Below are 72,089 nucleotides of genomic sequence, written 5' to 3' on the forward strand. Positions count from 1 at the left end.
CAAGGGAACACGAAGGACGCCCGCAACCTGGGCTAGTCAGGAAACAGAAGACCCACACGATGGGTGTGCCTACCTGAATATCTATAGGATGCCCAGTCCCAGTGCCCCACGCAGTTGAAAGAGGGTGTGAGACTATAAAACAGGTTGTCGAGAAGCTGCGTGACCTAGCCACAGTGTGCGAGCTCGATCACATACAGACAACGCGCCTACGTACCAAGGGCTCCGCTACCGCGCAGAAAGGATGGAAGGCGACCGTTGCAGGTACTGTTCATGATAAGACGGCACAATTAAGACACGTTGGAGCGAGCGACAAGTAATTAAGGTGTAAGAGTAATCGCCAAAATCGCATTTATGAGCCACGACAAGGGCGAATGACTGATTTTAAATTTGAAATCATATATAACACCTAAGAAAAGGGCCACACAACAATGCCCTGGGTCCAAGACGAGTGCAAGATGAATGACAAGCAACTAGAAGAATGCTCGTGGTTTCAGGCATTGCCAAAGCATTACCAGGAATCAATCCTCAGGTCAATAAACCCTACCATAGATAGTCTGTAGAAAACCATGCCGCAGGTAGCCGAGCTCCCTAAATCACCTTAGACACCACAGACTAAGAAGGACCCCCAGATTCCAGAACCAGTAAGAAGGTCGCTGCGACATCTACACTTTAGCAAGCTCACAATGGAAGATAAGGGTAAAACGGTCACAATTGAAAGCGATGAGGAGGAAGAGGGCTCTCCAACATATGTCGAAGAAATATAACCTGAAGAGGATCCTATCTAGTCAGTACAATGACCCAAGTATGTGCCTCCAAGCAAAGGAAAAGATAAGGTACCTACCAATCTGGATGAAGTTGATAATATAATCATCATCCTGTCTCTTCCAAAAGGGGTTCCAGTTGAAAGCTCGATGGTTGGCTGTATGGCGGCAATAAAATTTGAAGACTGGGATGTGGCAGATACAACAAAATTTCCCCATTTGGTGACGAGCGCCCTGATGGAGCAGAGTGCAAAAGGAACAGTTACAACACTTCAGCCAAAGGAGTGGCTGCGAAAGGTGGAAAAAGTTGGGTTGCTTTGTCTCTTGTCCATTCCCCACTTTCTCCAGCCCCCTATCACAATGTTGGTCATAAGGCAATTGCTCTGTTTTGTCCATGAGGACATATTATGGATCGGCAAACCTGTCCGCATAACAGTTGAACTTGTGCATAGGATCTCACAGCTCCCCTGTAGTGGAAGAGACCCTCGGGAAATTGTTGATAGGAGTGGCGATGTAATGATGATAGAAATCCAGAAAAAGAAGTATAAGCTCGAGAAGGGGCAGCAATGATACGTTATTGATAACATTTCAGATAAAGTAGTCTGTGTTGTTACCTAGTTGTTGGTAGGGAAAGTGCTATGGAAATGTCGTGGCACTGAGGTTCCGACAGTAGTCATTGTGCTCGCTAAAGAATGCACACCTAGCGAACGGCTCAACTGTCTGCAGTTCCTTTGTGAAGAGTTCCTGACCTAACTATCGGGAGGTCCAAGAGGAGGGCATGACCTTCCATTATGTGTGGCTGTTGCTGTCCATTATGCTGGTTACCACTGACTTACCCGATGACATCCAGTTCCCTACCTTGGACAAGGATTGGCCAGAAGCTACCAAATACGCCTCCCTTTAGGTGACAAGGGACGCTGGAAGAATCCAGAGCATCAAGAACTTTTGGATCACTGACTTACTCGATGACAGCCAGTTCCCTACCTTGGACAAGGATTGGCCAGAAGCTACCAAATACGCCTCCCTTTAGGTGACAAGGGACGCTGGAAGAATCCAGAGCATCAAGAACTTTTGGATCACTGACTTACCCGATGACAACCAGTTCCCTACCTTGGACAAGGATTGGCTAGAAGCTACCAAATACGCCTCCCTTTAGGTGACAAGGGATGCTGGAAGAATCCAGAGCATCAAGAACTTTTGGATACTGATGGACGTGAGTGTGTGACAATGGATTAATGGGAGACCCTGCCTGTCCAACGAAATATATTAAAGCATGAAGCATATTGCCAAGTTTAAAGTGGACATGCATATTGTCTACATCCGAACACGCAAGGACACCAACCAGACATGGACCACAATCCCTTTCATTGCCATTGACGACTCTATTGACGTGGTTTTGGATACCTGGCCACCAGCATGGCATGGACCAGAGGCAGTAGGGTGCAATGAGGCCGCTATCCGAAGGCAGAAGGATGAAGCTAAGTGTGCTGCACAACAAAAGTGGAATGAACAACACGCTGCAGGTTCGGGCAGCCCGGGAAGCGGTGCAAACTGCAACAGGAAAGGCACCAGTAGGAGGGGTTGTGTCAACAAGGGACAAAAGTAGTCAGAAGGTACCCACTGAGACGGCCACAGAAGAAACACCATCAGCCACTGTGGGTGTGCCGTTGAAACGACTGGTGCCAACAGAACGAACAAAGCTGTGAAAGAAGGCCAAAGCGTCTAAATCAGACGGCGAACGGACCACCTTAACCGTGGGCGACCTAAATGGCATAGGGGACACAGTTCGTGATGCTACCCAGTATGCCATTGACGGCCATGTCAGAGCATCAGATTGTGTTGGGGGAGCTCCATACATAGCCACGAGAACTTGGGATCCGAGTCATGCCAACAGGCACCATCGCTACTCAAGGGGTTCCCGGTATGATAACTAATGAGCCGTTGCTGAAGGCCGAGATGGCTCATACCATCACGATTCTAGCAGGAGCACTGATCACCGAAAATCTGGAGGACCGAGTTGTGCTAGGATGCCTTATAGGGCTAGGACTAAACTTGGCTTCCCTACTGCGAGAGAGCTTGCTCCAGCTCCACGACAACACCACAATGGAGCTTCGCGCCAGGGAGGGCCACGCCGAATAGGTACTCTGAGAATAGAAAATTAATATAGAATAGCTGAGCCTCCAACGAGATGAAGCAGTCGCGCAGAATCAGCAAGTGGAGCAGCTAGTAGCGAAATCCTGCTCGGGTGCCCCTGAGCTAGAGATTGAGGCTGAGCTGCCTATTGGGACACGAATCCAGAAGTTGGATACTGGGTTCCATAAAGCAAATGAGGAGGTCCTGCAGATCCAGCTAGAGCTCAGTTTAAAGATAGTGGAATTAAAACTGTAGGTGCAGCTTTCGACACCACCAGAGGTCACCAAGCAACGCAAAAATATCATTACCTCTGGGCGCGAGACAAGCACACGTTTGATGAAGGAATGTACCGACTTGTTGACTAAGTCGATTGTTATGCTCACCTCGCTCTAGGAAGATCTAACACTTCAGTGACTGGAAACTGAGGCAAGGGAGCTCGAGCAAGCTTATGATAATATCAGGGGAACCGTGCAGATGGTTGCTATTACACAACGCTTGGCTAAAATAAGGGAGGTCCAGGACAATAAATCCAAGCTGATGCGGCCATATAGATGGAATCCATGATTAAAGCTCATCTCTAGCCATGGCTTGATGAGGCATTCGTGGTTTCAGCCACCATAGAGCGCAAGGTATCACACATGCAGACATAATATGCAACCATGGAGACTGCGAAGACAAAGATTGACGTGTTAGTAACAAAAATGGAACTGATACAGCAGATGACAGAAGAATTTGTTGCAAGTACAAGCGAGGCAGAGAGGCTACTAATTGACCTCTGTGCGAAGATTACCGTACCAGCTGAGTGACTTGGGACGAGTCATGATGATTGTGTTGGGGGACTATTGGGTAGCAGAAGCCTCGCTTAACGGTCGTGGGGCACAAAACCTGAAATTTTGGGTAGAGATAGGGTAAAGACTCTGTGGGATGCATGGAGCGCGAATTGTAATAATTCAAGTCAAAGGGTTGTCCGCCCAAAGATAATGTAAAGAAATATAAGTTGAGTCAGCCCGCCCATGGTTCGTGTACCATGGAAATGTATAAATAGAGCGAGGCTCTATGGTTGGAATAGTTAGTTATTGAGCATGAATGATATGAATGGTAACAAGTTTATGAGTTAAGAAGTTTTAGAGCGTCTATAAGTCTGAGTCGAGGGTATTAGGTAGGGGATAGAGGCTCCGTAGTTGTGTGCGCAAAGGCCTGGTAGAGTTCGTAGCTGTGTGCGTGGACCCTTACAGTTGAGTGCGCAGGGTAGATTTGGATGTATCGGTGATAAAGTGGAAATAAAGATAAGTTGAGTTTGGAACACTATGTTAACCTGAGCTAATGTAGATCTGGTTAATTTATGGTTGATACTTTTATTGAATCTTTATGCCTATGCTTATGTTATAAGTTAATGCAAATCTATATGTGTGTTAAAAGCGCACACTGGTTATGCTAATTAAATGTTTGCTTAAAGACCATCACAAGTAGATCTGATCTATAATAACTCCTTAAGCAATTAGTATCGAGGAATAGCCCTGTCTCAGATCTGCGTGGAAGCAGAGTAGCGCGAGGCTATAGAACGGTGTGTGGAACATCCAAACCACATCTAAAAATCCCAAGGGTGCGAAAACCTGGTTCCAACACCCTCCCTTGCTACCTTGGGTGAGACCTCAGTCCACGCTCTGTGGGCTATTTCCAAAAGGGCCGGTAGCTGCGGGATTTGTTTGGCTAAATAACTCTTCTGAACCTGGGTCAAGCCCCTATAAGCCAAGACAAGTATACAATCCTTGAATGTTGAATGCCATAAGAAGCTAGATAGGTTCAACCTACAAGTTGGCAGACTTAGGGCACACTATTAGAGTCAATTTTGCAGGTGTTAGATAACATTTTCTTAAATTGATATATTTTTATCTTAATTGTTAACTGTTTTGAATGAGTTTTGTCCTGATTGTCATTATCTTAAGTTATTATTGTCTTAACTATAAAGTTTTGTCTTAAAATATTTTTGACTCAAACTATTTGTCTAAAATATAAAATTTTATTTAAAAATATTTGTCATATATATAGTTTTGTCTTAAACTATTTGTCTTAAATATAAAATCTTGTTCCAAACTTTTTTTCTCTTAAATTTTATATTTAAGATAATTAAATTGATATTTAATTTGATATTTAATTTTAATATAAAAAGCGATTTTTAAAACAAAGATTTTTTTTTCCTAAAAATGTCCTAAAAGTGCTCTTCGTGTGGCCCATAGTTGCACTAAAATGGAACAGTAAATCAATAAGATTTAATATGCATTACCATTACCAATTAAGCTTCTTTCAGTTGTTCTCTATAGCATCTCCTTGCAGCTCGGCTTTCCACAGATTAACAAACCCAAACACATTCTCCAAACACAGATCAGGCCCACATTAAAATGTCAGAGCTGCCAAATTAAACCCACCAGCATTAACAACGTCTTACTTTCTCAACTCTGTCGATATCACATCCAAATCCGCTAACAAAATCCATACGAACAACCAACTGGATATCAGACGCAGACTTGTGAGTTAAAATATTCTTTCCCTCTCCTTCCAACACGAAAAGCGAGACACGAAAGAAGAGAAAATCAACAGTGCAATAATCTAAATATTAAACACTTAACTTGAAAAAAACAACAATTTCATTCATCCTCTTGAGATATATCATAGGAGGGAGTTAGTATTCAAACCTGCTCTCATACCAACAATGTTAAATATTTTGGTTCACCTTTTGATATGTTCAACCAGATATTCTTCTATTCCTCGTTTAATTCGCCTATGTTTAAATTGTAATTAATTACTTTATTAATTATATATAAATGAATGACTGACGAAAATAAATTCCAAATTTAAAATTTAATCCATCCTTCAGCTTTTGATATAAATATGATGAATGGAAAATTTATTTACTTACCCACATTTGGTATAAATAACGACACCAGTAGGTGTCATGGGGGCCAGTTCGCATCAATGCATTCACAAGAATTCGACTTCGGTAAAAAACTTACTCGCCGCTAAATGCCTATGTTTCATTTGCACAATTCAAGTTTAAGATAAAACCACTTTAAAATGCAGTTCCAATGAAAAACGTGATTGCATGGCAATTGTTTTGCATTATCTTCTCCAATGGATAGCGTGTCCTGGCAAATGGCACACAACAGGCTGTCGCCTTCACCATCATCTGCGCCGAGGAGTTCATCTGTAGCCATAACTGTCCGGGAAGAGCCAATAGCTGCCACAGCAGCAGCTAAGGGATGACTGCGATGGCGAGCAAGGTATTGCTCTCGCAAATGAGGATGAAGATCAAAACGTTCACCTCTCAATTGAATAGAATTAGAGGCATTACTATTATCTTTCAAGAGTTGCAGTATCCGATGACAATCTGCGAAATTGCCACTCCATACAATTTGGTGGCTCGACACATTTCAGTCTACGCGACTCCAATCAAAGATAGTTCGTAGCAAAACAATATTGGCGTTCTCAGCCATTGCAGCTTGGATATTTCTTTTGCCACCATAGTTCACAGTATGCCATTCACGGTTGGGTTTCTGTCCAATGTCATCTAATTGACGTACACAGACATTGTCCCAAATGTTCTCCAATTCCCACTCATCTCCGTTGTCTCGTTCAATCCATCTAAACACTACGCTAGAGATCAAGTGCTGCTGAACAGCACACTGATTTTCACACTCTTCCTGTGAAAAACCATCCGTTCTACTTGTTGCTGTGGAAGCTGCAGATCTTTTCCATAATATGACATTATTTGTCTCCTTCTCTACATGAGAAATAAGCCGCTGAAACATTTCTCTCGCAGCCGGCTGAAACGTTTCTCTTGTACAATTGATATTATCATTTTCGTTTCCATTTCTTGATTTCTCCATCTCGTCTCTTTCTAAGATATATGTTGGAGGCTTTTGCTTATTTACTGCGGAGAAACTGTCAAGAAAATAGCTTTTTCAAGCGGATTTGATCCTATGACCTACGATATTGATCCGTAATAGTTATATATATACTTACCATGTCATTTGAAGCTTAAAATATTTAACGGTAAGTTAAATTTGGCAGGCCGACCAGAAAGAATGACGTGAGTTTTTACCATTACTTTGCCCCCTTTTAACTTTGGAGTTCGAAAATAATTTTTTTCATTTCTGCTTCCGCATCGACCCCCCACAAGATTCAACCACTTAAGTGGTTTATTATGTTACTTCTATTTGAGCGGTGATATTTAGTGACAGTGTTGCAGCAATATTTTAGACCGTGCAAAAAAAATTAGAGAAATATTTTATGTCTTCCGAAGTTAATTATAAGTTTAATGATATTTTCACAAAAGAAATTGGCTTACGTCCCTAGGGCTACAAAGCACGAGGGTCAACCAAGGGGTCTCTAGTCTTGTTTCGATCATGGGACTAATTTATAGATGCCCACCTGGCAAGATCCAACGACTTTGTCTTCTCATGATTCAAAGCCAAAGCCAAAGCTGACCCATTTAGCAACCATCACGACTCCACTATTATCAATGGTCTAGCCGTACTGGAATGCTCGAGAGCCTACTATGAACTAGCGAGCGACTCTCTTTGCTTCTCCCGTGGTTATTGTTATCCATGACCCTCTCTAGTTTATTGAGGCACAAGAAAAACAATTAGAGTGTTTTTAAGTGAGTGATTCTATGGACTAAAACACTTTATGGTTCCATTCGTTTTGAAGATATTTTGGAAAATAGAGAAAACCATAGGTATGCTTCACTTGCTAGTAAACCAAAATAGAAAGCATTAAGTTTCAAAATATCAAGAAGGAAGCATATGATCACTGTTCAGTTTTATTACGCCGATAGGCATTTTATTACGAGGTTCTTCCTCATAACACTTTCGCAAATTCGTCGGCCTAAAAAAGAATATGCTCTACCATTGTTGCAACACCACGGTTGAAGGTTGCACTACCATGGTTAAAAGAGAGGACACAGGGTAGGTTATCGCACACCACGGTTGAAGGTTGCACTACCATGGTTAAAAGAGAGGACACAAGTTAGGTTATCGCACACCGCATTCACTAGGTAAGATATAGAGACTTGTCGCTAGCTCTCTTTCACTGTGTGCCCCATAGAATTGTGACTCAACTCTTTCATTATGGTTTCAGCTATATTTCACTACGTGCGACAAAGAACTGTAACTCAACGCTTTCACTATGGTTTCAATGCATGCCAACACAAAAAAATCCGACATAAAAACTAGTTAGAGATGTCAAAGATTTAGTTAAATATGTTAAGGGAGAAAACAATGGTGTGATTGAGCAGAGATGGACAATTGTCTTAGTGTGTCCAAGGTGAGATGAAACAGATCCAAGTTGTCAAGGATACAAATTTGTAGGTTTTGTCCAAGTGTAACGTGAGACCCTTTATGTGACCATCAAAGAAGTAGTACATTGTGATAAGATATAAATGCACTTTTCATAAAGTAACTTTGCCATTGTAAAAGAATTTTGAATGTTTGTTGCACTTGAATGGAAATGTTGTTGTAAGGGATCCATGATTGGTTAGCCCTGACACCTTAATATTTTGGTCCAAGTTGATTTCCCAAAGTGCTTTCTAAGCCCACCTAAATAAAACCTACATAGATTATATCGATAACATATGTAATCATGTATAATGCATCCTTCTTGTGTATATGGTGTTCATTTCGATAACATATGTAATCATGTATAATGCATCCTTCTTGTGTATATGGTGTTCATTTCTATAGCATTGGGAGGTATTCTCCCACGCTAAGGATCCTTCAAAATCAACAAAATAAATTATAAATATTAAAAGGGAAATTCAATTTTTATATTTATTTATGTAGGCTCAACGGAGCCTACCGGGTCCGCCATTAGAGGTTACCCTATCACAATGGCACTCATTTGACCACTATATATAAGACAATTTGACCTCCTGACTTGGCATGAATTCGAATATCACAAGACAAGAATTCGAATATCACAAGACAAGATATTTTTTGTTCATTTAAGTGAAGGACACAAGATGCAAAAATATGAGTTTTTGGGAAGACCTTAATGGGAAGGCCAAATTTCTTGGTAGGTAGCTTGACTAGGTTTGACCTGTATTTGTAATTGAAAAATTGGCACATATTTCTAGACAAATTATTTTGTAAAATTTGTTGAATATTGTATTTTTCTTTGTAGAAAAGTTGGTTTATTTTTTCCAAAAGTTAGGTATTTCCAATGTAATGGTGTGTCTTTAATTATCTTTGGTTGTCTCTTTTTGGTCCTATGGTTATTACGTTATAGTTGAGATATTTCTATGTACAATTACTTAATGATATAAACTACATAAAACAAATTAAGAATAAAAATTAGTGGAAGTAATTATCAAATTAGAAAATTCAGTTTCTACTATAAGAAAAAATCAACATATTATCGGAACCTACGTAATGGAGTGGAGTAGCCACAAGAAGCATAGCATGAATAATTTTAAATTAGTCCTAGAGAAAGAGGGGTATCAAGCATTTGATTCCTCGCAGTTTGAATAATGTCTCCAAACCTCATAATTGAAGAGACATTGGAAGGTGCAATCAACTATCTTGGAAAACTCAAGAAACTCAAGTCTTTTTCATCTTGGAGAAAAATGACTTTCTAGGTCAGGTGGAAAAATATATGCGAGAACCAAAGGGATTTGAGTAGAAAGAAAAGTTCAAAAAGAGTGAGTTAAAAGAAAAGAAGATTATTGTATACTCTATAAAATACTGTGTAATTCCTCATGTTAAAGTAATAAAGAGTTACAATTAAATGTACAATTCCCTAACAAAGTTATATGCGAGAAATAATAATGGTAAGAAATAAACCTTGAAGCATTGTCTTTGCAATATTAAAATGACTAAAACATATTTTATCACATCTTATCTTATTTAAATAACTCAAATCAAAGATGAAATTAGTTACGGTTTCTCTATGCGGCTTTCCTTTGCCATGGAAACAATTCATTCAAGGTGTTTATTCACGTGGCAAACTACAATCATTTGATGATCTATGGGATTATTGTATTCAAGAATAAATTGGGTTTCGAGATAAAAATGAACCTCAAAACAAAGCGACTCAAGCCCTTGCTGCTCACAGAAAGAAAGGGAGGAAAGGGAGGAACCATAGAAAATTTAATAAGAGGAACTTTGGAAAATTTGACCATGGGAACATTGTAAAATTTGATGAAAGAATTCCAAATAGATCAAATCAAAAGAAGAAATACATATCAAAATTCAAATTCTTCATCTTTCATAATCTTGATCAATATGCATCACGATGCCCTCAAAGAAAGACGAATGATAAGGCTCAAGATTTTACTTCCAACTTTAATAAAGAAAAATAATGATGTGAAGCCACCTCCAACGTCAAATAAATTCTTCATTTGAAAAATTTGATTATTGATCAATAAGTATTTATGTTATTCCCTTCCTTACTTCTTAGCTATTTATTATTTGATTAATTGAATCCTTTGTACTTTCTTCTTATCATTGATATAATAAAAGGAAAAAATTGAAGGATTGTTGTACTCCCACGTAGTGTGGTAGGAAGAAGGAATTCTGTACAAAGGAAAACTAAAATTATCTATAAATCCTTAGGATTCTAGATGATCAAAAGGAACTAATTTCTAAAGGAAACAAATAACCTATTGAAAACATTTAGAAAGTAAATGCTAGAATTAGTTTTGGAATATTAGATAAGAATCATAGAAGAATTTGAAGAATATATACAAGGAGGTAGATCAAGGAAAAAAGTTCATACAAATCTCAAAAGATAAGTAATCTATATCCTAAGTTCATACAAATCTCAAAAGATAAGTAATCTATATCCTTCCATGCTGATTATTATTCTTTTTCCTTACATTTTTTTTTATCATTTTACTGAAATAATAATCGTTTCTTTTATGATATCTTGAACTTCCCGGGGTCGTAACTTTGGCACCAGATCTTCATTTGACGCGTACAATAGCTTGTTAGAAAGATCTATCTGAGCATTATAGCTTTGGGAAGAGAAACATTGGTTCATCGACCCACATTGCTCCCAGATTTCCCAAAACACGTCATTTAGGGCCTCAAAATGGCTTTGGAAGTTCAGGACCCGAAAAATTGCTAAAAATAGTAAATTGTGCTACAATTACGGAAATTGAAAAACTGAACGACATAGTTGTGGGGGTCCAATTGGGATAGGTGGGTGGCCACCAACATTCACCTGGATCATTCCTCCCCCCTTAGGAAACAATGGTCCCCACTTCGTTGAGTTCCTCCATCTGCTGAAGTTGGTCCCTAATGAGTTATTTCTCGAATCTCTGATGTGTCCAGTAATGGTGGGAAGCATGGTCGACAATGGTCCACAATGAACACTCGGTGAAAGTGAAGGAATGGAGGAATGTTGTGCTCCAAAGCATTATTTCCCACAGCCTTGGTAATGATGTAAGGACCATTTCGGCGTGGTCGGAGCTTCTGACGGGTTCTTGTAAGGTGTTCTTTATGTAGATGCAACCAGACTTTGTTGCCCACCTGAAGCTTGTGTGGTACCCCTGTGGGTGAGGAGAAGTTGTTCTTGTGTTCTCTCACGACTGTATCCCTCTGTTGTTACTGCTGCGTGGAGGAACCCTTCATGGAGGTCATGGATGTGGTGATGATATTCCCCTTACTTTGGGAGCGAACTAGACAAAAAATGAATTTCCTAGTCTGAGAGATGAGCTTGCTTCCTTTCTTAGTATTGATCAAAGAGGTGGTGGTAGGTGGGGCTACCTCCTGTATCCTGTATAATGAATTACCCAAAATGATAATAACTTCTCAAGGCCTTGACTCATACACAGCATGTCGCCTCCATAAGTATGGTTGGCCTAATAGTACATCACAAACATCAAGAGGTGAAACATCACACAATACCTCATATGTAAAGGGCTTGATGCTGTAGGGAAGGCGACACTGCTGGCGGACTCAGAGATCTTGTCCTTGGTGAAGCCACCCAATATTGTATGACCACTGGTGTGGTGTAGTCGGTAGGCCCAACCGCTTCATGACCTCTGTTGAAATGAGGTTCTTTTGGCTCCCATTGTCAACAATTAATTACAGCGGCGAACCATTCCCCCACATCTGTGAGTGGAAAAGACGCCCCCCCTCCTCTGGATCTTCAGGCTCATTCTTTTGGACCTTGGTGGTGGCAACAGTGGTGCTAGGCTCTGTGTCAATGATTTTTTTCCCTTTGCCATTCCCCTTATCAGGTTCTGACTCAGGGTTGGAACATGCATTTGATTCTAAAGCCTTCAACTTAGCCACCAACAACTGTTTGGTCTGACACTCACTTGTGTTGTGAGTGGGGCTCTTATGGAACTCACACCACTTTATTGTGTCCTTCTTCGACCTCGTGGTGTTGTTATTTTCTTGTGGCTTTGACAGGTTGTATGGGGTTACCCTGCCTTGGCTTTGTCCTTGGTTCTGTGATTTGGGAAGCATTTCCCTTGCTTTGGATTCGAAGATCCAAAGTCTCGCTTCTTCTGTTTAAACTTCTGCTCGATTTTGATAGCGTATCGGTATGTCATGCAGAGAGAGGAGATGTTCAGGAACTGCATCTCTTCTTGGATGTATCTATGTAGGCAGACACAGTATTTGAGTACCAAATGTAGCTCAGAATCCTTGATACCCAACTGTGTGTGAAGGGTATTAAAAGTGTTTGTGAACTTCGGCATATCTTGGTCCCTTCCCTTCCACAGTGTGGTCCACATTATGTATTTGTCCTCATAGCTTTTGACAGGGTAGTACTGCTCCTTCATGGCATCCTGGAATGAATTCCAAGTGGGTGCAACTGAAAATAGTGATCTCGTACTTTCATCCTTCTGCTTGCAGTAGGTTTCCCACCAGTCCTTGACGTGGGGGGCTGCTTTGAGAAGAGCGAAAATAATCTTTTCCCGACTCGAAAATTCATGAATAGAAAAATACCCTTCTAGCAGATTTAACCATTTATCTACGTCATCTACGTCTATCCAAACCTTGAATATGGGTATCTCAAAATTAACTTGTACCTTAAACGGTGTGGTGTTTCCAGAGTAGCTGTTGGAAGCCGGTGCATTGCCTTAGGGTAGCCATTGAAGGATCTGCGCAAAGTTGTCCATCATCGAGTTTCTTTGTCGCTCGAGGGCCTCTTCGAGCAATATTTTGATAGGATCTCCTGCCCCCTCGTCTTTCTTTTCATCCCCCATGGGAGGCCGTAGAGATTTGCGAGGCTGGTCTTGCAAAGGTTTGACCAGTTCAATCCCTAACTCCTTATATCCGACCTCATTTGGGACATGCAAAGAAAAACAGAGAAAAAGCAGACCACTCTGATACCACTGATCCAGATTTAAATAGGAACGCAAAAAATTACAGAGATAACCATAAACAGAGAGATGCAACAAAAATTTCATTAATTTAAAATACTGAAATATGCTTACAAACAGAAATGGAACTAAACCATCTAGGGCGATGGTAGCTTATCTCTGAGAAGAGATGTGGCAGCTACATGCCTCTGAACTGTGTTATAATAAGGCTTGAAGGCCTATTTATTGTTGAGAAATAATGGAAAATCGTTAACATCCCAAAACCTAACCCTAGAAGATGAAACGCCAAATTGTGGGCCCCGTTTTGGGTAAGTTGGTACATCAACTTCCCGGGGTCGTAACTTTTGCACCCGATCTTTGTTTGACACATACAATACCCTGCTAGAAAGAACTATCCGAGCACTACAACTTTGGGAAGAGCAACATCGGTCCATGGAACCATGTTGCTCCCATATTTCCCAAAAAATGTTGTTTAGGGCCTCAAAACGACTCCAGAAGTTCAGGACCCGAAAAACTACTAAAAATAGTAAATTGTGCTATAATTACGGAAACTGAAAAACTGAAAGAGACAGTTGTGGGGGTCCAAGTGGGATAGGTGGGTGGCCACCAACATCCACTTGGATCATATACGATTTTGAATAATAAAATATGTATACATTCACTTTTAAAGCCAAAAGTAAATGTTCCGTGGAAACTAATATTGGATATATCTTCTCGATAGAATCCAAAAGGACTTGGATAGCAAAAGAACTTCACTATGTCAACTAAGGGAGATAGATGAAACTCACCTCTAAATAACATAGGGTCTTTGGTTGGTCACAAAGGACTCTACATAGAAAGGTGAATATTCCAAAGGAAAATTCTCTTAAGAAGTAAAAAAATATTTAATGCCTAGTCTAACGTCATGACCAAAAGAGTTTTATATATTTTTCGGAAGAGTCATAAAGGATCATGGTCCACCCAAGATATATAAATACATGCATGATTATGGCAAGCTCATTAAAATTTTCTTATTAAGGAGAATTCCTTGTTAAATAAAAATTTGTTGCAAGAGAATGCCTCGCTAAGAGGGAGTTCCAACTTTTGTACCATCGAGAGGTAATCTAACATAACGTAACACACTTTTACATAGTTTCTAATTTTCGCGTATGTGCATGTGAAAAAATGGACTAGGGAACTACACAGGAAGACCAAAATAGGATTTTGAGGCTTGAGATCCAGGAGTTTCATTCTCTTTGGGATAACTTGGGTTCTAGCTTTATAGGGGGATGCTTTGGAACACATTTATGTATAGCGAAAGATCCAAACTGATGGTCATTTCCCTAATGCGATAAAATGATGTGTAACAAATTTCCCCCTAAAGTGTAAAGTCATAAAAAATGTTTGATGACTAAAGTGCTTTATCATGGTAAGGTTTGAGTTAGAGAGTATAGTCAGAGACCTTAAACAATCAATCAAATGTTACAATGCAATATAAAATCATCGCTGAGGTAGGCATTCCCATACTTAGAGTATAAATGTCTTAGAGAACCAGTATGGAAATAAATCTAAAGATCCATGTCAATAAATGACATAATATGGACATAACCATCAATGGATCTATGTTTAAAATCATGAATATTTAATAACTGCATGAAACTTGTATGGATGAAACTATATCCAAGGTATTGATCTCCATATATCGATATGTAGTATGAATCTAACCATTCGAGTTAATGTATCGTAGTCGAACATGGTAGAAACCACTTGATTACCGGTCAATTATGTTAATCGTTAACAAGCACGAGAGAAACCACCAATAATAACAATGGTTCTCAAGGTACTTCCAATCCAATCTATGAAGTGTGAATAGAGTTTCCAATGTCAGACACTCATAGAATCATTCAATTGAAGGTAAATGATGAGAACCTATCATCGAAGGCAAGAAATGTGCCATTAGGGCATGCACGCTCCAAGCTACTGAAGGTTTCTAGATCAACTTCCTAGATAATAAGTTTAAGTCGATAGGAAGCGACCCATCGTAGAAGTTCCTACAACATGAAACTCATGTCAAGTTTTGAAGAACAATATTTTGGAGTAGTTGAGGATTGACTCAGGGATGATCGATGTGATTGAAGACTTATGAATGGCAAAGTAATTTTACTGAGGTTGGAAGTCTCTTGAACATATCGGCAACACGACATACTATCCTACAACATTTGACTCAAAAAGGATACCCAAACCAGCTGGAGACTTTCAATGAGGTATGGTGAACTGAAAGGCAAATGGATTTCCCAATCTGGACACAAAAGTGACAGAGTGTCATGTTCTAGAGTGACATACTGCCTTTTGCAATACAAAAAAAAGGTTCTTTCCAAATTTATCCCCACTATTACTGGAAAGTACCTCTCTATTTTTGGAAAGTTTGAGGAGGATAACATATTCTTGTCCTCTAAGCACATCCTTCACATGATTCCTTCGAAGTATTTTTAATGAACCCTAGAAGGAGTGTTTTTTCTCATCATGATTGATGAGTCCTACACTGTTTACATTTTACGAGTCCAATGAAGGGTTAACTCGATGTTGCTTTCACGTCTAAAGAGTTTGAAAAGACACGAAAAAAAACCTCATTCAGTTTTTTAGACGTAAAGTTTTAACGAGCCTGGAGAAAGTAACGGTTGGTGTTTTCCATTTTTACAGAGTCAGTTGAAAAACATAAATAAACTCTGAAATGTCCTTTTTCGTACATTTAGTCCCTCAATCCCATAAAAAGGGTTAAATAATGCAGGAGATAACTCTATTGAACATGATTATTCAAATTATACCTTTTTCATAAATTTTGTAGTTAAGTCTATAAAAGGGGTAAACTTATATTGAATAGATTATTGTTCATCCAATTGTATGAGTTCGAATAGTCAAGTACTTGACGATATTTTCATGTTTAGGGAGTCTTGAAAGGGCATAAAAAAAACTCCTTGTGTTGCTTTTTAGTAAATTTTTAACCAGTTCAAAAAAGTGATAAAAATATACTCAATGCCAAAAGGATTCATTTTCGTAAATAACTTATGATTTTCACACTTAAAATAAAAAATAATCATCACCACTGAAAAATATAGTAAAAATAAATCAATTTTGGATTTCAAGGGCTAATAGGAAAATAATAATATTTTAATGGGCTTAAAAACTTATAAAATCCAAAAACATAACAAAAAAATTACCATTTGTGTTTTTTACCATTTCAGAGTGATAGAGTGCAGTTTCACCAAGAACTTAAGAGGCAGATTCTAGGAAAACTGTTGGACCAAATCACAAGCCGTCTTCTCCAAGTAAACTATCTCTCTGATATCTTCGTTTTCATTATTTTGATTTCACAATATACCGTGTATTTTGGCTTCTGGGGGGGTTTATCAAATGAAAAATTACCCTCCGTGTGCGCAATTCACCTTCATCAGGCCTACACACACCATCTAAGTTTTTAACATAGAAAAATGGGATCTGTGCAATTTCTGGCACTAGAACTGTGAAAATCTGCACTGGTTTCCATAAGCGGTTGCACAGAGAACCATGGGATTTGAAAAATTAAATAGAAACACCTAATTTTTCAGAAAAAGACAAATTACGACAACTTCTTATAATGATCCTCCATGTTCATTTCTAGGGTTTTGAGCTATAAAAATTGAGTAGAGAGAGCGTCAACATGAAGAACAGGATATAGCCTGTATAAATTTTTCACAATTCTAGGTATGAAGGCCTAGGTAGACTTATTGGAGTGGATGTTGAGAAAGTGGAATGTAGAGGAAGAACACTTCGTGATTGGACACCATAGACTCACTATCAATGCCGATGACATTTATTTCTTTTCTAGGCTTCCATGTCATGGAGTGGACATTTATCTGTATCGACATAGATGAGGTGGTGTAGCAACTGCCACCTATCTAGTGCACCATTTCTTTAAGGAATTTTCTCTCAAAGACATGAGAATTGATATCAAAACCATTGAAAAGTGTCCTTTGAGAGCTATTGACTTTACAGTTACAAAACTATGTGGAATTGTAGCTCTTCACATGCTTACCAAGGCTCATATGAAGATCTCCATAGAGTCCTTGCAACCTACAATTTTCAATTGGTGCGAAGGGGCAGTTTCCAACATAAAGGGAAACTAACTAGAGTGAAAAGTGACAAACTCAAAGATTTTTGGTATGCTTCATTTGTCATATCGTTTTCTCTAGAGAGGATCTCGCTTCTCACACTAAAGATAGCCATAGATGGAGGAGGATGATGAGATCCTCATATGCTGAAGTGGCTCACATTGGTGGCACGACATAGAGGTGGCGAAGGACAAACAATTTGATATACTCATGATCTATTTGGATGCTTGGAACATAAAATCGTCATGATTAAAGACTTTCCATATAAAGGAATGGATTACAGAGGTGATCCTTATATGAAACTACTATTTGGGATGTAGTGGGGTGATGCAGGTAAAAAACAACTTCACACTTTGGTTGTTTTGAATTTTTGAATTTTTTATTTATTTTTTGGCATCCAAAACTAATTGTCTGAAATGATCATGCAGATGTCAGCCCAGTGAGACCAGAAGGACTATGTATATTTGAAAGGCGCAAGTAGCATCGAGTATCTCACATAATATAGAACCCCACCGCAAAAGAGGAATTGACTGAGCTGGAGCACAACCTAGAGAGGTTGACCTTAGACATCCCAGATGTTTGGATTGATGACCTACCTCTTTTCTACCAAAGGCACGTGGTGGGGGTTCCTGGACTGATTAGTTGGTTGCTATGAGGAGTAGCTCACGCTATTGTTTGTTACCATGATCACCATGCGTATCTACTAGTATTAGGGCTATATTTTGTTTTTTGATGATGTACTAACATGTTCGGATAATAAAGGCCATGGGGCCTCATGTATTTGGATGAGATTTTTGTAAAAAGCACACTTTTTATGGACATTTGACTAATGAAAACTACTACTTCTATTTTAGTTTATCTTGTACAATATATGGATGAATATTTCTTTTCATTTCTAACAGATGTTTTAGAAATTCCAATTTAACAAATAATTAGCCAATGCATTAGTTAATTTGTTTAAGCATCTCGGCATGTGTTGATATTCGATGTAATAGAAATCTCTCTCCAAGAGTTGAACATGCAAAAACTTTCTTAACATTGAAGCACTTCTTATTGAATACGAAGGAGTGATTTGGTCTCGTCATGATCCTTTAACGAACCCTAAGAAGGAGTGGTTTGGTCACGTCATGATCCTTTGACAAACCTTAGGAAGGAGTGGTTTGGTCTCATTATGATTGACGAGTCCTGCACTGTTTAAGATTTACGAGACTAGTGAAGGGGTGACTCAATGTCATTTTCATGTTTAAAGATTTTGAAAAGACATCAAAAAAGCTTCATTCATATTTTTAGACGTAAAGTTTCAACAAGCCTAGAGAAATTAAAGCTCGTTTCTTTCCATTTTTAGAGAGTCAGGAGAAAAACATAAGTAAACTATGAAATGTCCGTTTTCGTACATTTAGTCCCTCAAGCCCATAAAAAGGGTAAAATAATGGAGGAGAGAACTCTATTGAACATGATTATTCAACATATACATTTTTCATAAATTGTCTTGTTTAGTCTATAAAAGGGGTAAACTTATATTGAATAGACGACTGCTCATCTACTTGTACGAGTTCGAAGAGTTAAGTACTTGACTATATTTTCATGTTTAGGATGTCTGAAAAGGGCGTCAAAAGAACTCCTTGTTTTTCGTTTTTGTAAGTTTTTAACAAGTTCAAAAAAGTGATAAAAATATAATCAATGCCAAAATGATTCATTTTTGTAAATAACCTATGATTTGCACACTTAAAATAAAAAATAATCATCACCGCTAAAAAATATACTAAAAAGAATTAAATTTTGGATTTTAGAGGCTAATAGGAAAACATTAATATTTTAAGGGGCCTAAAAACTTATAAAATCCAAAAAGGTAAAAAAAAATTACCATTTGTGTGTTTTACCATTTGAGAGGGATAGAGTGCAATTTCACCAAGAACTTTAGAGGCAGATTCTAGGCAAATTGTTGGACCAAATCATGAGCCATCTTCTCCAGGTAAACCATCTCTCTGATATCTTCATTTTCATTGTTTTTATTTCAAAATTTACCTTGTATGTTGGTTTTTTGGGGGGGTTTATCAAATGAAAAATCTCCCTCGATGTACGCAATTCACCTTCATCAGGCCTGCGCATACCGTCTAAGTTTTTAACATAGAAAAATGGGATGTGCATAGTTCCTCGCACTAGAACTGTGAAAATTCAATTGATTACATAAGCGGCCACGTAGAGAACTGTGGGAATTGAAACATTAATTAGAAATGTCCAATCTTTTCAGAGAAACATTACCCCAAATTCTTATGATGATCGTCCATGTTTATTTCCAAGGTTTTGAGCTACAAAAATGGAATGGAGAGAGCGTCAACATGAAGAATGGGATATAGCTGCTTTGAGCCATCAAGAGACAATACATGCATTGAGAAACTGTGGCCTATATAATTTTCCACAATTCCAGGTATGAACACCCAGCTAGACCTATTCGAGTGGATGGTGAGAAAGTGGAATGTATAGGAAGAACACTTCATGATTGGAGACCATAGACTAACTATCAATGCCAATGTGATTTATTTCTTTTTAGGGCTTCGACATCGTGGAGTGGACATTTATCTGTATGGACATAGGTGTAACAACTTCCACATATCTAGTGCACCATTTCTTTGAAGGAGTTTCTCTCAAAGACGTGATAATTGATATCAAAACCATTGGCATGATTACTTTGAGGGCTATATATTTCACTCTTGCACAACTAGGTGGAATTGTATTTATTCACTTGCTTACCAAGGATCATATGAATATCTCCATAGAGTCCTTGCAACCTACAATATTCAACTGGTGCAAAGGGGTAGTTGTGAACTTGAAAGGGCAACTAACTAGAGTGAAAAGCGACAAACTCAAGAATTTTTTGAATGGTTCCTTTGTCATCTTGTTTTCTCTAGCGAGAATCCCACTTATCGCTCCATAAGTAGCCATAGATGGAGAAGGACCATGAGATCCTCAGATGCTGAAGTGGGTCACATTGATAGAACAACACAGAGGCAGAAAAGGCCCAACAATTCGATATAATCCTAATTTTTTTGGATGCTTGGAACGTCAAATCATTGTGATTGAAGGCTTTCCATATGAAGGAATGGATTACAGAGGTGATCCAGATATGAAACTACTATTTCGGATGTAGTGGGGTGACCTAGGTAAAAAAAACTTCACACTTTGGTTGTTTTTTAATTTTTTGTTTATTTTTTGGCATCTAAAAATAATTGTCTGAAATCATCATGCAGATGTCAACCTGGTGAGACCAGCAGGACTATGCAGATTTGAAAAGCATAGTGAGCATCCAATATCTCCCACAATACACGCAACTGAGGCATTGACTGAGATGGAGGACAACCTAGAGAGGTTGACCTTAGACATCGCAAATGTTGGGATTGATGACCTGACTCTCTGCTATCATAGGCATAGGGTGGGGGTTCCTTGACCAATTAGTCGCTTTCTACGAGGAGTAGCTCGCGCTATTGTTTGTTACCATGATCATCATGTCTAACTACTAGTCTTAGGGCTATATTTTGTTTCTTAATGATGTACCGACATGTTCAGATAATAAAGGCCACTTGGCCTCATGTCTTTGGATGACATTTTTGGAAAAACCACACATTTTATAGACATTTCACTAATGAAAGCTACTACTTCTATTTACTTTTATCTTGTACAATATATGGATGAATATTTCTTTTGATTTCTTACAGATGTTTTACAAATTCCAATTTAAGAAGTAATTAACCAATGCATAAGTTAATTTGTTTAAACATCTTAGAATGTGTTTATATTCTATGTAATAAAACTCTCTCTCCAAGAGCCAAACCCACAAAAACCTTCTTAACATTGAAGCACTTCTTATTAAATAGGCACCGTTGAAATGTAATACTATGAGTTGAGAATCTAACCAAATGATCAATCGATGAATGCAAAATGAAAAGGAATCATATATTATTTCAATCACTACACTATACTTTGTGATGTTATTTGTTGTTCGAACAAGCATATCCATTGAATATAATCTAACTCATCTTTGGGTGAATAAATGGTCCGAGCTGCGGAAGACAAATTCCAAGGACTATGACTAGCTCCATCAGTAAAAGCCAATGTAGGTTTGAGGGATCGTCGACATATGCTAATCAAGTGTACCACAAGATAAGTAAGAGAAGTAGCTTAAGATCATAAAAGGCTGCTGAAAAATGCCACATATAAGATATGATATAACAATACGAAAATTCTCCACTGAGTGATTAAAGCATAATATTTTTCAAGTATAGACCATTTCTGGGCTTTCCTAAAGAAATGTTGTCATATTCAACTAGCGCATAGGCCCCATTTTCCAATACATGTTTTACAATATAAGGGCCATGCCACGTGGGATGAAATTGACCATCACCTAATTTATTGTGTTGTTGATCATAGACCAAGTCTAGACCCCCATTTGAATATGAAAGAGGTTTTAAATATTGACCATACTATGCCTTAACTTGTCTCTTTTGAGTCTTCCTAGCTAATGCAAACTCACAACGAGTCTCATCTAGCTGTTGTAAGTACATAAAACATTCCTCTTCTGCATAAGTGGTTGGTAATAATTCAATTGTCAGTTTCAAAGGCGATATTTCACATTCAATTGGTAAAGCTACTTCCATACCCTAAACAAACTCGAAGGATGTAAAACTAGTCCTAGTTTTTGTTGAGGTACGATATGCCCACAAGGTTGAGAAAAGCATTAGATACCAATTTTGTTTATGAACTCCGAAAATTTGTTTAATCATGGTGGTCAAGATCTTGTTAACAACTTCTACTTGCCCATTTTCTTGTGGGTATCATGTAGCAGAACTATCATGATGCAAGCCTAGCTGCGCAGTAACTGAGTCATCATAAATTTTCAAAAATGGCTACCATGGTCGATGAAGATGGCTTATGGAACCCGGAGCCTAGCAATAACATGATTGAATATAAAAATGGCTAGTGTTTTTCCATCATGCTTATAAGTAGGCATCTCCTCGGACCATTTCGTAAAATAATCTACCGCTAGGATAATGTACCCATGCCCCACAGTCGAGTAAGGGTTACATCTAAGGAAATCGATGCCCCGTTTAGCAAAAGGACCAATAGCAATGATAACATTAAGAGGAGATGAATGTGCACACATTTTGTGATCATAGATTTGGAAATTATGGAAATTCTGGACCGCAATTATACAATCTTTGAACATCAAATGCCATAAACAACTAGCATGTAGGATATATTGAGCAGTGGAAAACCCCAACATATAACCACCACAAGCTCCAGAATGGAATTCATTCAATGCATTTTCGACTTCCTTGTGAGTCCAACATTGTTTGAAGATGGAATCAACACCACGACGATAAAGTGTATCCCCAAAAATATTGTATTGTTGGGATTGTACTGAAAATGACGAGGATCGATTCGACTCAATTCTGGCTGAAAATTCTGGGTTTGAAGATAGATGATGATATCTCTATACGAGGGGTATAAAGTACTGATAATAAAGAGGGATTATTTTGGGAAAAAATCCTTTTCCACGGTTAATGTCTTACTATAGGCAAAGTCACATAATAATTCAAAAAATACTAATGATTTCTTAGATTTAGATTTTATGAATTCCAAATCAAATTCTTTCCAGATAACTATCCATTTAGAATAATTCCCCCCTAGCAACTGTCTCATAAGAATGTAAGCCATGGGGTTCCCATCGGAAATCAATATCGTTTTGCACAATATGATGTAGTGATGAAATCATTGGACAACTTGATGACTCCCAAGGAAAATTTCTCCACATGTGCGTGTTTGACTTCGGTTTTTGTAAGATTTCAGCTCAAGTAATATTTCACTTGCTCATCATTCAATTCATCTTCTTGAACTAAAACCATACCAATGGTGACATCAAATGCAACTAAATACAAAAATTAGTCTCATTGATAATCAGGAGGATGCAACAATGGTGTATGGGTCAATGCGTGTTTAAGTGCATCAAATGCTTCTTGAGAAACTTCATCCGATATATATGAGATGCCCCTTTTTAATATTTCAGTAAAATCTTTTGTTAGCCCAGTGTAGTTTTGAATGAATCGATGTAGAATATTTCCTTTCCCTTGCAAACAGGAAAATTCATAATAGCTTCTACCTTAATTAGATCGACATGAATTCCTTCCTTTGAAATAGAAAATACCAGTAATCGACAAGATTGCACACAAAAAAGACATTTGTGAGGGTTCAATCGTATATTGTAGTGTAGGAACCTGATAAATATAGCTCTCAAATGTGTTGGATGATCCTCCCATTTCAGGGAATGAGTATGTAAGTGATCAAAAAAAGGTTGTACAATATGCATGATATCATGAAATACATAATCCATAGCTCATTGGAAGGTTCCACTAGCATTCTCCAACCCGAATGGGAATTTTCGATAAGAAAACGTTATACAACCAACACACAAAATAGAATAAAAAATAGATGAACGCCTTCAAAATCAACATCTTCAAGGGGGCAACCTCCTTTACATTACACAAATGAACAATTCTTGGATGATTCAAATGACTAAACCTCCTTTCTATGAGTCTAAGGGGTTACAATATAGTGAAAGTCGACATAATAGTAATAACATAAAGGCACAACAATAACAATAGTGGGTTTCTATGGGGCACACTAATAACAATATGGGGACAATAGGGGCACAATAATAACAATAATGACTACAATGACAATAGTAATGGGGGAATCACTAGTATTATAGGCACCTAACATGCCCCTCTCCTTCAGAAAAGTGTTGTACTCAACACTTGAGTACTTATCGATGCTTCTCTATAAAATTCTCATGCTCCCATGTGGAATCTTCAGCGAGTAAGTTCTTCCACTTGATGAGATACTTCGAAATTGATCGATTTCGTAGCTATTGAGTTTTTGTTTCTGTGACTACTTCAGGTTCCATTATGATTTTTCCTTCCTCGTCAAGTTCTGCAAATATTGTTTGAACTGGGAGCTTATCACCTAACCTTCTTTAAACATGAAACATGGAAAATTGGGTGCACTCAGGAAGCTGCAAGAAGCTCCAATTTCTATGCCATAGTACCAATATTTTGCAACACCTTGTACAAACCATAATAATTTTGTGATAGTTTATTATCCTTCTTAGCTTTCTTGAGGGACATTTGTTTATACGGTTGTAGCCATAGGAATACCTAATCACCTACATCAAAACTTCTTTTGATGTGATGTTTATCTTCCTGTTGTTTCATTCTAGTCTATGCCAATGTGAGGTTATCCTTTAAGAGTTAGATAACTTGTTGTTGATGCTCGATGTGATCTTCCACTACTTGAACCTTATAATTTTCTCTTAAATATGATGTGATGGATAGTGGATGATATCCATAAAGTGCCATAAAGGGGGTAATTTTTGTTGCAGTATGGAAGGAATTGTTATACCACCATTCAGCTAGAGGCAACCATTTGAACCATTGTGTCTATTTATCAGAGACAAAGCAACGAAGATATCCTTCCAAACATTTTTTTGCTATCTCAGTTTTCCCATCAGATTGAGGATGATAAGATGAGATATCACCTAACTGAGTACCGAGACAAGAAAATAATTTTGACCAAAAATTTCCAGTGAAAATGGGATCTCTGTCGCTTACAATAATCTTTGGGTTTCCATGTATATTTTGAATTGTTTCCATAAATGCAGTAGAAACTATACTGGCTTAAAATGGATGCAATAATGCACAAAAGTGTGCATAAATGGTAAGTTTGTCAACTACCACCGTGATGACACTCTTTCCTTCATACTTGGATAAACCTGTGATAAAATCCATTGAAATCTCGTCCCAACATTGGATTGGAATGGATAAATGTTGTAATAGACCTAGGGTCTTAATTGTTTTCAACTTTATTTTGTTGGCAAACCAAACATTCCGACACAAAATTTTGAATATCCAATTTAAGGCCATCCCAAAAAAGATCCTTCTTAACCCTATCGTAAGTTTTTAAAAATCCGAAGTGCCCTCCTAAGGGAGAAGTGTGCAATTCCATAAGAATCTTTTGTGTGAGTTGGGAATTCTTACGTAGGTATAAGTGATATTTGTGCCATAACGAATCATTTCTCTAGCTAAATGTCTCAGATGTACTGGGATAATGTTGTAACGTTTTAATGAGTACCCACACTTCTTCGTCATTCTTTCATTCATCCCTTGCTTTGTTTATCCAATATGGTTGTATAATATAAAAGGCCTAAAGCAATGCTTCTACATCCTCATCCTTTCTTGAGAGTGCATCTGCCACAACATTTTGCTTCCCTTTTTTGTAGATTATTTCAAAGTCATAACCCAACATCTTTGTGACCCATTTTTTCTTCTCTTCAGAGGATAATCTTTGTTCTAAAAAGTATTTAAGACTATCATGATCTCTTTTTACCTTGAAGTGTCTTCCATTAGGTAGGGTCACCGTTTCTTAAGTGCATGTATTGCCAACATTTCCGTTTGATAAATAGCTTTGTGTAAGTAATTTCCTTTGATTGGATGACTTTTTAAAGCAATGGGTCTTTCTTCTTGCATTAAAACATCACCAATTCCATTTCTTGGAGCATCACATTCCACAAAAAAGATTTTTGTGAAGTCTGATGTAACTAAGACCGTTTCTTGGCACATTGCCTCTTTAAGATGTTCAAAGGTGTTTGTTGCTTCTAGAATCCATGAAAATGCATCTTCTTCAATAATGTTTTTATAGGTGCTTCTATTCTCCCATAATGCTTAACAAACTTGCGATAATACCCTGTCAACCTGAGAAATCCTCGCAGATGCTTTATGGATGTGGGGATTTTCCATTCCTTAATGGCTTAAATTTTGCTAGGGTCTACCTTAACATCTTCATGAGATACAATATCACCCAGATATTGCACCTGTTGTACTCCAAAGAAATATTTCTAGCTTTTTTCATATAATTGTTTCTCCTCCAATAGTTGAGCACCCTGTCAACATGTTGAACATGATCCTTCCAAGAATTTTTGTAGATTAGCATATCATCAAAAAATACTAACACAATTTTTCTAAGGAAGGATTTGAAAATGGAATTCATCAAAACTTGAAATGTAGAAGGTGCATTGGTAAGGCCAAAATGCATGACAAAAAATTCATAATGACCCTCATGAGTTCTAAATGGTATTTTCAGAATGTCTCCACTCTTCATTCTGATTTGATGGTATCATGAATGAAGTTCCAACTTGGTGAAGTAAATTGAACCATGCAATTCATCCAATAATTCATCAATGACAAGAATGTGAAATTTATCTTTAATAGTGAGCTTTTTGAGCTCGCTATAATCCGGAAAAAAGTGCCATGATCCATCCTTCTTGTGCACCAATACTACTGGAGGAGAGAAAGAACTTTGACTAGGTAGAATTATACCAGCCTCTAGCATTTTTGCAACCATACGTTCAATTTCACTCTTTTGGGCATAGGGATATCTGTAGGGCCAAATGTTTAGAGGAACACTTCTTGGAATCAAATTAATAACATAATCATGATCATGAATAGGTGGGAAGCCTTTGCGAGTCTCAAATACCTTCGAATGATTGTCCAAGACTTTTTGGAGATCTTGGGAAATAAATGATGTCGATGTGGGAACCTCTAGAGAACATAATTCTGCAATTACGCCTCATTGTTCTTTCTTTAGAAGCTTTTTCATTCCGTTAGAGTTGATTATCTTTCCCGGTTTGCCTGCGATACCCCTTAATTCAACTTCCTTTCCTTTCGTACAAAATTTCATGAAGGGTTCTTGAAAATTAAAAGCTATTGTACCCAAGGATTGTAGCCATTCGCCTCCTAGTACAACATCAGCACCACCCATTGGAATGGAAAGCATTGGGCTATTCAATCCATATTCTCCCATGGATAGCTTGATATTATGGCACTTTCTAGATAAATTTATGGTTCCTCCACTTGCAACCATCACTTGACACTCTGGTGCTGGATATAGGAAGAAATTCAATTCCTTGGCTATATTACAATGAATAAAATTATGGGTACTGCCCAAATCAATCAACATTATTACCTTTCTCTTCTTTATATGTCCTTATATCTTGACAGTTTTAGGAGTGGTAATTCTAGCCAACGCATTGCAAGATATGGTCACATTCATTTCTTCTTTCTCTAAGGTTTGTTCACGGTGTATATCCTCTTCTTTTGACATTTCTTGTTACTTTTCTTCCTCCTCTTAAAAATCTATGTAAAATAATTTCTTCTCAGCACACTTATGACCTTTAGTGTATTTTCTATCGCAACTGTAACAAATCCCTTTTGCTCTTTCTTATTCCAATTGTTGTGGTGTCAACCTTATAGGTTGTGGAAGGCTAGGGGAAACAACACTTCCATCTTTATAGTTGTGAGTGGTAGGCTTCTGTTTGCCATAATTTTTCTTTTCATTTTTCTTGCCAACCTGAATGCCTTCTCTAATGAATTAGGTTCCAGAAGGCAAACCTCATGTTGCATGTTATCCTTTAAATTCCCTATGAACACATCAATCCTATGCTCCTCTAGAATATATTTTACCCTTATATTCAATTTTTGGAAGTCCTCAATGTGTTCCATCATTGAACCCTTTTGTTTTAGATTTATCAGTTGGCTAAAAAAGTTGTTTCTTTTTGTATCCTCAGAATGTGCTATCATTTCTTCTGTAAAAATTGCCCAAGTGACAAATTGTTTACGAGAGGAAAGTCATCAACACCATACAAACTGATTTGGTTCCAAATATAAAGTTTCAATGCGTACCTTTTGTGTGTTTTTCACATTATCGAGATCAAAAAATTGCTCCATCTATAGTATCGATGTTACGAGATCCTTGCCATCAAACATCCTCTTATTAATCTTGGGGAGATGGTGGGTCTCAATCCAACATTAGAGTCTATGAAATCATGATTAACATTTATTCTGTTCTCATCATGAGTTTCCTTTACTACCATTTCTCTTTTCGTAAACATTTATTGTAGCAACTTTGTCAAATCTGTCTTCAAATCGTCCATTTTGCCTTCCATCTTAGCTTCCACGTCATTCATCTTAGCTTCCAAACCATGCATCTTTGCTTCCAAGTCATTCATATTAGCTTCCATGCCTTTCTTTAAACCATCCATTTTATCTTCCATGTATTTTTTTAAACCATCCATCTTAGCTTTTGTTACTTTTTGTGAGAGTGAATTTTGTTGCACTTGGTCACGTAATTTTGATATATCATGTTGCATTTCTTCCTCTTCTTCATGAGTCATGCTAGATATTTCAGGTTGCGTACTAGGCGTTTCCATTTTCTTTCTTCGGGGCATCGATTAATGCTAATAATGCTTCACTATGCCCTTTGAATTCCTTCAAACTAATTTGTCAAACCAATCTAGTGAAAAATTAAAAAACAAGACTACACACCTTTTTTTAGTTTGTAAGAGCTAAATATTTAATCAGTTGTATGTCTGTAATTGTAGATCTCCAAGATTTGAAATTGCATATTGTGGTAGCCCTCCGAGTCCTCTTTCTAACCCCATAGGTTTGATCAATATTTCATTCTCCAAGGAGGAGTTATGCCAAATCTCGCACGGTGAATTGATTATAGACTGGTTCAATAGATAGAACTTGTACGACATGCCACATGTCATTGTTTTGACCTTAGTACCTGAAATGGATATACATAAAACTACAAGTCGTCCTCTTTCTGAAGCATCTTATGAAATTTTGATATGATTCTCAGAACACATGTTATGATGATTTTACCTAGGTCACCTCTTTGAGATATAATTCGGGATCCTTCAAAAACCCTAACGTCCTTGGATCATATCTCCGCACATATAGCGAGCAAATATCTGCATTTCAGACTCGAGGTTCAGAGTGATTTCTTCTCAAATAGCTTTTGCTTTTAGATTCTGAAACTTCGCAGAAAAAAAGTTATAGCAAACATGCCACGATGACCTGTTTGGAGCAGCAAAACACTAGAATCTAAAGCTCTAATACCAAATGTTATGCAACCAACTCACAAAATAGAAGAAAAGATAGATGAACGCCTTCAAAATCAACCTCTTCGTGGGGGAAACCTCCTTTACATTACACAAATGAACAATTTTTGGATGATTCAAATGACTAAACCTCTTTTCTATATATAGGAGTCTAAGGGGTCACAATATAATCAAAGCTGACATAACAGTAATAACATAAGGGCACAACAATAACAATAGTGGGTTTCTATGGGGCACACTAATAACCATATGTGGAAAATAAGGGCACAATAATAACAATAAGGGCTTCAATGAAAATAGTAATGAGGGAATCACTAGTATTATAGGGACCTAATAGAGAAGATCTCCCATGGAAAAATGAGCATACTTTTATTTTGATTCGTTGGGAGTATGTTGATTTGGTTGTAGCCATAAAATTCATCCATGAATGAAAGGATTTCGTTGTCAGCACAATCATTAATTATTTGATCGATATAGGGTGTAGGATAGTTGTCTTTGGGACAAGCCTTCTTAATATCCCTATAATCTATGCACACTCTGATGGTTATCTTATTTTTGTTAATAGGTACAATATTGGAAACCCAATCAGTCAAGAGAACCCAGTAGATAAAACCTGCTTTAAGCAATTTCCCAACCTTAGCTTTAATAGGAGTAGCCTATCATGGATGCACTAGATGTAATCATTGTTTGATAGTTTTTGCATTTAGGTAAGTCTTAACATCGTGCACAACAATAATATGGTCGATTCCTAGCATTTCCTCACAGGACCAGGAAAAAGTGTCACGAAATTCTTGAAATAGGGCTTTGTATGTTTGGATTTCTTCAAGGGAGCATGAAGCACCTATGTGAATTTTCTCTATAATTCTTGCTTTGACTGATATATCAATGGAAATTTTTATATATATGTTTCCCACATTCGTTTCATATTCATGTTGAAGAACTGACATGGGCCATTCCAGATTATCTACGATATGAGTAAAAAATATAGTTGAAAAGTTACTCATGATTTTATCAATGTTAGGGAGAAAATATTAACGATGATGATAATCATCCCCTGGAATTTCATCCAAAGTCATGACGTCCATAATACTCTCATTAGCTAGAAATATATGGTCAAAAGGATTAGGAAGTGAAATTGTTTCCAACAAAGGTAATCGGGAATAATAATTATTGATCACATTCACTCGATCAATTTCAGAATATGGTGGATCGGAAAATGATTGAACTGCCTGGTAAGCTAATTCGAGCAGCCTCAAAGGTATCTCATTTCCATACGAGGTTAATTCAGATTCTACAGGCACTATTCAGAGATCAATATATTCCATAGTGCTTGATGTGATCATGTTAACCTAGGAAAAATTAAAAGGAATGTTCAGTGGAAAGAGTGAAAAATTTCAAATCACTGATGAATCCTTAAGCAAACCAACACCAATATCCTCATAAAGGGTAATCATTTTTCTGACCAAAGGTACGCTACCAGTGGAGTTATGGTCGAAAGCATAGTAAGACAACTAGTCTACTTTTACTATTCTTCCTTGATTGGGAAAATGTATCATGCGAAAAAGTGATGAGACCATTGCAATCATACCATAATTTCAGATTTGACCAAGAAATATGTTTTAATCGAGTTGGGCATCAACAACCTCAACTTCGATCATGACCGTCTTACCTTCTAACTCTATGGATAGATCATTTAGGATTACATAAGGATGAAGATGTCTTCGACCTAAGGCTTTCAGAGTGGTAGGTGAATGATTGATAAATGGAGAACCTAAAGCTTTCGAACACGAAATAGACATGATACACGTAGAAGCTCTTTCGTCAATAACTCTTTGAAGCATTGGTTTGATTTTGACAAAAACGCGAATTTGGAATGTCAGTTGATGTAAGAGTCTAGATATATGACTTTCAAGACCAAAGATAATAAGATTTGAATCATAAGGATAAATTTCTCTAATATTTGACAATAATAACTTTCTTTGTGTTGGACATGTTTGTAGCACTTTAAGAGATGACATTGTTGAGGGATACATAGTTGGGTCTTCTACAATTTTATAGTTTTGAGCAGCTCTAACATGTGGGTTGAAAGATGATTTTCGAAGAACATCTTTGGGAGGCGGTTAAATCATTATGTCAGGATTAGGTTTCTCAATATATAATGGTTCATAAGGAGGAGGAGGAATTGAACTAGAAGGTTGACAAGATGGACTATACTTGCTCCCATTGACAACAAGACCCTTAGATCCGTAATATTTTTATGTTGTTGCTACCATAACTTGTTGCGAAGACATCATCATAATATCATCCGATGTGGAAGAAGAAGATGGGTTATGTGAAACCATTTTTCTTTCTTGAGAAGGATAGGGATCCTTTAAAAGAAATGGACCTGGGAAACCTTTTATGAATTTAGTTACTTCTGCGCGATGTGAGGATTCCTTCATATAATGATCTTCATTACATATAAGGCAAGGATAGTGAGGTTTCCTTTCTCATCAGTAGGATCATTTTTAGTGGGTTTTTCTTTCTGAGAAACATTTTTTTTTGTTTTACCTTTCCCCTTCTTTTTACACCTGGATGGTTTATTTTTGTCAGTAGATGATTATAAGACATAAATTTTGGAAATAGTTTCCGGAGAAAGGCTTTTGGCAAGCGAATATTGTATAAGCAAAGTCTGAGTGATTTTAGAATTTTTCTTTTTACACTTTCACTTTTGGTTGACAAAACCTATTACATCATCAAAAACGTTAGATTCTGTAGGAGTTGAATCTGTTTGATCATTTAAAATTGTTGGGCGACATAGATTCAAGATTTTCTATTACAAGGTGCCATATTGGATATTGACTAAGTATAAATACTGGGCACCAGCAGTTACATGCTATTCTATGACAACACCTCCCTTAGAGACATCGTTGGTAATATCAGGAAGAAATGATATTGTAAACCATACAGCTAACATTTAATCAGGAATAAAAACTTTGACTAATAAAAAAAATGTCTCCATTCATGTATATGATCGAAAATGTAAGTGGATTTTGATTCTTTTAGAGAAGTCAACAATTCAGTACTAGTTTCATATATAATCAATAGCTGGAAGTGTGTCAAAAACAATGTTTCTAGAGAGTTGATATTATGGAAGGAAGTGCAAGGCAACTCAATGTACCACTTGGTTGTCGAACCGGTTAAATTTTGTTGGGAAAGGCGATGTATGATAGAATCATCAATTAGTGAGTTTGATGCACACCAAATATGGTATGTCGTCGTGTGATTTGATGGGTCCTCTCCTAATTTTCATTCAAACTTTTTTATATCAATCAATAACTTGGTAGGAATCACTAACCAAAAATGATAATAATAAATAGGATAATTTGTTAGCCGACATAAATATGGTAGATGTAGGGTTCCGATGAATGGTAACTACCGATTGGGGCCTTGTTGTAGATTTTTATAACCTTGACCATTAACTACAACCCTTTGAGGAGTCTACCTAGGATATCTTGTAAGAGCCTGTGCAGTTGGAATCTGCATTCCTCCAGAAGAACCCAGGTGACTCATACCACATTGTAGTTAAAAAGGAACTTGATAAGTATGAACAGGGTATGCTTGACTCTGGAAAGGTTCACTTTGACCAATTTGAACTAAATAATATTTCCCCTATACAGGTTGAGCTTGTAATGGTTGACCTTGAAAAAATTTACTTTTTACAGGTCAACTTTAGATAAATTTACCTTGAAAAGGTTGTCTGTCGATTGCTTGGCCTTGGAAATATGGAATTTGAATAACTTGACCTTGAAAATGTGGGCTTTGAAAAGCTTGGCCTTGAAATTTTTTTTTCATTTTTCCCATACCAGGTTTGCCGATAGGAATCTATGTTGTAGACTTGATGGTAGGACCAGTTTGATAAGTAGAAGCCTGAGGGATGGCTTGTGTAGTTTGTGGAATAGGTATTTTAGGTGTAACTTGAACAATTGTTTGTGGTACTCCCGACATAGGTTTCTGAGGTGAATGCATAACTGGTTGTTGAACAGGTGTCTGAATAGGGGTTTGAGGTCTGCTCTGAACAAGTTGTTGAATTTGTAGCTAAACATGTTGTTGAGTTGGTCATTGAAAAAATGTTTGCAGAATTCCTTGGACAAGTTGTTGGATAGTTGTTTGCATAATTCCCTTGGAAGGGTACTAGATATGTACAACAATACTTGGAATAGGTATTTCAGGAAAAAATTGTCCAGTAGGTTGAACAAGGTTGAAAAATTCGCACCTATGGAGCAACTAAAACAAGTTGTTGAGGAAAAGCATGGTTCAAAATAGTATTCATCCTAAGGTAAGGGGTACTAATCAAAGCTTTAGACACAATACGTTGACCTGGGCCGAGTTGGGGTATCTGACCATAAGTTTTAGTAAAAGGTTTTCCTCGAACCGTAGGATACGATCTCACAATTGGTTGTCCTCCAGGTGGAGGATGAGGTGGTTTCCCCCTAGGCTGGTAATAAACACTAGCTGGGGTTACTTGAGGATGACCTAAGCTGCTAGATACCATGAGAACATATTTTTTTTGACAACAAAGGTGCTTTAGGCATGGATGTCATGCTCTGAACATTAGATGTAGATAAAATGGATATCCAAGGAGAAGTTTGAGGAGAAGGAGTATCTCTTGAAAATGTGCCAATAAGTGACTGGTATCCAGGAGGAACTAAAGGACCGCAATACAATAGTGACTCTAGAGAGATGGTAAACATAGATGAATTAGTAAGTTGTCTCCAATGCCGAATTTGTGGCATGGTTCGTCTTGGAAAATATAAAGGAATTCGATGAGGTGGGAAACTGGGACCTAAAAAGTTCAAAAGGGTAGAATACCAAGGATTTATCAGAAAGGATCAAATTAGGAACTCTTGGAAAACCTCTTGGATCAAAAGGTTCACTAGTGGTAACTAGAGTATGTAGTGACTCTTCCTCCTCGTTCGTAGTAATACCATTAATGCTAATTAAATTAGGAGGTAATTTAGTCGTTATTATAAGCTTCCTTCGAGGTGAAGGTAGAGTATGAGTAGGAGCTATAATAGCCAAAGGTGATTTAGGTTGATAAATATCAAATTCTGGTTCCTCTACTTTCGGTTTGGTTAGTTTTGTGTCTAAAATGTCACCAGTGTTAAAATCATTTTGAAAAAATCAACTTCTAAGCCAGAATGAACTAAGCTGGATTCTACTTTTTGCATTGGATTCACTTTAGCTTCTACTGTCTCATATTCTAAAACTATAGCTATTTCAACCTTCCTTGCCTATATCCCAACCTTCAAATTGATATTCTACTCTAAATATTCAAAATAATTAGGACTTGATTGAAGAAAAGCATCTTTACAATTTCTTATTAGAAAGAATATGACGCTAGTTATATCAAATGACATACAAATATTGTAGCTATTGTTGTGGGGAAAAATGCCTATGCAGGATGATCCTATCCACCTAAGGTGTGACAGTGCCTTAGCAACAAACAGAGACAACTATTCTGGTTTCTTCCTTTATGAAATGTGAAAGAAGAGAGATCAATAGACTTACTGGTGTCTTCCGTTTGTCCCTCGATCCGGTCTCTCTTCTCTTTGGGAGTTCACAACTACTTGCCTTCTTGCTTATCCAGCTTCAACTTCCTCCAAGATCACAAGAGAACAGCTACTTGCGACAAGAGAAGAACACTACACAAAGACAGATATTCACATTCATAACTAGTTTAGGATTAGAAATAAACCAAATACACTAATGCATTCATACATCAAAAATACATTAGCATATAGGAGAAACCAAGATAGCTTTATTGATGAATCACAAGGTTCAGGAAGAGAAACAACCCAGAGGGCTCCAATCCAGCATCTCCTTCCCAGCAAATGGAATTCCTATCTTCACCCCCTTCAAAGCATTAAGCACCCAATGATTCCAATCTCAAACCAACAGCAATTCTTTGCAATAACAAAATTCCAGCCTCCACATCTCATGGAGGAGAGATCCATATATAGATGTTTGGAGAGAGGATGAGTCAGCTTGAGATCTGACTAGTGTCCTCTCCCTCTGTCAGTTCTTGAGTCCACTTGGAGGTTCTTGCTTCCACTTGGAGATTTGGAACCTCTTACTCATCACCAGTCGAATTCCCTGAGGCAAGTGTCATTTTGGAAGCTTCCTGGGTTTTGACACCTTGAGAAATGAGCCTGCCACTTGTCCACTCTCGTTCAACACAGGTAGCCAGTGTTCCAGTTGACATTTAACGTAGGTAGCCAGTGTTGGCTTTGACATTCAGCGCAAACAGCTAGTGTAGCCACTGAAATGATCCTAAATTGACTTGTTTTTGAGCAGTTTCTGGTGGAGAACTTCTGTGAATTGCTGTGGTTTGTTAGCCTTGTTCCTCTAGGGGTAGGAACAACATGTTTAGGGACTTTGGATCCCTTAGATTATGGGCATTTCATGCTCAATGCTGTAAGGCACAAAAATGTCTATAACAGTTGCCCCCTAAAGTATGAGGTTGTTTATCGGGTGAAATGCTTTATCATGGGGATCCGAAGTTCATCCAATGCTGAGAGGAGACCTGTAATAAGATACAATACAATACATTATTTTCATACTGCTTTCATGATCAAGCTGAGGCAGGCATTCCCATGCTCAGCTTTATAAATTCATTTTTCTGTACATAGAACAGACAATCGTCTGATGGTAGACTGATAATTTTGATGAAATTATCATCCTTTGAGTAGGATGATTATCTGCTGCAATGATGTACATGTCAATGTCTTTATCTTTCCTGAATATATATCGCAGCCCAGATGGATGAAACTAGATCTGGGGTCTTCAAACTCGTTCGATCTTCACTCTAAGTACAAGTCGATCCATGTGAGAAATGTTCTGAAGTCGAACATGGAAAGACATCGCTTGATTACCGGTCAATGATGAAAACCGTTAACAAGCGCGAGAGGAATCACCGATAATGATAATGACCCTCAAGGTACTGTAGTACAATTCATGTGGTGTGAATAAAGGACTTGGCGTCGAACACCACGCAAAATCTTTCGGTCGAAGGTCATTGATGTATACCTGTCGCTGGAAGTGAGAAACTTGTCGTTGTGGCATGCAAGCTTCAAAGTACTGAAGGGGTTGTTCCTAGATCAACTTCTTGGATAATGAGCTGATGTCGACAAGAAGCGATCCATCAAAGGAGGGCCTTAATGAATCCCACATCAGTGACACGGAACGGAGCTAATGATTTTAATGGAGGTGAAAACGATCTGTGACATATGATTCAGGGTGGTGGTCATGAAAGGATGAAGGATAATGTATGGTAGTGGATGGGACACGGTTGACTTTTCTGAACGACTTCTCTTGAACATATGGCGACACTGATACGATGGATCGGTAGCATTACCCCAAATATGGATGGTATGGCGAGACCATGGATGTTACCGGTGAATGAAACAAGCCAACCCGATTGTGGTACGGAGGAAAAGTGTCATGTTCAAGAGCGACTTGCTACCATCAAAGTTTTCTTTAGTTTCTCCCAATTTTTCCCTAGTCATTGCTGACCAGTACCTCTTTATTTTTGTCAAGCTTGAGGAGGATAACATATGCTTGTTCTATATCCTGCCCTTCGGGCAAGCCCATCGCTATGTTTTAACGAGCCTAGCGATAGTGAAACTCGTTCTCGTCTAAAGACAAGTTTGTCGCTATTTAATGGTTTTAACGAGTCTAACAATAAAGATAACTCGGTCCTTTTCATTTTTAGAGAGTCTGAAAAGGTACATAAAGTTAACTCCAAAATTCCTTTTTCGTCATATAATCCCTTAGGTCCGAAAAAGTATAAAACAATACAGAAGGGATGAGTTTTCGATAGTTTTAACGAGCTGAACAAAACAAGCGCTCGATCTTTTTGTGCAATAATCCCTCAGGTCCAAAAAGATTAAAATCTAGAGGAGGGATAGCTCTTCCGGTTGCTTTAACGAGCTGGAAGGCCAAAACTCGGCAATCTTTTCATATTTTACGAGTCAGATGAAAAGAGCTTAAAGAAGACTCGTCTTTTGAGGAACAAGTGATAAACAGGGTTAGCAGCTGATTCCAGGTACAGGTTGGAATTTTCCAATCACGGCAGTGTCACAAGGATGGCTAGGTGAAATCACTCTTCGCAGCTGTTCCTCAAAATGGGTAAACAATCATATGGAGGTGAACGATCGGCCAAATGAAAAGTGGAGGTGATGGTGCAAACACGACCAAGGCTTTAATGGCTGATGATATTACATTCACAGTGGTTATTTACCGGGATAGTCCATTTTTTAACGAGCTTAAATGCGGGTGGAAACATTTGCTCGGTCTTATGTTTATTTTTTAACGAGCATGAACTATGTGCTAAAACTTCTCGGATCTTGCGTTTATTTTTTAACGAGCATGAACTGTGTGCTAAAACTGCTCGATTACCCAGTCATATGATAAGAGTGTCTCATTGAGATTCTATTTTTTATGGAGCTTCCTCTCACAAAGCTTTGCCCCGCATCCTTTCGTTATGCAAGTTCGGAAACGACTAATCCTACGAGTTTAAAGGGTTAGAGGTCCTAAAAATTTTAAAAATAAATAGCCGCCCCTTGCTAGCACTCCAAAAGGTTTGCATGCCCCCAGGTATAAAACAGAGTTTCAAGGTTACCTCTACTTCACTTCTGCCAAAACATTTGTTTTAACGAGAGAGGCTTACCTCTTTCAGGTTACCCAAAGATTGTCTCGTTAATCTTTCAAACAAAACACTTCCTCAGCAATGTCTACCGAAATAGACAAAGGTGAGCGACGTAGCCCGCCAACTCACATAACTTTGACAAAAGAATCTTATTCTAGAATAACCCTCTTCCTAGACGGACGGGGTACAGACTAGTCATATTCTCCCGCGGAAACCTACTCTATACCCAAAGTTTCCCTGCCAAAGCAGACCAGGACGCATGCCCCCTGGGTTCCAGTCATATCCTCCTAGATTACTCGCGCTCATCAGGAGGACGGACCGTGGGTTGAGACACTTCTTGCGTGAAGAGACCATTTAGGGATGGTATATGACTATTTGCAATGTGTGATCCGGGAAATGAAAGTTGGTCCACGAGCTTGACCACTCTTCCTTCATGCGGAAAACACATTACTCTAAAGAGTGAGGAGACGATGGCTCCCATGCAATATATATAGTCTCGTCCAAGGAGTAGGTTATAATCCAAGAGTCCTTGAATGACCATCACGTTCATTTGAATGGTCTTCCCTTTCAATGTTATGGGCACATTGGGGAGGATCCCTAAAGGTCGACTGGTTCCTTTATCAAAACCTGATAGATTTCTCATTTCAGGTAAAAGCGCTGGCGAACCAAGCGCTTTCCAAGCAATAGAGGAAAGGATACTCACAGATGCCCCTTCATCAATGATAGTGCCAGCCATCACCATTCTGTATATTTGAACGATAATTCTGAATGGTATGTTTGCTGGCAACTGGGGTCTGCCTAGTTGGTTCCAGTCAAAGGACACAACCAGGTTGCTTGGTGGTGGGACCGAATAAACGGTCGGATATCGCTCTGACGAACTTACTTCCTATGATAAAGGAATGGGGGCATTGCCCCCTTGTTCATCAGAGTCAGTGTTGATGAAGAGAATTTGGACGGTGTCGTCTTTATTCTCCTCTGTGATGGTATCATTCGAAGATAGAGCCTCTGAAGGCAAAACCGGGTCAACTGCCGTCTCAACCTTTTGACTTTCGTCAGGCATGGATCCAGACGGTTCATCTTCAATGATAGGTGCTTCGGCTGACCACCTGGGTGGGTCAGCCGGGTTCTCAACTAGTGAAGGACTTGGCAGGAGTTTTTGATATCCAGGAGGAAGTTTCACTGGTAAAACCGGGCGATCTTCCAAAACTCTTTTAGCCTCGTCTAAGAAGGGACAACGGTGGATGGCATGGTCGCCTTCACACAGTTTACAGGGAAATCTAGCTTTCCCTCTCTGTCCTGGGACTTCACTTTCACTAGTTGACGGTGAGTAGTCAACATGGCTATCAGAGGTTGATGCTACCGAATTGTGCAAACGGGGAGACTAGTCCCTTAGTATCCGAGGGATGCAAGGAAAATCTCTGTGGAAGTGGTCTCCCTTACATATGACACATGGCGATTTAGGCCTTGTCAATGCTGTGTGTGAATTTTTGTCAGACGACACTTGTTTGCCCCCAGTCGCCTTTGGCTCCTTCTTCTTCTTCTCTTTCTTCTTCTTTTCCTTCTTTTCTTTAGGAACTTGGTTTTTTGTTTTACCAGTTCCTTCAAGCGAAGAGGAAGGAGGAGAGGAAGAGTTAGATGAAGTAGAAGGCTGGTTGGAAACTCTGGTCTGGTCTAACTGTTGACTCGACTGTTCAGGAATGGTGGTGTTCTGAACGACATTGGTTGAAAAGAGCCAGACTGGCAGGCCAATTGTCAGTCCTGGAAGCGACAATGTGGCCATGTGGGGCGCACCAACATCTCCCGAAGAGGAGAAGGGACTAGGATTTCCACCAAGGGGAATTCCTTGGTTGGTGTGCTCCATTTTTTTCAACCTAAAGATCAACGCAGGAATAAAGGGTGATTGTTCCGTTTAAAATAAATTTTAACGACGCTTTAGACACAACTTGCTTTTTCAGTTTTAAAGAGTCGAGAAAAAGCTAAAGATGACTCTAGTCTCCTTCGATGTTTTAACGAGCCCGAAGTGACAAATGCTCGGATGGACTTTTTCCGTTATAGAGTCTGAAAAAGGCCAAAAGGAACTGCTCTGGAGTTCTAGGCAGAGGGTGTGCCAAACTTTTCACAAAACAGCAGAATACTTTTTAGGGTACGGGCGGTCGATCTTCCTGAATGTTGTGTTCAGTGCATTGCGATCAGTAGGGCGGCCAACATGGCTTCCTAAGGATAAAGGTTTTATGCCTATAGGGGTCTCCCAATATATACGCGACGGTACATGGGATTACAATCCGTACTGGCGCTATCGTCCCTCAGGAGGAATCACCCACCATCCACGAGATCGACAGTCACCAGGCTTAACGACGCCGGAACACGTCTCTAGCCTAGACCTCTATGTTGTGCGTTATGTTGCAAAGCGTTGTTAAGTTCATTCAATTTATTTTAGGTTGATATTTTTAAAGTTTGCCTTTCAAGGTTCACCACGAGATGTATGATACAAATTCCTAAATGCAGTCTAAATATGATAAGCAAGCTTTATATCTTTTCAACTTTGAAAATCCTAGCTACTAAGGGAAAAGAAAGACACCATCTTTTCTCAAAGAGCAATCAGCACACTCTAATGCACTTTTCCTAAATCCAACATGCAAACTATCAAATGCAAATGCACAATGCAGGTGTTTGTTTTCCGCTTTCTTAGTATTGATGCCTACAAAGAAAGCTTTTTGTACAACTTTGAATTTGCTTTTAAATGATCAATACAAACAAGTTTACTTTTTCGAAATCAGAGAGGGTAGAAGAGATTACAACACTTAACGATTTTCGAAATGAAGACTTGTTTTGACACTTAAAAGAGACAAACTCAAACCAATAAGCAAAAGTAAATATATAATCAATCTGCAAACAGCCAATGAACTCTCTTCTAAGATCACAATCAACAGATCTGAATCAAGGGCTACAGGATGACTATTTCACTCATGCAAAGGAAAACTGTAAATGATGCCACAAACACTTAAAAAAACTCACAGTCTTTTTGTACAAAAGGAGGCGGAATCTAAGAAGAGAAAAGGAGTTATCAGATTGGTACCTATGCTGGTTACAGGCTGCAAAAATCAAAGATCAAAACAAGGCAAAACAGAGCAGAGAACCCCAGCTGCACAAGGGCAAACTGGTTCAGCGCAACCTCAACACAAGGGTTTTGAAATTCAGCACAGGTAGCCTTCACGGGAACTGCGTTGAAATGCAGAATCCCTTCACTGGGTCTGCGCTGAAGGAGAAACTCTCGTTTCCCTCAGGTTCTGGGTCACAGATTGCTATTTAATCAACTGTTTCAGGCCAAATAAAAGCAACAAGCAAGGTATAATCAAAGGGATGATTTGAGGGGCTACTAAGATCTATCACAAAGGATCATCAAATCATTTGTGAGTCCATTGTTCAGATCATAGACAAGTCCAGTGATTGGATCAAAGCAACAACTATCTACTTTGCATCCCGGAAAGATGCAGTTCGATTGTTGCTGTCAAGTCTATGAAACAAACAATGATAGAAACACAAATAAAATGACTAAACAGATTTCCCCAGCGTTGTCGCCAATTTGTTGTGGGGAAAAATGCCTATGCAGGACGATCCTATCCACCTAAGGTGTGACAGTGCCTTAGCAACAAACAGAGATAGCTATTCTGGTTTCTTCCCTTATGAAATGTGAAAGAAGAGAGATCAATAGACTTACCGGTGTCTTTTGTTTGTCCCTCGATCCGGTCTCTCTTCTCTTTGGGAGTTCACAGCTACTTGCCTTCTTGCTTATCCAGCTTCAACTTCCTACAAGATCACAAGAGAACAACTACTTGCAACAAGAGAACAGCTACTTGCGACAAGAGAACAGCTACTTGTGACAAGAGAAGAACAATACACAAAGATAGATATTCACATTCATAACTAGTTTAGGATTAGAAATAAACCAAATACACTAATGCATTCATACATCAAAAATACATCAGCATATAGGAGAAACCAAGATAGCTTTATTGATGAATAACAAGGTTCAGGAAGAGATACAACCCAGAGGGCTCCAATCCAGCATCTCCTTCCCAGCAAATGGAATTCCTATCTTCACCCCCTTCAAAGCATTAAGCACCCAATGATTCCAATCTCAAACCAACAACAATTCTTTGCAATAACAAAATTCCAGCCTCCAGATCTCATGGAGGAGAGATCCATATATAGATGTTTGGAGAGAGGATGAGTCAGCTTGAGATCTGACTAGTGTCCTCTCCCTCTGTCAGTTCTTGAGTCCACTTGGAGGTTCTTGCTTCCACTTGGAGATTTGGAACCTCTTACTCATCACTAGTCGAATTCCCTGAGGCAAGTGTCATTTTGGAAGCTTCCTGGGTTTTGACACCTTGAGAAATGAGCCTGCCACTTGTCCACTCTCGTTCAGCATAGGTAGCCAGTGTTCCAGTTGAAATTCAACGCAGGTAGACAGTGTTGGCTTTGACATTCAGCGCAAACAGCTAGTGTAGCCACTGAAATGATCCTGAATTGACTTGTTTTTGAGCAGTTTCTGGTGGAGAACTTCTGTGAATTGCTGTGGTTTGTTAGCCTTGTTCCTCTAGGGGTAGGAACAACATGTTTAGGGACTTTGGATCCCTTAGATTATGGACATTTCATGCTCAATGCTGTAAGGCACAAAAATGTCTATAACAGCTATAGATATGGAAATGATCATTGTGGTAAGCCCAAAAAACTAATAAATGTTATGCTCATAAGTACTCAAATTATTTAGAAAAAACGTACAAATTTTATGAGAGAACATAAATAATTTTAAAAATAAAAGAACCTAAATAGGTTATCAATGTTTGGAAAATATTAGTACATTGCTCAAATATCTATACATCTAAACTTATGTTAATCAACCACTTCCAATGCAAACAGGCTACTACATAAGATTCATATAAAAAGTTTCACCCTAATTGTACAGAGGATTGATATTACATCTACATGAAGAAAAGAGGTCAATAATATAGTTGTTGTGGATGGAGAGACAATAGGAGCATTTCAAATAGGATCTAGAGTGAATGTAAAACGAGCGAAGGTAGTGTATTCAAATTACGAGATAGCACATTATAAGCTATGAGTTATAATTAAAGTACCAATAGAATCACATTAAATTTCAAGCTTTCATAGAGATGCAAGATAGGATATGTAGTCCTTAGTTATGGGTCCATACCTATATGGACTGTTAGAGTTGTTCACACATAGAAGGTAAATGAATATATTCCGAAATTCAAGCTCACGTTTGCACATTTCTATATTTATGCTAGTGGGATTAATATCTTCAAAAATATCCAATAGAGCATGATCTTGGGCTTAAGTGATCTAAAAATGGGGCTCTTAGGCTTCTTGTCTAGCTTAAAAGAACCTCCCCCACTTCCAAAGCTTGAATATTCCCAAGTCTTTAATGATTAACCAATGTGGAATTAGGAAATGCTTGATAATATAGTGTATATTGATAATTGTTTTAAAATGATTATATATTTTAGAGTCTGTTGTTTGTGTTGATATGTGAATGTGCTTAAAATGATATATAAATGCATATAACAGTGAATAATGCAGCAGTAAAAACAAACACATAAGACAACAAATTAATTAGGAGTTCACCCACAACTCTTGGGCTATGTCTCTGTGAGCTCTAGTCAACTCAACTAGGCTCTCTGGGATTATGGTGTAAGTCTTTTACAAGTCTTTGACTGAAATCCTATTGTTCTACACAAAAACAGGGGGTTCAGACACCATTTAATCCCCTGGTTCTTGAAGCTTTGGCTCTTGGATCTAAGCTCTGGCTCTTTGGCTCTTAGTTCTGGCTCTTGGCTCTCACTTTGGCTCTTTGCCTCTGGTTCAGTCTCTTGGCTCTGGCTCTGGATCTTGGCTCTGGCTCTGGCTCTCTGGCTCTCCGCTCTGGCTTCTTTCTACCTTCTGCAACCTTCAACTCTTTAGCTTTTCACTTGAACTTCAACGGACCCCAAAGGCTCCCTCAGCTGCTCTTTTTTCTTCTGCGTTGCCTCTTTGGCTTCTACACCGCATCTTTGGCTTCTGCACTGCCTCTTTGGCTTCTGCTTCATAGAAAAACCCCAACAACAACCTTCAACAGCAACAACAACAACATCTCGACCACTGTCAACAATTCAGCCGCCAACAATGTTTGACATTCATGGCTTAAAATCCAAGTCAGCGTTTTCTATTGGTTTCAGATTATCGTTTCTCGGTCTCCACAACATCTGTCTGCTTTGAATCCCACTTCTAGACGTTTTACAATAATTACTTAATGTCAAAAGGGGAGGTGGCCACCCATTCTGTAACATAAGAGTGTCTCGGGCTTCTGCAACTCCTGAAACAATTGCGCTCTATTAAACACAGTGAAATGTATTTTAACAGAGAAAATCCGCCAAAACTCAATGTATCGGACTTCAAACTTTCATAACTGCATCTTATTCTCCCATCGGGTCTACCTATTGGTCGATTTTGCTTATCACAATGGCTCTGTCCCTCTGTATTTCGTTAAATAACAAAATATGTGTAAATAAATTGAAAAATGACATATGGCGGATCTCAAATCTTATGAGATAGTGCCTATTTTTCCATCAGGTCCAGTTGATCGCATATTGCATGTCGTTGAGGCCTGGTGTTCCCCTTTGTATTTTTGCGATCCGATCACTGATTGTCGATAACATATTAGCGCTATCAGCCCATCGCTTATCGCATGTCACAGGGGTCTGGGTGCTCCGCTCCTCTGATCCGATCTCTGATCTCCACTTGATCGGCCCATCACACACTGGCAAGTCACCTGGTCATGGGTCTTGGTCATTTTCCTTTGGATTTAAGCGATGGAATATTTTGGCGATCGCATGCTGCAATTCCTTAAGACCCGAGGTCCCTCCTCTATATAGCCATCCACCGATGTGATATCAATGCTTCATTGTTGTGGTTCGCTCCCGTCCATAGATCTTTTAGATCCAACGACCCTTGAGCGTTAATGCCTCATTTCCTCTTAGACCAATCAGAGTGGGCCACATGGCCCAATTCTGTCCTACCATGTGTCAGCTGTGGATTGGCCCATGAGCCTATACTAAAAATCAAAATTTTTAATATAGTTCAAAATTTAATGAAATTTCCTCCTTTTCTAAGGACATTGGGAAATTTTCATTTTACAATAACTCCTTCATCCAGAGTCCATTTTCACCCATTCAAGTTTCATTCGATTCAGAATGAGAAGATCTCTACAATGATACCATTTTTGAGAGTACCATGTGACTTTCATTTTCCTCTGATTTACAAAGGATTTGTCCCATTTGGCACTTTTTACCTATTATGTGAAGTCTTTTAGACTTAGAGGTTTATCCAGGATCCATTTATGGATCACGCCTTCCCACTAAAAGAACTTTTTATCTCCAAAAGACTGATATACTGATACAAACAGTAAATGAGAATGACTCACCCTCTTCTATTAGCCTCCCTACACTTGCCTTTGCATAGTGCCTCTGAACCAAAGTTTCTGACCACTTCCCTTCTCTGGATGGGCTAGTCTTCTTGAGAAGAATTGTCTTCCTCCTTGCCTTCCTACACAACTTCTGTTGAACTGGTCATAGAAGGTAGTTTGAAATTTTTTTCCTTGATCATTGATCCAAGGTGGCTCAAACAAATGTGAAGTACATCTGCTTCACACAAACTTTCATTTGTACCTATTTGACAAGCTGCCAACAAAAACTATTAAGAAAAACAGGTATACAGACAACAACTAGATGGCCTAAACTCCTGCTTCAACAAAAGAAATAGATTTTCACATCTTGTGAACACCTCCATGTCTTACATCTACATACAAATAATGGACTAGACAACAAGCCCACAAAACATGTCTTTAAACAAATGACCCTTCAAGTCAAGCATGTAGAAAAAAACCATTAGGACTCTTTTTCAAAAGATGAAACACTTCATCATTATCTCCATTTGGAGACCAAGTTAACTTCTTTCAATTCAACATGGAATCACATGCATGTCAATGAAATCAACCCTACAAGTTACTTACACATACATGTTCAAAAACAAGGAAATCATCATCCCTGTGCTCATGCATGCATTTCATCCTTCAACTTTCACTTAAGCACACTGTAATTTCGAAGTTGTAATGAAATATAATGTAGATGCCTTAATAGACATGCAATCTTAATTGGATAAGGACTCCAATTTTTCCTTACCAATCCCTTTCAAAGGTACTACCCTTGCTTGCACATTAGCATCAACATGTGCATCATTTTGAGACACATCATTCATGGAATCTTCACTTCCATTTCAGCCATCTTCTCTTTCCACTTTCTTCAGCTTTAGTGGAATCATTGTTGGATTCAGTGTCCAACACTTTGCAGCAAGATGTCCTTGCTTATGGAAGTAAGTACAGTGCATATGCATCCTCTTGATAGCATGATTTGCCTTGTCCAATGGACCTTTGGTTGCTTGCTTCTTTTCCTTCAAAAGTTTCCTGTATGTGGTCACTCTCTTCCAACATATAGAAACATCATGGTTATCGAAACCACAAAAGGAACATGCAACTCTTTCCCGATACTTATGTGGAAATTTATCATGCTTTGCAAAATCAAAAGGAATATAATTAGAACCAGATTTATACCTACCTCTTTCACCTTTATTGCCTTCATGAGGATGTGAAGCAAATGAAGAAGTGGCTCCCTTTGGAACACCATCAAACTATTCAAGGTTGTTAGAGTCTCCCCAAATCTCTGGTTCAAGTGTGTTCTCCTAAACACCTGCATCCTGCAATTGATGTCTCAAGCTATTTTATTCCTCTTGGATACAGCCTTCACACTTCTGAGGTAGAGGACATGAAATGAAACTCCTTCTTGGGACTATTTCAATGGCTTTCATGGCAGCTTTAGAATTCTCTCCATAAGACTATCCACAACCAAGAACCAAATATTTAGGCCTTTCCTCAACCATTATTGGTTCAACAATACCTTGTGCATGCTTTCCCAAGCCCTTTCCTTCATAGCCCATCTTGGACATTAGCTTGGAACCTGTGCCTTTAATATGTTTTTCAAAAGAACCAATACAAGCATTCTTAGAAGAATTTGAAGACAAACTAGAATGGATTACCTCTTCTTCAAACTGGTACTTGACTAAGGCTTCTTGGGCAACAAAGAGTTGTGTCTCTAACACATGCATACCTTTCAAGGTCATATTTGCAATATGAAGTTGCCTCTCCATTTCCTACAATTTGTCAGCAAGCAACTGCTTCTCTTCCTTCATGGAATTCAATTTCTTTCTAAGCATGTTGCTCTTCCTTCCATCCTCATACATTTCTCTCACCATATCCATCATGGTGGAAAATTCTTGCTTCATGTCTTCATCAGGGAACCTTGTGAAGAACGCAAAATTTGAGGACCCACTTGTAGAAGTTGTCATTATGCCAATGAACAAAAAAAAACTTCAACAAGATAAATAAAGAACTTATTTAAGCAACCTCTTGCAACAAACCTCTTGTGCTTTGGATTGCCTTGGGGTCCTTGGGATAGAAGAATTCCTTGAGCCCTTCTTCCTATTTGTCCTTCCTGGACTGAGCTATCAACAACTTTCTCTTTACCTCTACAAACTCAGAAAATAGTCAGTCTGCAAAACAAGCATACAATCAACCTCTTGCTATTCAAACACTTTTCAAACAAGAATTCTGATATAACCTTATTTTAAGGTGGGGTTAATCAAACCTAGCTCTGATACCACCTGATCTGAGAAAGGGGATCTTAGGCTTCTTGTCTAGCTTACAATAACCTCTCCCACTTCCAAAACTTGAATATTCCCAAGTCTTTAATGATTAACCAATGCGGAATTAAGAAATGCTTGATAATATAGTGTATGCTGATAATTGTTTTAAACTGATTATATATTTTAGAGTCTATTGTTTGTGTTGATATGTGAATGTGCTTAAACTGATATATAAATGCATATAACAGTGAGTAATGCAGCAGTAAAAGCAAACACACGAGACAAAAAATTAATTAGGAGTTCACCGACAAGTCTTGGGCTATGTATCTGTGAGCCCTAGTCAACTCAACTAGGCTCTCTAGTCAACTAAACTTGGCTCTGACTCTGGCTCTTGGCTTTGGCTTTGGCTCTCTGGCTCTCTGCTCTGGCTTCTTTCTACCTTTTGCAACCTTCAACTCTCTGGCTTTTGCTTATTGCAATGGCTCTGTCCCTTTATATTTCGTTAAATAACGAAATATGCGTAAATACATTGAAAAATGGCATTTGGCGGATCTCAAATCTTATGAGATAGGACCTATTTTTCCATCGGGTCCAGTTGATCACATATCGCATGTCACTAAGGCTTGGTGTTCCCCTTTGTATTGTTTCGATCCAATCGCCAATTACTGATCGCATATCAGCACTATTGTTGCATCGCTTATCGCATATCACAGGGGTCTGGGTGCTCCGCTCCTCCGATCTCCACTTGATCGGCCCATCGCACATCGACAAGTCACCTAGTCACAGGTCTTGGTCCTTTTCCTTTGGATTTAAGAGATGCGATATTTCGGTGATCACATGCTGCGATGCCTTAAGACTTGAGGTCCCTCCTTTATATAGCCATCTACCGATGTGATATCAATGCTTCATTGTTGTGGTTTGCTCCCGTCCATTGATCTTTTAGATCCAATGACCCTTGAGTGTTAATGTCCCATTTCCTCTTCGACCAATCAGAGTGGGTCGCTTGGCCCAATTCCAGCCTGCCATGTGTCATCTGTGGATTGGCCCATGAGCTTATACTAAAAATCAAAATTTTTAATATAGTTCAAACTTTAATGAAATTGCCTCCTTTTCTAAGGACATTGGGAAATTTTCATTTTACAATAACACCTTCATCCAGAGTATGTTTTTTCCCATTCAAGTTGCATTGGATTCAGAATGAGAGGATCTCTGCAATGAGACTATTTCTGAGAGCAGCCTGTGACATTCATTTTCCTCTGATTTACAAAGGATTTGTGCCATTTGGCACCTTTTACCTCTTATGTGAAGTCTTTTAGACTTAGAGGTTTATCCAGGATCCATTTTTCGATCATTAAGTATTTGACACATGGAATATTGATATAATATGGACTCATCTATAGAACCACCACATGTTTACATGGAGTATCCATTACCATAGAAATGCATAACCCTAAACCAACCCTTATCATCCATAATTGTATTTCCGATTGAGTGTTGTGATGTATTTGAAACTACGAAATGCCCGACACTCATGTCTTTGGTTATATTTGGATGATACTATATATTGGATATCTATTGATCTTATAAGTGTCTCTAGTTCCTAGCATATCAATGTCACCATATGAGAGAATTACAAGAACCTCAACAAATCTTCTCAGTTGTTGTTGTATGGTACTCAAATTCAATGTCCTAGTTTTGGTATCTCAATCCTCTTTATTGGCCCTCCAATTTTCTAGCAAAGTTCCACATTATAACCATTTTTGTTTTATCTTATTCCTTGAGCCAAAATTACATTTTTTAAATATATGTTGTTGTTCTATTAACAAAGAATTATAAAACAATTTTGTCAGTTTTGAAGTATATTTTATGTATGTTTACACACTAGAAATAAAAGGCTTCAGTAAAGTTTTTACACAAGGATGAAACAAATTTGTAATTATGAAAAATAAATTGTTATATAAAAAAATACAAAAAAATTAATGAAATGGTAACAAAATAAGATATTTCCTTTTTTTAATAGAAATATTAAATCTTACATGAAATATCAAAAGCATGAATTTTCTCGTTCAGTTTATTGAAACTCTATAATTTAAACTAAGGAAGAATGAATGGAGCAATAGGGTTTCAAAACTTATGATAATTAACTATATAATGATTAATTTCAGGAATACTGAATTGAACAATAGGGGTTCCTTGTTACAGTGGGGTTCTCGAGCATCTATATTCTCTTTATCTACTTCACACGTAGAGGATTCAACTTATCACTCTATAATATTTTCTATTTCTTCCTCATGCATATGCATGTCTGCATGATGGGTTTCACTTTTATAGTCTTTATGACCATCATCCCCATTTGAGTGGGATTCTCCAAACTATGTTTTCATCCTAGAGTCTCGCTCATTTACTCTGACAATTTTAGTTGAATTTTTATTAATTCTTCAATAAACTATAACATAATTTTTTGTTTTATGTCACTTTCCTTTATACAACATTCTACTTACAGGGTCTCCCATGCTTCCTTGGAAGATGTAGATTTTTATACCTTGCATAAGGAATTCTCATCCAATGTATGTTCTATAAGATCCAATACTAAGGAATCATGTACTTCATCATATGGGTTATAGGATGATACTCAATCAACTCTTGACATCGAAGAAAGTTTTTAATTTCGACAGTTCCCAAAAATTAAAATTTTTACCAGTAAATTTTGGAAGCGTTACTAGATCTATGTTGATCCATTCATCCTCAAAATGTTCTCCTTCATAGGCTTGTATTTTATATGCCTCGAATGTGGCGAGAACCTCTATGAGCTCTTCAAAATACTTTGGCTCTTCCTTCCGATTTCTTTTGTCATTTTTCCTCAGTCTTTGTTTGTGACCCATGACTGTCATCTTTCTTTTGTCTTTTGTCTTCTTTCCCTATTGTGTCATCCTTATAGAAATGACCATCACATACATTTGATTATCTTTAACATCAAACATTTTACACTTCACTTTAACAATATCTCCCAACAACTACTAGAAACTTTGCCGAGCTTTTCTATGCAAACTATTATGGAGGCTCATGGCTACATCTTACGGTGGGAACTTCTTCTTTTGTCAATGGCAGTGGAAATTTCCTCTTGATAGAGTGGTGGATTTATAGGCTACTCACGTTAATCATTTAGTAGTTGAGTTTACAAACTATTAACAAGCTCTACTTTCTACTTATGACCAATGGATGCAAACTTCGATTTGTGGACTACTTACAATAGCTAGGTCTCTTAGTGCAAGTAGCTCGTGACATTATTAACTAATTTAGTTCTTGGAAACATTACTAAACCTTACTCTAATGCCACTTGTTATTTAGAGGGAGAGAAAAATATGAATTTTTTTTCTCTCATATACATCCACCAAGTTTCTTCTATTCTCTCTTATTACTTCGCATTACAATGACCCAACCATGAGTATATAATAACTAAAATTTCTAAATGTGGAATCTTGTAAACTCTGACTTTATTTTCCACATGCGAACTATGATTTGACGCTCTAACATTTCGTCCAACTTTAGTTTAAGATAAATCAACATTTCTCTTTTCCTTAACTTAGCTTTTCTTGACAGGGCATTACCTTTTTAGCTCTGGCTCACTTGACATCTAGTATTAGACTTATCTTTCTTTCCTTCACTTAACTTAAATCTTCATATGTTACATGCATACAGGAGTACTCCTAATTTCTATCAAGTGAAACAATTTTGATCTATGACAAAGTTGCAGTTGATGGCAGTAAATCAAATAGGAAATCTGGGGACAATGTGCTCTTATAATTTTGTAATTGTTACAGGAGACTAAAGTTCACTTGGTTGTAACACATTTGAATATTTGACAACTGTTAAAGGCTAGATGTTGTTGATTCTATAAGATTACTTTCATGCATATCATTTTCTTATTGGTTGTGTTAAGGGGTAGTTATATGGAATTATTATCTACATACTTCAATAAGTGTTAAAATTATGAATTTTAATAATAGTAAAATATAAAAAGTGAGGTGTAGTATGGAATCACATAGTTTCAAATTGATAAAATTGATGAGATGAAATGATTCATGATGTACCACAAACCTATAGTGATGGGCCATCTGGGTTCACTAATTTATCCTCTGATGTGGGTGACTCTAGGGGCATGAAAATGACTTTTTAAGTGAAAATTTGGTATTAACTAGGATGTGTTAGGTCCCTATTACAAGTGGAATTACTCAAAAATACCTATGTTAACCCATGCAAAAAAATAAAAAACATTATTAGTTGAAAATCTAGAAATTTGAGAACTACTGAGCTAGTAAATCTAAGAAATGCCTAACCAAATTAAGTGTAAATGCAATTGGGTAGTTTTTGTTATTAACTAGAATATTTTTTTGATCTAGTGCAAGTGGAATCAATTTGATTGAATATCGTTACAATGCTCTAAAAAATACCGGAGATTTACTGTTCTTTGCTAAAAAGGAGGTCGAACAATCTAAGTTTGGGAATAAGAAGACTAATCCAAGCAACTCAATGATTATTATGAACTTCCAAAGATTTTCCAAGGATGAAATAATGCTTGTGATATTGAAAAATAACTTACGTCAACTATTGAACTCAATCCTACAACAAGAAATCATTAATGCTAAATGCAGAAATAGAAAGAAATAAAAACTAGAGATGCATGTGAATAAGAATTAAAAAGAAAGAAATAATATGATACAAAAGGGCTCTGAGGTGCCTGGGATGGCCAAGCCCAAGGAAACTCAAAGACCTATGGAGGAGAAAAATATTTAGAAGCTGAGCATCACACCAATCTTCATTATTTTCATCAATAGAATTACATCCCTGCAAGAAAATACAATAGAGCTGCAAAAATACAGGCTCTCTTCACAATAACACTAATGAAAATCTCTCCCTTAGAGACAAATTCGACTTGGTACTTATACAAAGTGATTAGGAATCATTCCCCATGAATGGAGGAAGATTTCCCACCAAAATCCCTTGATTAGTGGATCTAGTCCCCAATACTACGAATTTGCATTAAATGGTAGGGAACACATTCCTAGATTTTCTCAATCATTCCCTAGAGGAAAATTCAACTTGGTACTTATAAAAAATGATTAAGAATCATTCCCCTTGGATGGAGGGAGATTTCCCCACCGAAATCCCTTCATTAGTGGATTTTCTCCCTTGATTGGTGGATCTTCTCCCTTGATTAGTGGAACACATTGCTAGATTTTATCAATCATTGGAGTTCCACAATTTGTGCCATAATTCCATAATACCTTGTTGACTTATTATTTATTATTGATCCTCTAGTAGTAGGGAAAAAGTCCCTAAATTTTCTCCTCCTCCAACTCTTCATAATCTGCCCATTATTCTCATAATATTCCACAAAAAATAAATAAAATTAGGCACAAATATTCAATTATTCATAAACCTTCCTAATGAATATATTAAAGTTAAAAATAAAATATCTAATGCAAAAGGAGAGGTTTAATGTGGTTAAAGATGGTCATAGGCATTCATTTATGTTTTAAATTAGAGGCATGGGCCATAATTTATGTATATTTAGAGGGCCATCATACCCCCCTGCTGAAAGTGTTGCTCATCCTCTGAGTAACTTAGTGACCTCATTGTGCCTCATCCATGGACTTGATGGCCTCTCCCTTGTGCATTAAGAATATTGGTTGCACGTTTTGCAAGGACAAGCTGAAAAGCATATTTGTGCAAAGAAAAATCATTGTTTCTTGATACCATTAGCTTTCCTTCTTCCCCTTATTCAAGATAGGTTCTTGAATATTTTTCAATTTGGCAAGGTCTTCCACACCCTTATCAACCTTTTGCTACCTTTTCCACCATTTGAACACCTCTAACACCTTCAAAATGCATTTAGATTAGAACTAGGACATCCTGTAGGAATTCCTGTTAAAACTATAGGAAACCTACAGGAAACCCTGTTAAAACTACAAGAAACTAGTTTTGAGCATAAATGATAAACTAGGGTTAGGGCAGGCCCTCAACTTGACTCCCATGCATTTCTCCCATTTTTAGGCCTTGGAAAAAAGCTAGAAAGATATTGGAGACCTCTTGGAACACCTCTTTTCATCACTATAGTTTGATTTATATTTTGATGGTGAATGCCTAATTTCTTTTTGTTGTTTTCTTCTTCTCCGTTTTGGCCTAGATGATTTCCTAATGGCCTTGGAGTTCTCTATTTTGATTAGGTCTCTCTTAAGCACTGTCATTTTGGGTTTTAGCACAATTTTTTCATTTCTTTCTTCTTGTAGTAACATTTTTCCTTCCTTTAGTAGTCATTACTTCTTCCTTTAGAGTCTTCTAACTGTATGGGAGTGATGATAAATGATGAAGAGGGATTGGATGATGATGCTAGGGCTCAAAGGGAGTAGTCTAGGTTTGTGAAAATGGAGAGGATGCTCTGTTTGTTTTTTTTTCAAGAATGAAATGGGATGGATGAATGGTGAATAGATAGTGAATATGAGGTGGAGTGTTGTGGTGACCTGGCCTTTGCAAAAATTTATTTTTTTAACTGTTGTCCTCATTCCTTTAAATCATCACCCTTCATAATTTGGCTTTCCAACATTGCATGAGTGAAGGAGTGAGTTGCAATTAAATAGCTGAAGGCGGCTGAGATTGCTAACCAATCATTAGCTTATAAAACCTCATCTCTCATGCATTGACAACAAATTTCTAACTATAATATGCTCAAGAGAAAAGGTCAAGAATATTGCACACCTGTACCTACCCAATGGTTGTTGGAGAGACATGCATGCTGCTACTGAGTTGATGTTGATGTGCAGGTGTTGGATGGTGATGTTGATAATCCTTATGTTGCTGCTAAGCTCTGTAGGAGCTTGTTTGACCTCTGGATCTCCTTTAAAATTGATCACTTCCAATCATGTAGGTTTACAGGACATCGATTTGTTTTGTCCATATCTCTCAAATGATAGACTGGATTGAGATAAAACTTTTTGAGCATCTTGCCATCATCATTATGCACCTTCCCATAGAAAAATTTTGGTCAATGGATGCATGGATCACGAGAAAAACTAAAAATGGCTGAAGGTGATGGAGGTTGATTTCTTGCAAACCATGCACTGGAATTTTCTAAAATTCCTTGCGAATGTTGCCATAATACATATGCATCTCCCCATGAAACAAATTTTTAGATGGGTAGACGAATATTGAGAAAATGAAAAAATGGTTGAAGGTGATGGAGGCCAATTTCTTGGAAACCGTGCACTAGAATTTGTTGAAACTGCTTCAGCATGTTACCATAATCCATATGCGTCTCCCCTTGAAACATCTTGGTAAATGGATGCATGGTTTTCAAGTTATGGCAAAAACAAATTTCTTCTCTATGTATTTTTGTATCTTGTAGTAAAACAAAGCATCCTGTAGTTTTTTAGGACAACAAGCAAACTGAATGGTAGAAGATTGAGAATGATGGGTGGATGGTGAAAATAGATGAGGGTGATGGATTGGCATGGCTTTGGCCTTGTTGGAGCATTTGAGCAAAGGAGGAGAAAGTCAAAATTTGACTTCTTTTAACTAGGCTTGACCAATTTTCTTTCTGGTACCAACTTGATCTTGTTGCTTGTAGATGTTGGAGAGTACATGCATTTATCAAAGAGATGCATGGAGCAAGGATTTATTTTATTTCTCTTCTCTTTTTTCTTCTAGGCCTACTAGCCGCCTTAATGAGGTTTTCAACTAGTAGGTCTGCCTAGATGCCTCAAAGGAGTTTTTCACCTAAGATCTTTTCTTTTTTCTCTTTTTTTCTTTTTTCCCAACCCATTGACCACCTCATGGGGGTTTGCAATCAATGAGCCAATCTGAGGCACCTCAAACGAGGTTTTCACCCGAGATTTGTATTTTTTTCTCTAACTTTTTTTTTTCTACCCTACCTTACTTGAAAAACAAAATCACGTTCAAGTATAAGAATACTTCCAATGGAGCCACGTGCACATCAATATGATAGACAAAATGATGTGGAGGCTTGAAATGTAGGCTTTGACATGTACCTGGATTTCAGAGACCAAATGATTTGACTTTGAAAGGATCAAGCATAGTTGAGGAAGAGAGTGATGCTGCAACTTACTCACTGTATGGAACCATATTTCAATATAGTTGTGATGCCCCTGGTCCACTTGCTGATTTGGATCATTCTTCATGTCTTATTCTAGCATGACCTTCAAATCTTCCTCTTTTTACTGATTGTTCTCTTGAATACATGGAGGATTTGATGGTATCCATGAGGGAGTTCTCTTGATCTTTGATCTTGATTTCTTGTTTTCATCAATCGCAGCACATGGTTCTCTGGTCTTCTTATTTGAATCTTATTCTTTTGGATGTGGTCCTTCAATGATATTAAGATGATATTTTTTTTCAATACTCTTCCTAAGCTATGGCGAATACCTCAAGAGGATATGTTTGGAAGTGTTGTACCTCAGCATTGTATGGGGCTAAGCTACTTCAATGTGTGGGTTTGGGAATGGTGGTACAGGTAGTTGAGTGGGAGTGTATATTTGAGATGGATGTGGATGTGGTTGTGGTGGAGGTGAATAGTAAGGATAACATGGAGTGTGGTATGGAGGATATTGAGGATATTGTGGATGGATCCCATAAGTTCCTTGCCAACCTTATTGCCAAGATTGGTTCTGGGGTTGAGATGGGCAATGTTTCCAAGGAAAAGGTGTGTTCCAATTACTTTGAGGTGGATGTGCAGAAGATTGAAATTGTGAATTAGGCTCTTGCATCATATCAGGCTGAATATGTTTCCATGGTCCTCTTTTAGCTACATAACATTGATGCATTGGCAATTGACTTGCTCCATTGTCCTCCTGGTGAACTTCCTTCAACCTTGGTAATGAGGAGCAACATTTAACTTCATGTGATTCTGCATGGACAACACAAATATCTTCTTTTTTCTCATTTTGTATTCTTAACATTTCTAATTGTTTGGTTAGATTGCTAAGAATTTCTGTTTTAAATTCATCAAGAAAATTTCCAAGTTTAGCTTGACTTACCAATCTTGATGCTGATTTACCTACTCTTGCTTTTCCTCTTGATATGTGTTTGCATGTTTCACAAATTTCCTCAAATGATAATTGATATACATCACCTCTACTCATGAAATTAAGGAGATAAATCCACTCATCCCTAATTGTTCTAAGTAAGAGGGTTTTTAGTGTGTTGGATCATAAATGATGTAGTTTTTCCCTCTTAACATTATACATGAACCTCTCTATTATATCCTCTAGACTGTCATCTTCTCTTTGATTCATTCTAAAGATTTCTTATTTAAGATCATGATCTTTATATTTTTCTATAAATATCTTTTGCATAGCATTCCATGATCTTATTGAATTAGTCCCTAAACTCATGAACCATCTAAGAGATCTATCCTTCAATGTTGCCGGAAACATTCTTAGTTTTTGAGTTTTTAACAAGTAACCATAAGATCTACAAACAATTTCAAATTCAAAGAGAAAGGTTTCTGGATCCTCTGACCTTAGACCATGAAATTTTGGAAGAAAATATGGAGGGATGTTGTTCATGTGCACACTACCATTAGTATCTTGAATGGGAAATCCAAGAGGATCTTCCTCATTTTCATCATCTCCATCCATTTATTCTACATTCTTTGCCATCTTCTTCTTCTACCTGCAAAAGTGAATGGTGATATGGTTCTTACTGCACCATGTGATCAAATGAGGGGGGTGGGTTGGTGTTGGAGAAATTTTGTTTTTTTTTTATGATTAAATGAAAACTCTAATGCAATGCACTTTCTTTTTTTGAAATGAAATATGCCTAATGAAATTATGTCTTGTTTTTGAAAAGGTAAAAAGAAATGAATCAACTAGAGAAGAAAACGATGCATACTTTGACACCTCCCTTACAATGGTGCCAAAAAGTGATGAGCCTCGGTATTGCAACAAGAATGCTGCAACTCCCAAGGCTACCATCTTTAATTATCAACCTGGGGTTCGTACAAAATTAAAAGGTATCGGCACTATACGTTTAACATAAAATGTGTCCTTCCTTTGCTGTCATAATGTAATGGAGTGTATGTACTAAATTCAAATCCTGAACTAATTGAAGAAAATGAAATGTTCGAAATGGAATCTTAACCTATTGCAAGAAAGAAAGTACAAGGAAAGAGAATGAAATCAAATGCTAACACACACCATTTTCTAACTAGCTCCTTAGAGGCTTTGATTCAAAAGAATGCTAAGTTAACATGTATGCAATCCTACTATCCTAAGCATGCAAATTCAAACCATCAAAACTTCTACTGTTGTGCATGTAAATGAAGAAAATAATTTTGTTTTTCTTTTTGTCTTTTTCATGTGAGAGTGTGAAAGCTAATCTCTTTTGGTGATGTAGCAAGTGGCTTGGAGATGATAGTGAATGGTCAGAACTCTTGGGAGACAAGTAGCGACCCTTTTCTAGCATCCTAGGGGATTTTTCCTCAATTCGGCCTCAAAACAGGCTTTCCTACAGGATGCTACAGTGATTTCCTATAGGATCCCCTCATTTCCTACAGGATGTACAAATTTACAATAATTCATCGAATGGCAAAGAAAATAAAATACAAATTGGATGGGAAAAATTTTGGAATTAACTAGGATGTCTTAGGTCCCTATTCCAAGTGGAATCACTCAAAAATACCTATGCTAACCCATGCAACAAAAAATAACAAAAATTACTAGTCGAAAATCTAGAAATTTGAGAACTAGTGAGCTAGTAAATCTAAGAAACACCTAACCAAATCAAGTGAAAATGCAATGGGGTAATTTTTGTTATGAACTAGATTTTTTTTTCTTATCTAATGCAAGTGGAATCAATTCGATTGAAGCTCTTTAGGATGCTCTAAAAAATACCAGAAATTTACTGTTCTTTGTTAAAAAGGAGGTCCAACAATTGATATTCGGGAATAAGAAGACTAATCCAAGCAACTCAATGATTATTATGAACTATAAAAGCTTTTACAAGGATGAAATAATGCTTGTGATCCTACAAAAGAACTTACATCGACCATTTAACTCAATCCTACAACAAGAAATCATTAATACTAAATGGAGAAATAGAAAGAAATAAAAACTAGAGATGCATGTCAATAAGAAATGAAAAGAAAGAAAGAAGATGATACAAAAGGGCTCTAAGGTGCCTAGGATGGGCAAGCCCATGGAAAATCAGAGACCTATGCAGGAGAACAAGATTTAGAAGCTGAACATCACACCAATCTTCATTATTTTCATCAAATAGAATTACATCCCTGCAAGAAGATACAATGGAGCTGCAAAAATACATCTCTCTTAAAAATAACACTAATCAAGATCTCTCCCTTAGAGAAAAAGTCGACTTTGTACTTATAAAAAATGATTAGGAATCCTTCCCCATGAATGGAGGAATATTTCCCCACATAAATCCCTTGATTAGGGGATGTACTCCCCAATACTAGGAATTTGCATTAAATGGCAGGGAACACATTCCTACATTTTCTCAATCATTCCCTAGAAGAAAATTCGACTTGATACTTATAAAAAATGATTAAGAATCATTCCCCACCGAAATCACTTGATTAGTGGATCTTCTCCCTCGATTGGTGGATCTGCTCCCTTGATTAGTGGAACACATTCTAGATTTTCTCAATCATTGGAGTTCCACTATTTGTGCCATAATTCCATAACATCTTGTTGACTTATTATTTATTATTGATCCTCCAGTAGTAGGGAACAATTCCCTAAATTATCTCCTCCTCCAACTCTTCATAATTTTCCTAATATTCTCATAATATTCCAAAAAAAAAAAAATTACGCACAAATATTCAATTATTCATAAACCTTCCTAATGAATATATGAAAGTTAAAAATAAATTATCAAATGCAAAAAGAGAGGTTTAATGTGCTGAAGGATGGTCATAGGCCTTAATTTATGTTTTAAATTAGAGGCATGGGTCTTAATTTATGTCTAATTTAGAGGCCCATCATCAACCAATGAGAACCTCTTTATTTCTTTATAGTAAATTTGTTAATAGTGGTCCTATGATGTAGGAAGGATATAATTAATTGGTTTTATATTTCATTCACATGTTATGAAATATGTTTTCCATTATAAATTTATTTTAATAGAATTTGGTATATTGTATTATTATTAAAGGTTTTTTTTTTTTTTTTTGCTTTTTTGTTTTTTTGTTTTTGTTTTGTTGTTTTATATATATATATATATATATATATATGGAGAAATGATGTAGGAAATTGGAGAAGTTTGAAGCGAAGTTTTATAACAAGAAAATTTGCATGGTTGTAATGTTAATGAAGACTTCCATTATAAATTTATTTTAATAGAATCTGGTATGAAGAAAATTTGTGTGTTTGTCATGTTAATGAAGACTTCATTAATGGTGATTGTAGAATTTTTTTTGGCAATGGTGAAGTAAGTTGTCGTTTTGAAAATTTGTAGAGTTTGTAAAAGATATATCGGAAGTCTATCAGCTTAATATGTGAATGTATTTTCATTTGAATTGACTACTCCACCAACTGCAAGTAATAGATGGGAATATTCAAGATAACTGGTGAAACAATCCAACATAAATACTAGACAAAGATGTCAAATATTTAGGTAAACATGTTAAGTGAGAAAAAAATGGTGGGATTGAGCATAGATGGACAATTTTCTTGGTGTGTCCAAGATGAGAGGCAAAAGATCCATGTTGTGAATGATAAAAATTGCTAGGTTTGGTCCAAGGGTAACCCGAGACCCTTTATGTGGAAATCAAAGTAGTACATTGTGATGAGATTCAAATGCACTTTTAATATAGTAACTTTGCAATTGTAAAATAATTTTGAATGTTTGTTGCACTTGAATGGAAATGGTGTTGTAAGGGGTCCACGATTTGTTGCACCCAACACCCCAATATTATGGTCCAAGTTGGTTTCCCAAAGTGTTTTGTAAGCCCTCCTAAATAAAACCTACATAGATTAATGTGATAACACATGTAATCATGTGACATGCATCCATCCTGTGTATATGGTGTTCATTTTTGTCGCATTGGGAGGTAATCCCGCATGCTAAAGATCCTTTTATATATATATATATATATATATATATATATATATATATATATATATATATATATATATATATATATATATATATATATATATATATATATATATATATATATATATATATATATATATATATATATATATATATATTATAACGAAAATTCAATTTTTATATTTATTTATGTAGTCTCCACAAATCCTAAGTCAGTCCCATCATTAGAGGTTACCCTTGGTCACAAGGGCACCCAATTGACCACTATATATGACACAATTTGACCTCCCCACTTGGCATGAATTCAAATCTCACAAGGAAAGATATATTATGTTCGTTTAAGTGAAGGAGACAAGACCGAAAAAGCTGAGTTTCTAGGAAGAACTTTATGGGAAGGAAAAATTTCTCTGTAGGTAGTTTGACCATGTTTGACTTGTATTTTTGATTGAAAAATTGACACATATTTCTAGAAAATTTATATTGTAAAATTTGTTGAATATTGAATTCTCCCTAGTAGAAAAGTTGGTTTGGTTTTTCTAAAGGTTGGAATTTTCCAATGTAATTGTCTGTCTCTTACTGTGTTTGGCAGTCTCCTTATGAACCTATGGTTATTACGTTAATTATCACATTATAAAATTTAGCTTCTATTATAATAAAATATCAACATAGTATCATAACCTAAGTGAAGGAGCAGCCACAAGAAGAAAATAAATGAATAATTTTAAGTCAGACCTAGAGAAAGAGGTTTCTTAGACATTTGATTCCTCATAGTTTGAATAATGACTCCAAACCTCAGAATTTAAGACACATTGGAAGGTGCAATCAACTATCAATCTTGGAAAACTCGAGTACTTCTCATCTTGGAAGAAAATGACTTTTTAGGTCACGTGGAAAAATATATTCCAGAACCAAAAGGAGTTGAGTAGAAGGAAAATTTCAAAAAGAGTGAGGCAAAGGAAAAGAAAATTATTGTATACTCTATACAATACCAAGTGATTCTTAATTTTAAAGCAATAAAAAGAGATAAATAAATGTACAATTCCATAACAAATTTATATGCACGAAATGATAATGACAACAAATTAACCTTGAGGAAGTATCTTTTCAATATTAAAATGAGTAAATCAGATTATATCACATCCTATCTTATTTAAATAACTCAAATTAAAGATGAACTTATAGCCGCTGATCAGAAAATTAAAGATTCAAAATTAGTTATTGTTGCTATTTGTGGCTTTCCTTTGCCATGTAAATCATTCATTCAAGGAGTTATGCATGTGGAAAACTACCATCATTTGATGATATGTGGGATGATTGTACTCAAGAATAAATTAGGTCACAAGTTAAAAATGAACCTCAAAACAAAGAGACTCAAGTCATTGTTTCTCACAAAAAGAAAGGGAGGAATCATAGAAAATTTAATAAGAGGAACTTTGGAAATTTTGACAACAAGAACATCGAAAAAATTTAGGAAATAAGTTTAAATAGATCACATCAAAATAAGAAACACATATCAAAATTGAAATGATTCATATTTCATAATCTTGGTCACTATGCATGACGATTCCCTAAAAGGAAGACGAAGGAAAAGGAACAAGATTCTACGACCAATGTTAATGAATATAATAATGATGTTATGCCACCTCTAAAGAAGTCAAATAAATTATTCATTTGAAAAATTTGATAACTGAAAGATAAATATTTATGTACTTCCCATCCTTAGTTCTTAGCTATTTATTGTTCTGTTTGCTGAATCATTGGTACTTTATTCTTATTATTGATATAATAAAAGGAAAATTTTTAAGGAATGTTGTAGTATAGATGATCAATGGGAACTAATCTCTAAAGGAAACAAACAACCTATTGAAATCTTCAAGAAAGTAAATTCTAGAATTAGGTTTGGATTATTATATAAGAATCATAGAATAATTTCAAGGATATCCACAATGAGGCAATATCAAATAAAAAAGTTCGTACAACTCTTAAAAGATAAGTAATTTATATCCTTTCATCTTAACTATTAATTTTTTTCCTTACATTCCTTTTTTTCTTCTTGTATCACTTTACTCAAATAATAATTGTTTCTTTTATAATATCTCGAATAAAGTTTGTAGGAACGTTGCTAATATGGTCTCTCAAGTAAGAGGGAGCAACAAAGATTACCACAAGGAAGACCTGAAGATGAAGGATTTTGTACAGTTTTTTGTTGAATTACAAATCCATATTTATGGACCAAATATTTCAAAATTGAACATTTCAAATTAATATACATATATGGTACATTGGTAGCTATGGTATATCTAAGGAAATAAGTGAGAATTTGCATAAATAAGTGAATCAAGTATTAATTGAGATCTATTACATACTCATGAATGAATAAATTGTGGACACATTTTGGATTAGTTTGATGCTAGATGTCTCCCTCATCGAAAGGAATGATGAGGAATCAAAAAACGATATTTGTTGGGTCATAAAGGATTGTGACTAATAAAATATGTATACATTCACTTTTGAAGCCAAAAGGACTTGGTAAGGATTACCAAAAGTGAATGTTCCATGGAAACTAGTATTAGATATATCTACTCCATAGAATCAAGACATAATTAGCTGGCAGAAGGACTTGACTATGTCAAGAAAGGGAGATGGATGAAACTCACCTTTAAATAACAAATGCACTTGGGTAGGTCACACAGGACTCTGATCAGAAAGGTGAATAGTTCAAAGGAAAAATCTCTTCAGAAGTTAAAAATATTTAATGCCTAGGCTACGGTCATGACCAGAAGAGTGTTATAGATTTTTCTGAAGAGTTTTAATTTTTCATAGGTGACATTGTTCTTTTCTATGATAGTTTCATTTCATCATTAATACACTAAGTTCACCCCATATCATCATTACATTATTCATATCTACACCATTATACATCAACATGGGAAATAACATGGAAAGAAACAACATCACCATCATCATCAATATAGAGGAACATAAAAGGAACATTAAGAGAAAGCGAGCGCACATATAGAGACACCAGGATTGGTCTGAGATGAGGGAAAAACCCACTATGGGAAAAACCCTTGCAAATATTCTTCTTCTTAGATGGTCATCAAATGATGCAACGAAAGAGAGTACAATAATCCAAAACTTTATATATGCATAAAAACAATAATGATGTTCATGAAACATATTTAATCATGTTAGGAACCAGAATCCTCAAACAGATGGTTGTATTATGCTATCACAAACTGATGTCAATTGTTGTACATTGTTTTCACTGTGTCGAACACTGCTGAGAACTATTATCACTATCAATGAGCCCAATAAATATGTTTGCAATGGATAATAATAAATCAAATCTACAGAAACCAAGATATACTAGATCATTGAAGTCAAGATGTCAAACCCTGAATCTAAACTCGAGTCACGGTCATCAAAACTGTTTGTGTTCGACCAAAACATTATTCTCTCTCTCTCGGCCACTATATGTGGGTGACTGTGACTGCACAGTCGCTCTTAGGAAGTATTTATGCATACGACTATGGTAAAATAAACCTAAATCCCAGAGTCACTCCCTTACATTTGTTGTGCGAGCAACTAATATATATGGGTGGCTCTTAGGACAACCATATGTGAATGGCTGGGGACCTAAAAATTTTGATCTACCTTTGAAGCCATGGTCACTCCCATAGGCTCTGTTCCAGCATCCAAGGGTCTATAGTCGCTCTCGAAGGCTTATCTGCCAGTGTCCAAGGACCACAATTCCATGTTGTGTGCCAATGACCAAGATCCAGAAGACCCTAACCCAGAGTGAACCTTTTGCCTATTATTTTGGACCCTTGAGATAACTCCTTTCGTTGAACCTATGTGAACCAAGACAAAAGATAAGACTAACCCAAGCAGTTACTCATGTGATTAGAGCCGACCCATTGCAAAATTTATGTATGAATAAAATAATTCATAATTCAAGCTCTGCTTAACCAAATTGGGTGATATTTAGGTTGATTTAGGTCCTATCGAAAAGAGGAATCTAATGGAATCATTATTTTGGTCATTTGAGTTGTCCAAGGTGGAATTTTACCTCAGTTGCAAAAAATAACACTCCCTCTCAACTAGGGAGAATTCCACCTGGCAATATTTGTCCATCAAACAATATATCATCATGGATCATATTTTTCATGTAGTCATCATGCAATGTCCAGCACAGATCATTATTGTACATATTCATCTATCCATTTCTTGTTCATGTTTATCTCTTGATTGTTCATGCTCATATGCATGAACATTCTCAGATCTAGAAGAAGAATATGTTACTAGAGGCGAGTTCAAGCTACCATAATTTATCCATCAGGATGCTATCTGGAATCTCTATCGTTAGTTTGATACCTGTAATGTTTTCATAGAAGATCATATCATCAAGGAGAACAGATTATGGAATCACATCGGGGAGCAATAAATTCCACCCATACCGAGAAATAGGATAACTCATCACATAGGGGAGTAAACGCCGAACCCTGGAATTTCATCGGGGAGCTTTACCCTCAACATGGCATCATATCAGGTCATCTCAACACATCCTATTTCTCACTAATCTTTCTATCGATGACCCATTCATGTGGTAGAACACCCGCATCATAATTGCCTTGGGTTATACACCCCCAAGAACACTATCAACTCGTTGGCCAGATGAGGAAATGTACTCCCAACAAACTCGACTTATGAGTAAGATGCCAAATGGGGTATAATCTAGAAAGACCAAGATATGGTGATATACTACTCCAACCCTATGGGTAACAGATAGGGGTAAAACCCTATTGTCCATATTTCCCTCAACCCGAGGAACCCTTCATCTCAATTCTTCACACTGGGAGCTCAAATAGGGTAGGAGACATTGGCTCGGTGTCCTTGATGAGCGCTGCCCCTCATCTGGAGGGGAAGCTCTTTGAAAACCATGATATTTCTCTTTGGTAATCCCTTTGTGATAATATCTACAATCTTCTTGTCTCAATAGTAGTTGTTTCCTATTCATACACAAAAAAATCAAATATCATGTCGGATTATATATAATAATATAAATAACAAAAGTATACCATAATCATCCTCCTTCTCAAGGAGGTGCCAACCATCAGCTTGACCTTGTTTCGAAAAATTGGATTGTCTTAATATGTGAGAGTATCTTGGTCCCAAATGTAACCATGTCATATCTAGATCATGCTCAAACAACTCTCTAAGGAGCTTTTGTATCCTGCCTCAGAACTAGCCATGCTAGCAACATCATGATCAATGTTAGTCATGCTATGGACTTCTCATCCAAGATATCATGATGGATCTCATACTAAAGCCGCATCGAAATGTGCTTATCAACAATAATCTCAAATATCAACAATACATTTCTGGAGACACATACCATAGGATAAATATCTCATTCTCAAAATATAATATCTGCTACATATATTTCAAATCATGCTCAGTGGGAACTTTATTTGAGTGAAGTAGCTCAATCATCAATCTATTCAGGTTCTGTTCACATCATCTTATATAGATGGTTGTCCAAAAACATAATCAACAATAATTCAATCAACTATTGGATGTCATTCTGAGTTCAACAACCTCAAAACAAAGTATGAAGAATTTACCAAAACATTTTTCAATAGCTGTGCAATATGGAATTTTTGAGTTCAACAACCTCAAATCAAAGTATCAAGAATTTACCAAAACATTTTTCAATAGCTGTGCAATATGGAATTTCATCATGCCATGATACATCATTTTGGGCTTCAAAAGACATATCCCTCTTATTTTTATCATCATCGGATCATCACCTATCATAAGGACATCATTAGGATATAAAATCAAAACTATAAGAAATATCAAAGCCATATCTTGTAACTCTTCATCCTAAATTCATCAAATACCTATCAAATATAGACATATATGGATTCTAAGAATAATGCCTTGCTAAGGCATCATAATCATCCTTACATAAATCATTTTTGTTTCATCATATTAGAAAAATCATCTCATCAGCATTTAGAGGCTCGATTATGACCATAATCAAAGTCATCATTATCGTAGTATTAATACATCCATTCAGGAAACATGTAGAGATCATATAAAGTCTGAATTCAATTATGCAATATAAGTATGAGGCTTCATCAAGTCGTTCTCATAATCACAACTATCATTCTTTCAATAATTGTGTTAAGAATAAGGAGGCCAATATTTGAATACCCTCATAAGTCATCATGCCCACATCGCATCGATATCGTGAAAAATCAACAATTGTCAAAGCATATCAGTAGACATCGAGTGAAGTCCAAATTACTATTGTAGAGAGATCTATAGTCAAAGCAAATATCAGTAATCAATTCAAAGTTATTTTCAAGCATCATGTCAAAAAACTTTTCATAGATACCAATAATTCCAAATCATGCCAACCTCTTGTAACAAAAAAATAGTGACATATCTATATGTATGTCCCGGTCACATGTAAACATAAGTTTAGCCAGCATGTTCATGTTATGGAAAACATTCAAGATTTTCTTGCTATTAGATGTTGATGTTATCTATAGTACATTTATGGTGGTGACATATTCCATGCGACCATACAATTTCATTCACAATACTTCATTATATGATCAACAATTTAACTCAACAATTTCATAAACCAGTTAAGAGTGGAAGAATATGCTAGAGACACCTTTTATTTAGAATTCAAGCAACTTCAGAAAGCTTCAGATGATGGTCAACAACAGATAAATATCTGGTCGCTCCCTTCATGTTAGCATGAGAGTGAGTTTGCTTGTCTGGACGTTGTCTAGGCCTTAGCATGTGACCATCCAATGATAAGATCTCCTAGATCTGTGACTGCGTCTGGAGTAGAAACCATAATTTTTGTACGAGCTTCAGATCTAAGGCTCTACTACATATCAATACTTTCATATGCACATAAATCGTGCTTCATCATCATAGAATACAAATAGTAATAAGTCTAAGCATCTTTAGAAGAGATTCTTCCTCTAACTAGGGATCTACATCATTCATCTTCATCCATTTAAGGAACCTGTCTCGACTTGACTCATGCAACAACAGATATGGCCATCGGCATTATCACATCAATCCTTCATCAGAGGTTTAGACTCAAAGTAGTAGATAGATGAAACATCATATCTCAACGATTATGATCACAATAGCATTATTCTATTAAGTCACTTCATGAAGTTAGGACATTTAGTGTAAGCATGCCCATAGTTAGTAAGAGATATACTTATCAATCTTACACTTATACTTACTACATCAAGGTTACCATGCTCTTCATGATGAATGAAATCCGGTTAGATCATTTAATAAAGATTTATCAAAACAACAAGAGCGTTAATCATGTAAAGGAGTTAATGAACCATCCTTCTATATGAAATCCATCATGAAAAGTATCAACAATATCATTTACTAGAGTCAAGGTTCTAGCCTTATTTATAGGATCAATATGTCCAATGGATTGATCATAGATGTTAGAAAAGCATCAATTGTATCAATGTATCAATATTAGATAGCCTCATAGAATTCAAAACTAGTAGTAACATTTCATTAAAGGAGACATCAATCTGAGTCGCTTTCGTATACATGTATGAGCCATTAAAGAAGGAGACATTATCATCATACCTTAGGGATTACCTAGTCATCCAATGTTCTAGATGAAACATAACGTTGAAGCAATATACCTTCCATACCTTTTAGTGTTCAAATACATGTTTACCTTCTCTTAGACAGCTTGTAGTTCTTGTCACCTTTCATAAAGTTCCTCTTTACCTCTTTTTAGATCTCTATTTTCTTTCGTGCATATCAAATGATCAACAAGAGGGATCTATATCTCATGAAGGAGGATAGATACATCCATATACTCAAATATACATGTAGGAAGTATAATAAATGATAAAAGAAATAATTAGATCCATAAGTCTAAACAACTGTAAAACATCATAAGTCAAGGATTACGTATCTTCAATGAGAGGTGATCCTCTGCCTCTTGAACCAATCTTTAAGAGCTATCAATTTCCATGGTCCATATACCAATGTTGTCTTTAAGTGTCCAACCAAATCTGCTATGGATTATCCCATCTAGTGCTTCATTGAACCTTAGTCAAGTGCTTGAGCATCTTTACATAGATGCTGCTAGAGTTTCATACCTCTAATCTCAAGCCTTTGATATAAACATGGGTTTTCTCTCCAACCATAAACTCATATAAACCATCAAAACCTTACCTAATCATCAAGATGCCTAGTGTTACCACCAAACCCTATAATTATTTTAGGTCTCCACCATCCTCTTCTTGCTTCCATCAAAGGTGTCATCATCGAGGTGATCTCCATGAATTTTCTTCAACCCAGCTCTAATACCATGTGAATTTTTCATAGGCAACATTATTCTTTCCTATGATAGTTGCATTTCATCATTAATACATTAAGTTAACCCTATATTATCATTACATTATTCAGATCTACACCATTATACATCAACATGTGCAATAACATAGAAATAAACAACATCACCATCATAATCAATGCAACATAATGTATAGGGAACAATATATATAATCATGCATACATATAGAGACACCAGGATTGGTCTGAGACAAGGGAAAAACCCATTGTTGTATATTGTTGTCACTATGTCAAACAATGTTGAGCAATGCTTTCACTGTAAATGAGCCCAATACATATCTTTGTAGCGGATACTAGCAAATCATATCTACAAAAATCCAAATCTACTAGATCACTGAAATCAACTGAAGTCAAGATGTAAAACCCTAGATCTAAACTCGAGTTTCTCTCATGAAAATTGGTTTTGTGTGACCGAAACACCCTGGTTGCTCTCTTGGCCACTATATGTGGGTGACTATGACTATGCGGTCACTCTCAAGGATCCTTTCTGTGTGCGCCTATGGCGCAATACAGCTAAATCCCAAAGTTTCTCCCTTACAGTTGTTGTGTGAGAGACTAAGATGTCATGGTCGCTCTCAAGACAACCGTATGTGATTGACAGGGAACTTGAACCTTCCAATCTGCCTCTAAAGCCATAGTCACTTCCATAAGCCTCTGTCCTAGCACCCAATGGTCTATATTCAGTCTCATAGGCTTATGTTTTAGCGTCCATGGATCCAGCGACCAAGATGTAGAAGACCCTAACCTTAGGCGAACTCCTTATGTTGAACCTATGTGGACCAAGACAAAAGAGAAGAGAAGATGTTTCCAAATGACCTTTAGGTCTCTTCTATCGATAGGCTTTTCTGAGGGTTCACTTGGGGTTAACACTGACCCAAATAGTTACTCATAAGATTAGAGTCGACCCATTCCATAATACATGTATGAATAAAATAATTCATAATTCAATTTCATCTTAACCAAATTGGGTGATCTTTAGTTCAATTTTGGTCCTTTCAAAAGGAGGAATCTAATGCAATCATTATCTCAGTTAGTTGAGTTGTCGAAGGAGGAATTTTACTACGGTTGCAAAAATTAACAAGATATATTTTTCTCATCAAAGTGAAAGAGATAGGATGTAGAAAGTTGAGTTTCAGAAGAAACCACAAAAGCCTATTTTTAGACATGGAAGGCCAAGTTTCTAAAGAAGGTCAAGTTTATCGCCGGATTGAATTTCTTGCAAGAAGTTTGACTATGTTTGACTCACATCAGTGTTTGGAAAATTGGCACAAATTTCTAGATAATTTATATTATAAGCATTGCTAAATATTGAATTCTCCTTTGTAGAAAATCTAGTTGGGTTTTCCCCAATGTAATATTTGTCTCTTATTGTGTTTTATTGTCTCTTTATGATCCTATTTTTATTGCAATATCATTGATATTTTTCTATGTATAATTACTTAATCATATAAATGACATAAGTCATCTTAAGAATACAAATCATTGGAAGTAATTATCATATTAGAAAAATATATTTCTATTATAAGAAAAAATAAACATATGGAGGATGTGACATGAAGTTGTGGAATTAAATGAAGGTGACAATTACACCTATATCTATGTTTGATGTGAAATCAGAGAAATTGCATCTTTGATTAAGTGTAATTGGAGAAATTGTGTTTTGATCAAGAGAGGAATGTGAGATGGAAAAATATTAGAATGTAAAAGAACATGCTAATGCACTATGTAGCAGAAAGGGATTCACAAAGAATTAATGACTATAGGGTATGGTACCCATATATCTTAGTAAACGAATTTATTTTTATATGGACATCAATATAAATTTTTTTACAGTGAATGTTTTTTTGTGCAGGTGAAAAATGAAGGAAAACCAAGCCCATAGTTAAAAAACTAAAGTGAATATATACTTGTGATCCTGGATGTAGGAGAAAAGAATAATTGTTATTAGTGCGTGTGATAGTGTTTACGGTAGTAATGAAAGATGAAAGTGTTGGAAGTTAAATAATGGTGGATAATTAATGCTGAAAGTTGTGTGGGTTTTTTGGAATAGACTCATGATCATATTATAGTAGAAGTCACACATTCAATTTGTAAACAAATCTATATAGTCATGTTTGACTTTGTGTAGTGGTCCTTGAGAATGAATGTATGTCATATCTCCATGAGCGGATTTTTCCATTGAATGTACATATTTCAATTGTGATGTAAGCGTGATAAGGCATTTGTACCCCTATGTAGTTCATGATAATATACAAACGACCTTGTAGGTGTAGATTTATGGTAAGCTTAAACCACTTGGTTTTATGGTATGTAGTCATATTGATGTGCTCTTTGTGTTAAGTAGAAACCACAATAGGATTTTTTTTCCTTGGGCGAGTATGCGAGAGCATTGAGAGCATGTTGAGGGTAAAGCATGGTTGAGATTAATCCATGACCTAGCAACATGCTTGAGGGTAACCTAACAAAATTAGAGCATGGTTATAGGTGATCCAAGAAACACCAAGATGATGATGGTGGTGATGTAGGGGGAATTAAAGGTAAGAATATAAGTATAACTATAAAGATGTGACGGTTAAATGGACCATATTAAGGGACACGATCCTAGTAGACAAGCAATTGCAATAACTAGTTACTATAGATATGCATTCCAATGGATGGGTGTTCCTTTGTATGGAAATCATTATCTCATAATATTTAAAACCCCTCGGTTGGACCATATCTAGACTTTGTTGATCAATATTAGGAAATTAGTTTTTAAGGGTGT

This window comes from Pinus tabuliformis, chromosome 5_1, assembly GCF_031772625.1.
Source record: "Pinus tabuliformis cultivar Carrire ecotype Pingquan chromosome 5_1, CPIR1, whole genome shotgun sequence".
NCBI lineage: Eukaryota > Viridiplantae > Streptophyta > Pinopsida > Pinales > Pinaceae > Pinus > Pinus tabuliformis.